At 40.9% G+C, this 53388-nt stretch overlaps 2 protein-coding genes across 2 annotated transcripts in view; both read left to right on the top strand.

Annotated features, from left to right (window-relative positions):
- The first annotated feature begins 2467 nt into the window (after positions 1–2467).
- On the top strand, positions 2468–28888 carry LOC119905873 (cadherin-1-like). The gene is made up of 16 exons (XM_038723231.1): positions 2468–2678; positions 3646–3760; positions 12535–12623; positions 13044–13175; positions 13658–13798; positions 13930–14085; positions 16815–16959; positions 18497–18666; positions 23927–24055; positions 24308–24493; positions 24696–24940; positions 26428–26570; positions 26696–26787; positions 27019–27151; positions 27392–27607; positions 28077–28888. The coding sequence occupies exons 1-16, from the start codon at positions 2628–2630 to the stop codon at positions 28157–28159; spliced, it is 2226 nt and encodes a 741-aa protein (XP_038579159.1). The 5' UTR covers positions 2468–2627; the 3' UTR covers positions 28160–28888.
- A 14480-nt stretch (positions 28889–43368) lies between these two features.
- LOC119905872 (cadherin-1-like) overlaps positions 43369–53388 on the top strand; it is a 13348-nt gene continuing 3328 nt past the window's right edge. The window contains exons 1-14 of the mRNA XM_038723230.1: positions 43369–43609; positions 45648–45762; positions 45910–45998; positions 46475–46681; positions 46905–47045; positions 47229–47384; positions 48177–48321; positions 49359–49528; positions 50062–50190; positions 50644–50829; positions 51032–51276; positions 52388–52530; positions 53041–53132; positions 53365–53388. The exon at positions 53365–53388 is cut by the window's right edge and continues 109 nt beyond it. Coding sequence (XP_038579158.1) covers positions 43559–43609; positions 45648–45762; positions 45910–45998; positions 46475–46681; positions 46905–47045; positions 47229–47384; positions 48177–48321; positions 49359–49528; positions 50062–50190; positions 50644–50829; positions 51032–51276; positions 52388–52530; positions 53041–53132; positions 53365–53388 — 1893 coding nt within the window. The 5' untranslated portion in view covers positions 43369–43558. The remainder of the gene's footprint in view (positions 43610–45647; positions 45763–45909; positions 45999–46474; positions 46682–46904; positions 47046–47228; positions 47385–48176; positions 48322–49358; positions 49529–50061; positions 50191–50643; positions 50830–51031; positions 51277–52387; positions 52531–53040; positions 53133–53364) is intronic.

A 53388-nucleotide genomic window follows, 5' to 3' on the forward strand; every position in this document is an offset into this window, starting at 1 on the left:
CGAATTGTAACCAAGCGGGTCATTCTCCATCATTTGACTGTAATTGTCGCCTGCCAAAATATCTGCTGAGTCTTTGCTCATTCTAATTCAATTTTATTAAAAAATGAATAAAAAGTTACTTCTACTATTACGATCGCAACAGTTGCAGCTTCCTCAACCGCCATTTTCAGAAGTTTGAAAATGTGTTAGTGGTCCCTACCCTTCTGCTGCGTAGCCAATATGGGGAGCATTGAGGGTGAGAAGCTGTGTCAACTGTTTGACCGTTATGAGGGCCCCACCTGGGAACTCATAGTGCACCGCATTTTGTACCGCAAGTGTGAACTCACTAATGCATTCAAAATATTAAAACTGAGACACACTACTAGTCTTTCAGTCAGCTGATGTCCAGACAGCAGAAAAGCATGGATGGATGAAGGAAGTATTATTTTCTTAGGGATTAATGATTAATGTTTTTCACCATACAATGACTTCAATGAGCACATTAAGAAGGTCAAGAAAGGAAGTTGAATAGAGACATCATAAAATTAGTATCATACCACTTCTGTATTTCTTGCATTTGACCGCCATCCTACTTGGAAGTGTCCTGCAGCAGTAACGGTCTGGCCATCTGGAGAACCTGGGACAAATCCCGGTAGGCCAGCCAACCTCAGGGCCGGTGGGCCGCCTTCCTTAGCCTAAACCTGTTTACTAATAATGAAAAAGTTGGCAGAAGGTTGAGCGACAGGGACCAACCCCGCCTTCTCCCCAGGCTATTCCATATGAACGTCAACGCAGCCCTTCGCCCCGCCACATCCATCTCACTTATGCACCACAATGACAGACAGCAAGAAAACAAGCTGCAACAGAACATGGAAAAGCAGAGTTTAACTGAAATGTAAAAAAGTAGGCCTAACCGACTCCTTCTGTGGTAGTACTAGTAGCTACCAGGGCCACAGACACTAAGACCAGGAAGAGAAAGATGCCACAGAGGACAGCAAAGCCGCAGACAGCTGAACCTCAATATCAGCGCTGAACGCCACATATTGATTTTTGATTTTTTTTTTACTAAGCCTATTAAAAACTGTTTTTCTGCAGAGTTGGGCACAGCACCTCCTCTCTCTCTCTCTCTCTCTCTCTCATGAACCACTGCACAAATCTCACAACGCTGTCAATGTTGGAGACCCAACACTTTTCAACACAAAGTGACGTCCTTGCTGCTGTCGGTCATTTAAACGTTTCCATGCGCGCAGTAATGTCACAGTTAATATCGTGGGACATTTATGCAGCAAAACCAAACAAAATTACCGTAGTGAAAAGCTTGAAAGGTCAGACAGAGGAAACAGAATTCAACTTTTAGGGTCTGAAATGTTTAGATGCTCTGATGAAGCTCAGAATTGATCAGGAGGACGGCTGCTTCACTCCAGACAGTGTCTCTGTGTGATCCTGGACTGTGTGTGAGACCGTTTGGATGTGTAGAAGAACACAACATATTATTTAACATTAGATCCTGATGATCCTGTCGGCTTGTCGAGAGATTTAAATACGAGGTTACGCTGCTGTGGCTCGTACGTAAATGCGCACAGCGTCTCTCTTGATGGGGAAGCTGTTTCACCCAAAATGTATTTATCGCCCAAAACTCTGCCTGCAAACAGCAGTGATCTCCCGGAGTTAATGCATGTATGACATTGTCATGTGTTTCTTGTGTTTCCCCAGGTCTGGACACTGACCATCGATGGGGAAACAGTATTTCAACTTGAAATGAGGGTTGGATGGTGTAATCAGCTGCGTCCACATTGTCCTAAAGCCTTCCTTTAAGTTCAGCTTTTTACCAAAGGTTTTTGTTAGTTGTTTTTTTTAGTCTACATATAATTACCGGTTACGGTCATGATTGTGTGTGTGTGTGTGTGTGTGTGTGTGTGTGTGTGTGTGTGTGTGTGTGTTCTGCAGCCTTTTTAAGGTAGTAGCCCACTGCCATAGTGATCAGTGGCTGTGATGCTGCTAGGTGGTTTTATTTGAGGTTGGGCCTGTTTGTACGTGCGTTCATTGGCAGGGCGGCCGTGGTGGAGTACACGGTGGACCGTTCTGGTGGGCCGGTCTGGATCAAAGTCCAGGGCCATTTTTTACTCACAGTCCGTCCCTGTCCTGCAGAGAGATGGGTACTGTGTAATAGTAATCTCTGTTACAGGACTTTCTGAAACCTGTCATGTCTCACCATTTTGTATTAGGCGAGGATCTCATTTAGTTCTTCCTTCCACTGGTTTTTAGAGATCCGCTGGGTGGTTTCGAGGCTCATTTTACACCAGTGGCAGCCATTCTTGGTGAACAACATGGTTGGAATCTTAACTCTAACCAGAGAGAAAGAGAAAGAGAGAAAGAGAGAAAGAGAGGAAGAGAGAGGGGAAGTTGGTTAGAGATCGTCAATAAAGAAGAAGTGATATAGACAGACTACAGATACAGATCATGGCTTGTTAAGAGGAATGCAGTTATTGTCTGCGGTATATCTGTTAGCAATTCATAAATAGGAAGTAACAAAAACTACTGGTATCTTTTCAAGCCGCGAATATACTTAATAATAATAAAAATAATTAATTTCACTGTTTTTCTTTGACTTTCATTGCGAGGAATATTGAAAGAGGATTTGCAGACAAATGGGGACCGTTGGCTTCGTGTTGTTGGCAGTTGTGATTGTCATTTTTAAGGTGAGGTTTCCTGCTGTCTTTTTAACAATTCCAGTCCCTCAGTGTGCAACTTAAAACAACTGGTGGTTAATGTAATAACTCATTTACATAATATACAACGCTATTTGGATGTTTTTGGAAAGCTTTGTTAATGACATTTTAGCTATTTCTGTTATGCAGCAACCAGCTTCTTATTTCAGTAAAATCTCATTTTTATTAGATTCTGCAATGTATTTAAGTGAACAGAAATAGGTGGATGGGCAGGGTGTTAATGGCAAAATGATATTTTAAAAAGTGCTGCTTCATCTATGTAAATAAAACTGAATTGAACATGTGATAAAAAAATAATGTTTCCATAAATGTGTTAAAACCCTAACATACAAGACAGCTGAAAGTCGCCGTTTAGTCGTCCTTCCCTTCTGTTGACGGCGAGTCCATGGGTCTTCACGGGCCGGGTGAAAAGGGCCGTCACTGTCTATTTTGGCAGCGGTTTGAGATTTCTATGTTGAAAAACAAAAAAGATATTGACGATCGAAACGGGTCGTATTGCACTTTTAAGACGGTCCCTTATGCCGTCTGTAGTGACAGGTTTATTGGACAGACTGCATCTTGACTGCATCGTCTTCTTTGGTGATTTTGAGTTAATCAAAACTGCAAAAAGTGACGTTTACCTAAATTAGCTCTCCAACATCCCAAAACTGGGAGAATCGGAGGTTTTTAAACGGAGATATTGAAGGTAACAGCCACGAAAACTGACAAATGTTGAATATTAAACTAACTTCACCCCGGTCAAAAACAAGACGTCTGAAGATCTCCCCTTGTTATCTTAGTACTTGTGAGGGGCACATTTCACTTTGACAATTTATAAACCAAATTTAAAGATTGATAAAAATAAATATTGACAAGACCCAGACTTTTTTATATTAATTTCACCATTTCCAATACATCTGGATTATAATTCATTAAAATGCTGTTTTTCTTCTCCTAGGCCTCAGATTCAGTGACTGCTGAGGAGATGACATGTTTACCCGGATTCAGGTCAGAAATGGTCATTTTCAAAGTGACCAGAAAGCACCTGATGCTGGGCACAAGACTGGGCAAAGGTCAGAACCAACCAGGGAGCTGTTCTCTCACTCGTTTGCTAATACACTGTTCATTTCCAACATCTTTATATCAGGAAATAATTTGTATAGGTTACAGTTTACTGGAAGGGGTTATATATTCTATGTTTTCATTATACCATAACTTTGAAAAATAGATTAAATGTTTGTGTTTTGTATGTTTATCACGTCTTGAAAGTCTACTGTCTTTTTTTTCTTCTTCAACTGTCTCAGCATAATATCTATCTACCTTCTGTGCTGTGGTCTAGTCTGTCTCAATGCGGATACTTCTGTTAGTATCCTACACTTACATGCAGTACACTGAGTACACTATGTACTTACTTGTGTAGTGTGTGAATTTCATCAGGGTAATATTATCTCAAATCAAACACTGCCCTTGTGCACTAACCAGAAATGACGAATGTAAGATTTGACTGCTTCTTCTTTATGGTGAATTGGAACTGAAAGGATCATTATTGCCGACACACTTTTTGTGTGATTGTCACATCTTTGCTTGTGTAAGGCTACATCCACACAACTACGTATTTGTTTTAAAATGCAGACCTTTTGCTGTGTTTGTACAAAACGGCAAATCCCGCTGACATATAAACTGTGTAAACTCATCTGGGACAACCAAAACGGCTGTCCAGTTGGTTCCTTGGTCTTGATTAGCTGGTTGATGCTGGGTTTTGGCTGTGTTAGTAGTATGTTCCTGGAGAAGTATGATCTGCTGCTGATGTTGGATACTATTGAAATCACAACCTAAAAACGAAAACAATAGTTGGGCATTCAGGCCACATGGAGTTTTAACAAAGTCTCTGTTACCTTTCATCAACAAACGTTTCAAATAGTCTCATTTTTCCATGCATTAATTTCAACTATCAACTAACTTTTGTGTGTAAAATTAGCTGTATTGACTACAAAACTTCACCACAACATTATTTTATATATTTTTGGATGGCTTAGTCTTAAAATTCACCATCAGAACTTCAGAATGTCTAGTTATATATTTTTTAAAGATCAAAATGCATAAATTGGGTGGCACGGTGGTGCAGTGGTCACCTCACAGCATGAAGGCCGTGGGTTGCCCCGGCCTTTCTGTGTGGTGTTTGCGTGTTCTCTCCGGGTGCTCCGGCTTCCTCCCACCATCCAAAGGTGGTGTTACGAACCTCCAGTGGAAAGTCCAGGGGATGAGGAGGTTAGTGACAATAATAGAATCATTCCAGGTTGAAGGAAGCCAGGAGACAGCTTTTACAGGTCGTACGCGTTTTATTTACAATGAGGAGACAAAAAAGCTAAGGTACCCTCAGGGAGGGTCTACAAAAAACAACTTCCCAAAAACAAGGAAGCGCCCACAAATGCCACAAATGAGAAAACAACACAGGATACAATAACGAATTTCGCCCTCCCTCCACTGAGGGAGTGAACCCCACCACAAGGTTCAGACTTATCGCTTGCTGCACTGTCGTTTCACCCAGCTCACCATGCCGTCTGCACTCCCCACTCTCCACACCCAGTCTGCCTGCTTTTCTGCTCCTTATACCGGCTCCTGCGCTCCCGCTGATTGTAACTGGGGACAGGTGTGCACCCTAGCCTCCTGGCTGCAACATTAGAGGGGGGAAGGGCAGGACCTGCAGGGCACAGACAAGCAGCAGTACACAGACACAGGGCTCAAGGGCCGTAACACTCCCCCCCATAAAATCAAACTAGGGGTTTGACCAACTCAGTCACCACTTGTTTTTTTTCTTTCCTACCACACGGCAAAAAAAACCAAACACTCCCACCCACTCTCAAACATCTTTCCCCAGAAGATGAAGGAATGTCATCCGCGGGACAACGCGTCGGCTATTACGTTGTCAGCCCCTTTCTTATGCCGGATCTCTAAGTTGTAACCCTGCACCAACAGAGCCCACCGCATCAGGCGTTGGTTGTGGTTATACATCCGGGACAGGAAAACTAGAGGGTTATGATCTGTGAAGACAACAACTGGCGAGGGACTATAACCAACATAGACTCCAAAATGCTGCAGAGCGAGCAGCAATGCGAGGGTTTCCTTCTCTATGGTGGAGTAGTTTAGCTGATGTTTTTTAAACTTGACAGAGAAGTAGCTAATCGGATGGCACACATCTCCTGTTTCATCCTGCAACAGCACAGCTCCAGCGCCGGTGGCACTTGCGTCAACCTCGAGCTTAAAGGGGAGAGAGAGGTTAGGTGCGGCCAGGACTGGGGCACAACAAAGGAGAGATTTCACCGCCTCAAAAGCATGTTGACACTCATCCGTCCACACAAACGGGACTGTGGGACTACATAAGCTAGTCAGGGGGGCGACAACTACTGAGAAGTTCCTACAAAAACACCTGTAATATCCAGCCATACCAAGGAAACGACGGAGTTCACGTCTGGTCGCGGGGGCTGGGTAGGTTAACACAGCAGAAATCTTGGCGTTAACAGGACAGACCTGGCCGTGGCCTACCTCTTTACCCAAGTATGTCACCGTGGCCTTTCCAAACTCACACTTAGCCAAGTTTAGTGTCAGTGACGCTGCTGCTAACCTCTGGAACACCGCAGCCAAAGTAGACAGGTGACCAGCCCAGTCGGCTGAGTACACTACCACATCGTCTAAGTAAACATTGCAGTTTGGGACAGTCCCCAATACCATATGCATCATTCGTTGGAATGTTGCAGGCGCATTCCTCATTCCGAAGGCCATAACGGTGTACTGCATGAAGTTATCTGGGGTAACAAACGCAGAGATATCGGATGCACGAGGGGTTAATGGCACCTGCCAGTACCCCTTTAGCAGGTCTAGCTTAGTGATGTACTCCGCGGGACCAATACTATCTATGCAGTCCTCCATCCTGGGCAACGGGAACGAGTCTGGGACGGTCACTGCATTTACCTTACGAAAGTCTGTGCAGAAACGTGGTGTACCGTCGGACTTAGGAGTAAGTAAACATGGCGAACTCCATGGGCTACAGCTGGGTCGGGCTAACCCATTTCGTACCATGTAATCAACTTCCTCTTTCATCATTTCTCTCTTAGCCAGCGGACAACGATATGCATGCTGCTTTATGGGGGCAGCTGTCCCAACGTCGATATCGTGACGCAGTACAGTGGTCTGGGATGGCACATCGCTAAACAGAGGGAGATGAGAGGTTATCAACACCATTATATCATCACGTTGTCTCGGGGGGAGGTAGGACAAATGTGCCTCTAGGCTAGACAAGAGCTTTGAATTGGGCAACCTACCACCCTGGTGACCTTCATCGAGCCCTGCTAAGCCATCATCAGGTTCAGCCCCGCCACAAACCAAGGAAACGGAGGGGTTGCATGGAGCAGCAGTCTCCGGAGTTTCTTCCTGCTTCTCCTGAGCCGCTTCTCTGGAATGATAGGGCTTCAACATATTAATGTGACACAGGCGTCTCTTTCTTTTACGGTCAGGTGTGTGAATGATGTAATCAGTCCCCGAAACCTTGTTTTCCACCACATAGGGTCCGGAAAAACGGGCAGTGAGGGCAGCTCCAAGCACAGGCAGTAAAACCAACACTTGTTCTCCTGGTTTAAATTGCCGTTCGACTGCTTTTCTGTCAAACCGCTGCTTCATGCCTTCTTGTGCCAGAGCTAAAGCCTTCTTTGCCACGGAGGTTGCACGGTGCAACCGCTCTCTGTTCTGGGACACAAAATCCAATACATTCATTTTCGGCAAGGAGCCAGACACTAACTGCTCCTTCAACACCTTAAGTGGTCCCCGCACGTTATGACCAAAAACGAGCTCAGCCGGACTGAACCCCAAAGACTCCTGTCTAGCATCGCGCACAGCAAAGAGCATGTATGGCACACCCTCATCCCAGTCTCTTCCTGTGTCATAGCAGAATTTCTTCAACGCGGACTTGAGCGTCTGGTGCCAACGCTCAAGCGCACCTTGTGATTCCGGGTGATAAGCGCGAGTGTGAAATTCCCAGTGATTGCAACGTCTGACGGAAAGTCTTGGAAAGGAAGTTGGTACCTTGGTTGGTTTGTACAACTTTCGGCAGTCCAAAGGTGGTGAAGAATTTTGTGAGAGCTTTCATGATGGCGGGAGCGGTAATTTTTCTTAAGGGCACAGCCTCAGGAAAACGGGTGGACACGCACATCACAGTTAGCAGAAACTGGTTCCCTGACTTAGTTCTAGGCAAGGGACCAACACAATCCACAATGACATGCTCAAATGGTTCACCAACAGCAGGAACTGGATGCAGTGGGGCAGGTGGCACGATCTGGTTTGGTTTCCCCACGATCTGGCATGTACTGCAGGTTCTGCAGTAGCGCGCTACATCGGCCTTCATGCCTGGCCAGAAAAAATGTCTAAGCACACGGTTGTAAGTCTTGGCGACGCCTAGGTGACCCGACCACAAGTGCTCATGTGCTAGCTCTAGCACATGCCGGCGCCACCCCACCGGAACTACAACCTGATAAACAGTGTCGCGAACCCCAGTCAGATCGTCGGCCGTCCCACCATGAGGAACCCACTTGCGCATTAACACTTCATCCTCAACAAGAAAAAGCTGCTGACTTGCTCGCTCACTAGCATCACACCCAGCTGCAGCAAAACATTTCGCCAGGGAGGAATCACTCCGTTGAGCATTGATAAGGACCTCGCGGGTTAATGGCAAGGTTATCTCAGGAACAGTGACTGAGGCGGCAGCACTTACAGGCACCTGTGTTAGACGGTTCTCTGCCCCACCTCTAGAGGGCAATTGGTCCTCCCTAAACACAGAGGGGAACAATGAATCTGAAAGATCCACCCCTTTGGTCTGCTTACGCGCTTGCGCCCTAGTCAACACACTGACCGAAAACACTCCAGGGTGCTTTTGAACCAACTCATCAGATTCCACTTCAGGGATAGGAGTATCCACCACCTCTGGGTCTGGAAAAACCTTTCCACCAGCAATGTCATTTCCTAGGATAAAATCTACACCATCAACAGGAAAATGAGACCGAACAGCGACGGGAAAGAAACCAGACACTAGCTTGGACTGCACATGAATAGAATGTAAAGGAGCAGGTACAAAGCTCATCCCGATACCTCGAACTACAGCGCTCACATCACGGGCAGATTGAGGGTTCAATGGCAGTACGCTAGCTAAGATAAATGAGCGTGAGCCACCCGTGTCCCTCAGCACTGTGACCGGGCGCTGATCATCAGGTTTACCGGTGAGGGATACCAGACCCTGGGAAATAAAAGGCCTGAAGCATTCGTCAGGTTCCCCTACAGCCAGCTGACGATCACAGGGAGACACAGTCTTAATCAACCCAACTCCTTTTGGCGGTTTAGCCACTGGAGGCTGGGGCTTTCGTTTATAGAGAGCACACTCTGCAATAAGATGATCAGGTTTATGACAAAAAAAACAACGCTTGTCCACCTGTGCCACTGAGCCAACACGAGTACCCTGAGTGGTGCTGGGCTTCCTTACAGCATCATCACAAGGGGACGAGTAATGTCTGATAGACGTGTTCTTGTGTGTCAAGGCAAACTCATCAGCAAGCGTAGCAGCCTGCTGCAGTGTGGTTACTTTCTGTTCGTTGAGATAAACAACAGTCTTTTCCGACACACAGTTCTTGAACGCTTCCAACAACATCAGCTCGCGAACTGAGGAGAAATCATCGGCTTTACATGCAGCACACCACCGATCAAACAAAATCCCTTGTTCTCTAGCGAAATCAATGTAAGTCTGGCCTACCCCTTTTCTGAGAGCCCTGAAACGTTGCCTGTACGCCTCTGGCACCAGCTCATACACCCGCAAGATGGCGCTCTTAACTTTTTCATAGGAGAGACTATCCTGCACAGACAGTGATGAGCAAGCCTCCTGAGCTTTCCCTGACAGTTTACACTGTAGCAGGATGGCCCACACGTCTTTTGGCCACCTCAGGGCAACAGCAATGCGCTCAAAAGCAGTGAAATAGCTCTCAATGTCAGTCTCACGAAAGACAGGGACTAGAGAAATGTGTTTACTTACATCAAAGGTACTAGGGAGGGCAGATCCTGATGACCCAGTACCGGCAGCGGTGGCTGAGAACTGCGCTGACCGCAGCTCCAACTCGCGCATTCTAATGGCGGTTTCTGCCTCCAACTTTTTTAGCTCCAACTCCCTCCTGAGCTGGTGCTCGCGTTCGCGCTCCGTCGTAACAGGTGGTATGGGCCTTTCCGAAACTACCTGTAGACACACTTCCACTCCGACATGGAGTGAAGTCTGGTTGAAGCAACCCTCCAGGCCAAATCGAGCTCCCGAACCCGCATAGGGTTTAAATACAGAGACAACGTTCGGATGAACTACCCTCTCTCCCCTGTATAAATAGGATCTGACGTTACCGCTGCACTCACTGCTATAATATGTGTATCAAATAAACAACAATAGTATTAAGATTCAGGATTGATGTTGAGGAAAAGTGTGTTTTTTACAATAACGAAACTGAAAGCATTTGTCATTCATTTTGTGTTTGTGTTCGTGTTGAATATTTCTTTAAGAACATGACTTTATATATTTATATTTACGAAAAATAAATACACTCACCTAAAGGATTATTAGGAACACCTGTTCAGTTTCTCATTAATGCAATTATCTAATCAACCAATCACATGGCAGTTGCTTCAATGCATTTAGGGGTGTGGTCCTGGTCAAGACAATCTCCTGAACTCCAAACTGAATGTCAGAATGGGAAAGAAAGGTGATTTAAGCAATTTTGAGCGTGGCATGGTTGTTGGTGCCAGAAGGGCCGGTCTGAGTATTTCACAATCTGCTCAGTTACTGGGATTTTCACGCACAACCATTTCTAGGGTTTACAAAGAAAGGTGTGAAAAGGGAAAAACATCCAGTATGCGGCAGTCCTGTGGGCGAAAATGCCTCGTTGATGCTAGAGGTCAGAGGAGAATGGGCCGACTGATTCAAGCTGATAGAAGAGCAACTTTGACTGAAATAACCACTCGTTACAACAGAGGTATGCAGCAAAGCATTTGTGAAGCCACAACACGCACAACCTTGAGGCGGATGGGCTACAACAGCAGAAGACCCCACCGGGTACCACTCATCTCCACTACAAATAGGAAAAAGAGGCTACAATTTGCAAGAGCTCACCAAAATTGGACAGTTGAAGACTGGAAAAATGTTGCCTGGTCTGATGAGTCTCGATTTCTGTTGATACATTCAGATGGTAGAGTCAGAATTTGGTGTAAACAGAATGAGAACATGGATCCATCATGCCTTGTTACCACTATGCAGGCTGCTGGTGGTGGTGTAATGGTGTGGGGGATGTTTTCTTGGCACACTTTAGGCCCCTTAGTGCCAATTGGGCATGGTTTAAATGCCACGGCCTACCTGAGCATTGTTTCTGACCATGTCCATCCCTTTATGGCCACCATGTACCCGTCCTCTGATGGCTACTTCCAGCAGGATAATGCACCATGTCACAAAGCTCCAATCATTTCAAATTGGTTTCTTGAACATGACAATGAGTTCACTGTACTAAAATGGCCCCCGCAGTCACCAGATCTCAACCCAATAGAGCATCTTTGGGATGTGGTGGAACGGGAGCTTCGTGCCCTGGATGTGCATCCCACAAATCTCCATCAACTGCAAGATGCTATCCATCAATATGGGCCAACATTTCTAAAGAATGCTGAATCAATGCCACGTAGAATTAAGGCAGTTCTGAAGGCGAAAGGGGGTCAAACACAGTATTAGTATGGTGTTCCTAATAATCCTTTAGGTGAGTGTATATTCTTTTATGAAAAGATTGATATTCATTGTAAAGAAAAGCCATTTTTTTAAACCTCTTTAACTTAGCCTATATGAAAAATGTTACATTCACAAATACAACATTTCAAAATAAATTATGTGTTTGCTCCAGACCCCAGCTGTATGTAGGATAAGCGGTTGACGATGGATGGATGGAAAATGCATAAATTTACACTATTAAAACTTCAAAAGGACAAATCACATTTTCTGGTTACACAGTCATGGTAAATCAATCACTTGTTGCTTAAAAAACAGAAACTAGAAATAAAATAGTGTTTCGTAACGCATATTAAACCTAAAATCAGAATCTGATTCTGGTATTAAACCTTAAAACACATCAAGACATTATGTATAGAGATTTTTAAAGCTTAAATAGAAATAGTTGACAATTGAGGGGTTTAAACAAGCGTGGCTTAGAATGCACTTTAGTGTCTCTATCCTGTAGCTTAAAACATTAAGATAGTAAATATTACACAACAGTCTCTACTCAGCCTAAGATTGTTACAATACAATAGATATTTGACAAAGAAATGTGCAAAAATTCATAATATGACCAATAAACACACCATACTCCGGGAGAATCAATGACCCAAGCTTCATTAAGGAGGCTCGCTGCAGACAGGAGGAAAGTGTTGTTGCTGTGTGAGGTTTTGGTCCTGATGGACCGCAGCCAGTCTGAAACAGTTTGTGAGTGGGAGGGGTCGGCCGTAATCTTTTATTCTCGGCTCAGCGTCCTGAAGGGCTTGAAGATTGCAGCCAATCTTCAGAGCAGAAGGTGCAAATGCAGATTCTTTACTAGTTCTACTTTACTAGGAAGACCACACTGTAAAAATACTCTGGTACAAGTAAAAGTCCTGCATTGAAAATGAAGTAAAAGTATTGTAGGAAGTCCCACTCTATCTAGCCTGCTGTGCCGACTCCAGGGTACCACTTTTAATCAGTGTTAGGCAATGTGTGGCAGTACTGCATTTGTAACGGATGCCTGTTTCTTCTGTCCACTTCCAGTGGGCTTCACTGACTGCACAGACCGCACAAGATTTGGTTTCAGCAGTGATGACAGACGTTTCGTGGTACAGACAGACGGCACACTGACGGTCAGTAGAGTTTAACAGACTTGATTGAAAACTTGCCAATTCTAAAGCTCAGCTCTCCAACATCCTCACTCATCCTTTTAGCCATATAGGAGCTACAGTGTTTAGGGGATTCGTGTAACTCTGGTTGGATATTAAAAAGTAATAGGAGGAGTTTTCTAATTGGGAAACAAACCCAATTGAATTATAAATTCTCTGCAATAAACTGAGTAGAGCAAATGCGACTTTCATTTAAGATGTGGCATCTGTAGCTCTGTGGAGAGAAACCTCTAAATGTTTTCTTGCCTTTTTCTTTACATACACCACACACTGACCTGAGCCCAGCCAAGTCTAAGTTTTGATTTTGTCACGTAGAAATCTTTATTAAATCTAAAAGTGTTGCTAGTACGTCAGCCTTTGCTGATGAGTGTTTTCTCCCTCCAGGTAAAGAGACAGGTTGTTCTTCATGAAGGACACCAGGACTTCTTCATCCACTCCTGGGACTCGCAAGGTCACAAAATAACTCTTTCTGTCAGGGTATTGCACCAGCACCACCTGACTGAAGTGGACTCAGAGGTAGGATTAGAGACACTACTGAAGGAAGTTTCCAGCCCCATTTGTAGGATAAATTAAACTCTTCTACAACAATATATTCTGTGTAAAATATGCTTTGCTAGTCCTACATTGTTGTTTATTAAAGGCTTGAAACAATAAAAAAATCTTGTGCAGTTTACAAACTTGGCTGTTTACAAATGTGCAAGACTGGCTGCATTTTTTTTAGTATTACTTTTTTCATTTTTCGTGTAATGTAACTTACTGGAGTACTCGGTGAATTGTTTACTATATGAAACATTTTAGCACCAATTTCATTGATGCCAGGAGGCTCTTAATTCATCATCTGTGTGCATTCTCTGGTCCCGCAGAGCTCCGTGTTGTTCAAGAAAATAAGTAACTAATGGTTTGAAAAAATGGTAAAAATGTTGAAGACAAAACTCATTTTTCTTCTTTTTCTTCTTTGCTTAGATTTAAACTGACTATGAATGTACATGTTCTTCCAGAGTGCACCTGAGACACTGGTGCCTGTTCTGCATTTCCCCAAGTCTGGTGAAGGACTGAGGAGGAAGAAGAGAGAGTGGGTTGTTCCTGACATCAGTGTTAGTGAGAATCACAAAGGACCCTACCCCTTGAAAATATCTCAAGTAAGAGGAACTAAAGATGTAGAACGCTGTAACCAGGCCACTTGGTTTCTGTATGTCAGAAATTATTATTAGTATTGTAACTATGTTGTCAGTGACAGGAGAATAACTCAGACCTGGTGTGTTTTGTTCAGATCCGTTCTCCTGAGGATAAAGTGAAGAAGATCTATTACAGCATCTCTGGTCCGGGAGCTGATTTACCTCCTGTTGGCCTTTTCACCATGGACAGAGACAATGGCAATCTGTATATCACACAAGCACTGGACAGAGAGAAACAAGACAAGTACATAGTAAGTATCCTCTGATGTTGGTTTTATACATGCACTCTTTGTCACCTTTTTAGGTTCAAACAGGGAGTTAAGGGAAACATTTGAACACACTTTGTATTCTGTTATCCACCATTTTATGTTGACATAAATGTAAAAGTAAATTGTAAAGTACACTGAGGTAGCGGTCGGTTTACTTTCACTTGCAAAAAGAAAAAGCTGATTAAAATTCCTTTCTTTACTGTATGTCAACACTGCTCTCCTTAACGATAGCTGAGGGTCTGCACTCCGAATATTTCACTCCATATTTGAGTGAAAATGATTGTGTCTATGTGAAAATTAATTTTATTCTGACATATTATATTAACCTAATACATATTTATTCAACATTTCAGTAAGTATTAAGTAATATTAAGTATTAGATTGGACTCTCAGATACCCAGTACTAGAGCACTTGGCTCAGGGCCAAAAAAACTTGACTGAGACATCTGTATGTACGAGTACACTACATCATGTATGTTCATTTGTCCATCCTATTGCCATGTATAGAGGAGTACTTTACAGTGATTCAACTGAATATAACCCAGAACCTACCATAGATCGTAATCAACAAGCTGTCAACAATTAAAACTGTGACGGTAAAATCCAGTAATGTGGTATTTATTACAGAACATTTTACAACAGGGCTTTTCTATGTTTCTGCTGACTCCATTAAGAATCACAACGTGGAAGAGTTTCAAAAGTTTACAAACAAATGTAATCGAAACAATCAGAGGTGTTTGTCCAGAAACTTTTGTCAACTTTTCAGCTAATCTTTAAAACCATATCTCACCCAGAATGTATTCTCGTATTACATGGCTCCTTCAGAAAGCAGTTGCTATACACGGACACTGAATGTAAGTAGCTGTGGTTCCATGTAATTGTCAACTGAGTTTTAAGCAAACTTGAAATGTTGCAAAAAAAAACAAAAGCTACATTTCCATCAACTGGTTTGCAGTGAAAAAAACAGGCTGCATAAAGCGTAGTTTCGTCAGAAGTTGACTTTACCTGGTGAGCATTTTTTTGTTGGAAAAACGGTTAAAAGACGTCTATTGTCACCGCTGGAAAGATTTTTCACTTTTGAACCAAAAATTAATGTCTTTTCAACAGTGTTACAGCCTCCGCAGTTATCTGTGAATATGTGTCTGTGATGTGCAGCTGTGTGTTATGTTGAGCAGGATGTACAAACCCTTGCCGAGGATTGGCTGGCGCGAGTCCCGCCTACTTTCTGGTTCCGGCTGGTGGTCTGATTGGTCGCCTTCCAGATCAGTTGTTTAAATAGCTGCCTACCTGTGTGAATTTGGCAGATGTGATTTTCCCCTTGACTGACTGGCCCCGTTCGTATTGTCCTTTATAGTGGTAATTGTGTTAACTGCTGTAGAAGCGTTAGTTCTAGTGATCAGTGTTAGTTCTTAGTGTCTGAGTGTTACCTTTACAGTGAATTGTGTACCTTAGTGGGGGATTACTGATATCGACCAGACACCTGCAGTTAAGTTTGTTAGACACACAAGGCTTAGAGGGTTCTGCTCATTTTGTTTCTTACTGGGCAAGTCAGAGTTTTGTTTTGTTTGATTTCAGAGTAGCAAGTGGCTATCTCTCAGTTGGAGAGACCTCTTTAAGTTATATTTGGTTCTTTGATTTAAGCAGCATCCACCAGCCCTTTTCTGTTCTGTTTGTAAACCCTGTCAACAATAAACAACTTGCACTTTTACCAAAAACACTCTGGTTCATGTTGCTTCCCTTTCCCCATGAGCGGGGTCATAACAAACGGTGAAGATAGACATCAAATGTCTATTAAATGGTAAATTAAACACACGCACACACACTTATATATATATATATACATATATATATTTTAACCAGTGACCATGACCCTTAAACTGTTTCCAAAAGACAAAAAACACCATGTATGACTACTATGAGTATTTATTAATGCACAATTTAAACAAAACAAGAACAATGTTCTTTAAATACAATTAAAATGAAAAATTGTTGCTGGGAAAATAAAATAAAGACAACATACACAAGACATACACAGCATCAAACATTTTTTGGGATAAAGCCGCCCCCTCTGCATCTCTCAGCTTTTTTCGCTGGTCTGCCATTCCGCTGTGAATTTGAGTCTGTGGCGCTCTGGTAGGACCTCATGACAGAATCTATAATATTAGGGAAACTGCGTAATCAATCATCTTTTGAAACTTTGATACATTTGAGCATTAGTAGTTATACACACATTGTGTTCTTACGTCTTTTAAATGTTTTTTCACCTAAAAAATGCTCACTAGGAAGTCTTAAGACGTTCAGACCAAAAATCATCAAGGTTTCAACCACCACAATTCAACGGTGAAATTTGGCTTGGTGCTCACTGGGAAATGTTTGTTATATCAGAACTAATTCAGCAAAGGTGTAGCCTATTCATTTTGCATTTAACGCATGAACTCTTTTATAAAAAAGGCTCACGCAAATGTAAAAACCTGCGAAATTAATAAAATTTCGTATTTTGCCATTTCCATCAACCTTTTGTAATGCGATAGGCCGACTTCACAATGGGCATAAATAAACGATGATGGAAACACGACTAGTGATTCAGTGTGAACCCAGTGGCAGGAATGTTCATCATGTCACCTGCGTGCATGCTCTAGTGATGTATGAAAGCATCTACATTATTCTTTCATTTGCAGTATTTTAATAAAAATGTGTTTGTCTCTGTGCAGTTTCAAGCGCGTGCTGTGGCAGATGGTTCAGGACTGGTTGAGGCTCCTATGGAAATTTTAGTGAATGTAATCGACCAGAACGACAACAATCCTATTTTCACTCAAACCACTTACCTGGGAGAAGTTGCTGAGTCCTCAGCAAAAGGTATTGTCAGTAGATCTCATTTCAGCCTGAAAAAGATTCAATTGTGTTTTTCACTTTTACAAGAGAAAAAAAGCAGGGCAGAGCTTCTAATGTTTTTTTCCTAAACTTAGATAAAGTAAAAATCCAACACCTTGTGGCTGATTTTCTTGGCTGATTCATGATGAATTTCTGACATGTCAGATATTTTGGTTGGCCGTCTTCAGGCTGTCTCATTGTATTTTATTTCAACAAAAAATTGTTTGTTTTATTTTGTGATAAACAGGACTCTATGTCTCAATGGGACATTTCTGTTAAAATATTTTGTGTGCTCAGAAATTTTAAAAAGTTGCCCAAAACACAACTCACATGTTAAATGTTTTCACCCCCAATTCCATTTTGACTGCAGCAGGTGAGCTGCGTGTGGAGGAGGCAAGTTGTTAATGTTAACACAGACTATCGAAACGATAGCGAGCAACGTGGTACAGAATGACATCTGGTGTTTACTGTTCGCTGTTGCTTTACCTGGAAATAAAGTGTAAATGCTGAGAGGCTGAACAAACTTTCCCAGTGAAACTATATTGGTCTGCCAATGCTGTCCAGAGGAGTAGGGAAGAAGATGAAGCACGCTGATAAAGCCAAAGCCCTCTCAATTTGTTCATTTTGTAGAAATTGTCCCTTATTCACTAATTTGGGAATTCTGTGTAGAGAACTATAGTGTGTCAAATGATAAAATCAAAAATAACTTTTGACACAACATCAGTACTCTTATCTTATCTTATCTAGTTTTCTCAACCTACCTTTTTGGTTTTTGTCTGCAACAGTGCTTCATTGCTTAGTTGTCATTGCTTGACACTACTGTTTATTTTTTGAGGTGATTTAGTCCTCCGTAGGGGGAAAAATACTTCTGTTTTCTAAATTATAAAACTCAGAATGTCCTTGTGTTCAATCTATCAAAGTTCTCCCATGTGAACCCCCTCTCCCATGACCTCCACTGGCTCCCTGAAGTAGCTCACATCAGATTTAAGACAATATAACTTCCCCCACCTACCTCCAGCGTCAGTCAGACCTTATGCCCTAGTTTACACAAATACACAACCATGTAATCAACAGGTGATTTGTTAGGTTGGAAAAAAAAACTAGGATACACATGGCCCTGTATGTCACCACGCCCCAGCTTGATTTAGTAAATGACCTCTTTAAAGCTAGAGTGCAGGACTTTTATGTATAAAGGAATGTCTGTTACTTTCAAGTCCTTGCTACACAATGCTGATTAAGCCTATCACAGGCCAGCTAAATCTCTCTGCATTTGAAGTATATAAGAGTTTTAAAATGGTGTCTGAGGTGAACCATAATGATGTGTTTTATACCAAGCTGAAGACGTAGCAACGTAGTGTCAGTAGCAACTCAGGACGTTTTTAAGCATGTGTCGACAGTGTTGTGTAAATACTCTCACTGTCAGAAGGGAAGACAAACGTTTTGCACTGCAGGTTTAATAAAGTGCTCTAAATACTGTGAAAACCATGTACCTAATTTTGACTTCTGAATTCTCTCTCTCAAGGTTTTGAAGTGATTACTGTTGTGGCCGAAGATCTTGACAACCCAGGGACTGATAACGCAGTCATCCGCTACATGATTATAAGCCAGGAGCCAGCAACTCCCCCTGACCTGTTTTCCATCAACTCAAACACCGGAACAATCATAGTTGATAGCACTGAGCTAGACAGAGAGGTAAGGCTTTTAAAATATAAATCACCTGTCTTAGCGTGCTTTCACACCTAAATGTTGGAATTATCTGTTTTTCAGACTAAAGTTTGATTTGGTTCAGGTTGTTGTAAAAGCTTTCATGTGAGCTCTGGTGTGCGGTTCGCTCCGGGGTGGCGATGGTGTTGTGGATAAGATACATGCTTTTGGTATGGGACATATCCAATGTGTCATTGAGCAAGACACATAACCAATAGTTCCTCAAGAGGCGTACAAACAACTACCAATACCTCAATACATGCATAGCAATTGTAAGTTGCTTTGGATACACTATAAAACATTATAAACCCATTTAGTTATGTCAACTTACTTATTCATTTTACAGTTTTTCTCAATTGCTAAAACACTAAAACCCATTGGCTGAACAAAGTTCGCAGTTACTTTCCAAGATGGCGGTGAGTATAGCTGCCTCGGTGTTAGGTGCACTTTGTTTTGTTTTGTTTTTGTGTGTTAATTCAGTTTTTGGCTGTGATTCCCGGTGCTCTTTCACCAGGGAGGAGCTCATGAACATCAGGGAAACAAGTCCAGTGGATTTAATTCCCACTTTTCTCGCGCCATCCGTGGAATTATTGGACATTTTGGTGAAGGGCAATATTTCTCTCCAACGGGCGTTCACTGTGCAACAAACTGGACGAACTTCAGCTTCTGGTGGGGAAAAACAGAGACTTTTATTCATCTTCTGTTCTGTGCTTCACGGAGACGTGGCTGTGTGAACTGATACCGGACTCAACGCTGCAGCTGGCAGGCTTCCAACTGTACACAGCGGACTGCAACACAGAACTCTCCGGCAAAACAAAAGGTGGAGGTGTTTGTTTTTATATTAACAATGGCTGGTGTAGCGACGTTACACTGATTCAGCAGCACTGTTCTCCTAATCTGGAATATTTTATCATTAACTGTAAACCATTTTACTCCCCCCGTGAGTTTTCTCCATTCACTCTGGTCGGTGTTTACATTCCGCCACACGCCAACGTTCAGGATGCACTGCGCATGCTGTCCGACCGGATACTGTGTGTGGACCCTTGTTATTGTTCTCAGTGACTTTAACAAGGGAAATCTCAGCCAAGAACTCCTCAAATACAGACAGTTTATAAAGTATCCAACCAGAGAGGGGAACGCTTTGGATTATTGCTACACCACAGTTAGCAGTGCCTATCACGCCATCACACACACACTCCAGTGGGACACTCTGATCACGTCATGATCTACCCAATTCCTCCATACAAGCAAAAATTACAGCTCTGTAAACCTGTAGTGAGGACATCAAGGAAGTGGACCAGTGAAACTGTAGAGGGTCTTCAGGCGTGTTTGGACTGCACTGACTGGGATGTTTTCAGGACTGCTACCAACAATCTGGATGAGTTTACAGAGGCTGTGACGTCCTACATCAGCTTCTGTGAGGACAGCTGCATTCCAACATGGACCAGGATGAGTTATAACAATGACAAACCCTGGTTCACAGCTAAACTCAGACAGCTAAGGTTGGAAAATGAAGAGGCATTTAGGAGTGGTGACAGGGCGTTAAAGTACAGGTTTAGCAAGGAGGTGCGAGAAGCTAAACTAATGTACGCAGAGAGACTAAAGAACCGGTTCTCTGCAAACGACGCCACTTCTGTCTGGAGGGGGTTCATACAGATCACAAACTATAAACCCAAAGTACCCCACTCCATAAACGATTCTCACCTGTCAAATGAGCTTAACCAGTTCTACTGCCGCTTTGAGAGTCAATCGGACACCATCCCCTGTGACTCCTCCGCTCAGCTTCAACCTCAAGTGCAATTTGTACTTCTGCGTCAAATCCACGGCGTAGGCTACTGGGCTACGCAGAGGCTATGCCGTTGCCTGATGTGCACCTCCTCCAAAATGTAACTACAGGTCGAGTCGATGCGGACTGTAGGCTCTGTGATTGGTCGGCTGGGTAGCCTCGCACAGCCTCTGAGCCGACCAAAGTACCCCGCGCTTTGAAGTAACATTTCCTTGCGGCCAAAATGGCGGCTGTAACACAGTGAATCAATATATTTGACCGTCGCAACCCGAGCGAAATTACTCGTTTCGCTATCAGAATGTGATCCATTCAGTCAGTAACATTTGAAAAGGCTACACCAGCCGCACATATACAATTTTACCCCCATTAACTGGAAGTTAGCCTGCTCGGCCGGCAAAAGTCAACACAGTGGACGCTGTAGCGCTACTGCCGACTAGCGTTTGGGGGTGTAATTGCAGAATGACGGACACACCTACGCACAAGTATAAATGCATGGCTACATGCGTAGCCTACAGCGTAGGTACGCACGTAGACCCTACACAGGAGCTGGCCAGCTCCACCCCCTCCCCTCCTCTCTCCATCACAGAGAGGGAAGTCCACAGTCTTTTCAGGAGGCAGAAACCCTGCAAAGCAGCTGGGCCGGACTGTGTCTCTCCATGTACCCTGAAGCACTGTGCTGATCAGTTGTCAGCCTGGTACTTACCATGTGCCAGGCTGCTTCAAAGCCTCAATCATCATCCCTGTCCCCAAGAAACCAAGGACTACAGACCCGTCGCCCTGACCTCTGTGGTATTGTGTTGTCCCACCTAAAATCCATTACAGACCCACTCCTGGACCCCCCTGCAGTTCGCCTACAGAGCCAACAGGTCTGTAAATGATGCAGTAAACATGGCTTGGATAGGATTGACGAATGGAGAATATGGAGGGAGATAAACAACTAAAAAGCGTGTCCCTGATGGAAAGTAAACTCCTTTGATCACCGCCGTTGAGCCTGTATCCCTCCTCTACATTGAAAGTATTGGTTTGGCCCAGTCTGATAGACACACAGGCAGCGTTCACTGCAGCTGACCAGCCGGCCAATGCGGTCATGGATCTTTTAAAGTTGAATATAAGAAACTGAAAAATAAAAACTCTTGAACACCGACCGGTTTGGCCTAAAATGGAACTGCTGTTCAGGATTGTTTGCAAAGTTCCAAATGGCTAGTCCGCCCCTGATCTCCGCCATTGTCATGTTGTTTCAGTGTTATCAATACTGTAGGTCAGTGGTCATTAAATAAATTTGAGTGTCTGGTTAGCTTGGTCAGTGAGGTACGTCTTTTGATTGGAGGGTTGTGGGTTCAGTCTCCCCTTGCGCAAACATATATATTTTTCACTCTTCAACAAAATAACTATGAAGAGACATGCTCACAATGTGCTGAAGTGTGTGCGTCCCCAGCGTTTGGTGTCAAAATGACAGAAGTATTGCAAACTTTCCAAACTTGTAAGGTGGTTACAATGCTAAATTGACATTTTTTCAGTCAATCTACTGCTAATACAATCTTATCAGTTATAAAAAACCAACTACTAACTAACAGCAGGACAAGAATACAAAACATTCGACCAACGGCTGAAACTCTGAGAGCCAGTTAAAATAACACTGCTATCTTTTAATCTTCACGTGTAGTGTCCATCTTTAGTTTAAGTTATAGCTTGCTTAGCTTATTTTTAGCAAGACCTTAGTAGCAAAAAAACACCCACTTCAGAACCACATATTAACACCATATTGAATGTTTTTCAGTACGGTTTGTGTTGTCAGTTTCACTAAAGATACATTTCTCTAAATAGCCAACCTCACGATTGTTTCTCGAGATACAAGTGTTACAATACAGGTCGGGCAAGCTGGTTAGCATGCTAACTGAAGCAGATATCAACAACACAATAGATGGACATCTTTGACATAATGTCAGAACTGTTAGTACTTCACATTCTGTTGGGTTGCAGATCACAGATTCAGGAAACTACTATGTGGAAAACAAACTATAATAAATTCCCATTCAGAAGAAATTGTACCAACCAGCATGGACGTTGTTAGGCATATTTTAGGGGGGGCTGAAGCTACCCTAAAATGGTCCTGTCCCCCCAAATAATAAGAAAGAAAAATTATTAGATTTAGATTTTGCTTTAGATTGTGCTCTCTTCTAACAAGAGGCATTAGTTGGCAGGTGTTGGTGCAAAGGCATAGCATTAACTGAAATATTTCTTGATTTTTGTTATATTTGTTGTATTCTGACCCACTTAACTTTCTGCATTTCTTGGCTGTAATAAATTAAATATGTAGATGTTACCTTAATGTAGGCTATACATGAGCATATACCCATAGATATACGCACATGAAAATGCATCATACATTAAATGCGTCCGTACATGTAGTAATCGTTATTCCTTTTCATGTCTTTCAAGTCTTTTCACTTCTGATTCGCTATTGTCACAGTATTCCCCCCAGAGTACTTTGCAGATGGTCTGGTGTCAGCACAGCTCACTAGTTTCTTCTGTTTTGCATTACCAAAGAGAACATTACTGTAATTGCTGTTTGAGAACCTGATAATCCAGTGGATCTGTGAAAGTACACATTATGAATTCGGAAAGCTGAGAAGATTAAATATCATTTATATTATTTTCCACTTACTTCTCACTGTTGGTAACCACCTCGAAAACACAATTCTATCTGCTCTCTGAAGGAAAACAACAGGACTCGAGAAGGTGTCATCAAGCAACGTCACACCACGCTAACAGTGATACATGTGGGAACTTGTGTATCTGTACTGTAGTACAAAGTACAGCCAAGGCTTATATAAAGGTTGTTAATTTTGGTATTTGGTCACATGCATCAAATTAAATAAAGAGTTAAGTACTACCTTTTTATTAGTGATGGGCAAATTGTTCAGTGCTTTACTGGAGCTTTGCGAAGTTTTACTCACTGAACTGAAACACAGCTGAACTTTCAACTCACTAACTTGTGAACTCAGCCGGTCGTTTGTTAAGGACAAACCAGGCAGCTGAGAATTTAGTTGGATAAAGGTAGCATAAAGGCTGCTATAACAAAGTCTTTCCTTATTATGTACAGCACACACTGCATATTTTTGCAATACCTAATTATTAAATAAATCATTTGGTGCTACTTCCAGACTTGAAGACATAAAAGAGCCATAGAGAGTCGGGCTTGAGCGACACAGGAAGTGATTCAATTTGTTGTGTTCTTTTGAACAAAATGTTCGTGAATGAACCAACTCTACTTTCTTTCAGTCACATCAGGGTGGCATAGATTTGGGGTTTATCCTCAGTTTGAAGGCTATGTCTTGCTATGGATTTCAAGTAACATTGAACACACCTAAATCCTATGAAAAGTTCCAAATGAGTCTGTAAAATGAAAGCAAAATGTTTAAGCCTTCTAGCTGGTGAGTTAATTCATGTCTCTTCTAACAGAGAAACCCAGAGTACACACTGGTGGTACAAGCAGCAGACATGCAGGGAGAAGGAAAAACTGGAGAAGCAAAAGTAATCCTTACTGTCACAGATATCAATGACAATGCTCCAGCCTTCACTCAGTCCTCCGTAAGTACAACATTGTAGCTGGAAATGTATTTTTTGCTAAACTCCTCCCCCAAAGAGCAATTGTTAAATCACAGCTTAGCGACCCTAACTAGGCACAGCAGATTTGTCAAGCTGCAGAGTTCTCACCATGCTGAAGTGTCCACAGGGCTGTGGTTTGAAGTGTCATTAGTTATCAGGCAACAGCCTTTTTCCAGTCTTTGTTTTCTCCATATTTCACTCCCACACCTTAACACATCCTTTGCATTCTCCCAGTATACAGCAACAATTGAGGAAAATAAAGCAGAGGCTCAGGTCATTGTGATGTCAGTAACCGATCTTGACGAACCGCATACACCAGCTTGGAGCGGCAAGTTCACAATTGTCAGTGGTGATCCTGAAGGACTTTTCACTGTGACAACGGGACAAAACGAAACTGAGGGAATCATTTCTATCACCAAGGTAGGAAGTAAACCAGGAATTCTCAAATAAACCACAATATTGAAGTTATGAGATATCTGTCAATAAATCGTTTCATTTACAGATTACTTTCTGAGACCAGTTTCTTAAATAGCATTCGCTGTTATGTAAATAATCAAAGTTGTAAACAAAGGTTTACAATGAATTTAGGTTTTAGTGCTGTGCTTTGTTTCCATCCAACCAGGGTCTTGACTTTGAGAAGATCAGCAGGCACGTTCTGTTGGTTGCGGTGGAGAATGAGGTTCCTTTTGCTGTCCCTCTGCCCACCGCCACCGCCACAGTGCTGGTGAATGTGCTGGACGTCAATGAGGCTCCAGTCTTTGACCCAACAGAGAAGCATGTGTCAAAACCGGAGGACCTTGCAGTCGACAGTGAGGTGGTGCAGTACGCCGCTTCTGACCCAGACACTGCACGCAGACAGAAAGTCATGTAAGATCAAACCCTGATGTACCATCTTACTACACTGCTCAGAAAAAATAAGGGAACACGTGAATCAGACATCAGATCTTGAAGCTCAAAATCTTTTCTGTTCATTGTGTAATTCATTGAGAACAAAATGACGTAACAGCGGTCAGTGGAAAACAAAATCACCAACTGAGGGCGGAAGTTTTTTAATCACAGGTAGCCTTTTCATGATATTTACATTATTGACTTATACGATATATGGACATGAGCAAGATCATTTTTGCCGACCTCGATATTTCCCACTCCTCCACACACAGAGCGGACAGCAACAAGTGAAATGTGTTACTGGGTGTTTTAATTTGTGAAATAAATGCTAGAGAATGCTTGTGATTCACCAGACTAGCTTCGGCCTAAAAGCAGTTCCTGGATACGCTCTGGAGAAAGTGTGGCGAATCTATTTTTGACGGAGCAGCACAGAGCAGACCAATCGGGCAGGAAGTTAGACACAGGAAGAGCACAGTGAATCCGGTCAATTTTCAAAATAAAACACCTTGGACAGAGTCCTGATCGTATATCAACAATAAAATAAAAAAATAAAAGGCGATTAGAGTCGAGGCGAGTCGAGCTGGTACCATGCGGTGGAAAAGGGGCATAACAGATGTAGTAAAGATCCCCAATTTATTTCTATTTTTATTCATTTCCTTTCACCTACCTCACTTCCTTTCCTTTCTTTTCTCATCACTGATTGGCTCTTGCTTTCACCTTTCATTGACCTGACTGAGTTCACCTGTTCACACTTTATTTAAGGACTACACTGCCTTTCACTCACTCATTCACTTTCACATGGGGCAGCAGTTCTGGTAAGAGAAGTTTGTGTGTTTTCTTTCAGTTTGAACAACTTATGTGTCTTTTTTCCCCTGTTTATGTTGACTAATGCAAACTTTGAGTTCAAAGAAATAAAACATTCAGAGGAAGTATCCTGGCTAACTTCTATACATCCGGTTGAAAGATTCAATGATGATGATGATGATGATAAATGTACCTTTTTTAAACCTCTTACTTTACAAAAGACATAACAGAAAAATGAACTATTTAACTACATAACCTTCTTAACCATGGTAGAAGCACAAAAATCAAGGACAAATTACCAAATCATCAAAATCTATCAGTGAAATTCAATCATAAAAAGGACAAATTCTTAAGTCAAAAATGTTGGGCGGGCAAAACTCTCTGCTTCTGAAACTCTTCCAGTGGCATTTGAAGCTGCACAAAAGTGTAGTGTGATGTTTTTGTTTTTTTGAGTTTTTTTTGGCCTTTTGGTTTAATTTTATTTATTGGATGTAGGATATTTCAGTTGTTTTGACATTAATAAAAAAAGTTGCTCTTTGAAAGGATTTACTTGCGTTATTATGCTATTATATTAAGTGGCATAAAATGTTCCTAATTTGACTGATATTATCAGCTCTCTTGCATAGCATTTACATTTTTGTGATTATCTTGCTGATGTCCAGGTACAGAATGATTAGAGACCCTGCAGGCTGGCTGAAGGTGGCCAAAGATACGGGTCTGATTACTGTGAAAAGCACCATGGACAGAGAGTCCCACTTTGTCAAGGATGACAAATACACAGCGCTCATTGGTGCATATGACGATGGTAGGTGGGAGACAAGACTTACACTTGTACACGCTTATCTGGTTTTCATCACTGCTTTAGGACCAAAAAAAGCTATCTGAATATGGATTTATCTTGCTGTGTGTGTATGTCTGTTATCTCACCAGATGAAGTCCCAGCCACAGGAACTGGTACTCTAGTGATCCACCTTGACGATGTCAATGACAATGCACCCTTCATTGAGGAACGTGGAATCAAGGTGCCTCAGACACTTCAGTCGTCATGTTTTTGAGCAAATTTTATGCAAATAAAATTTAAAATTGACATGTCACTTGTATAATGTGATTTTTGGATTTAAAATATACTGTTATTCAAGACAAAGTTAAGAAATAAAAAATTAGTGCTGACTTCAGAGGTAAAAGTAAAGGTCACGGTGTGCAGTAATGTGAAGAGCATAAACAAAATCTGAAATCAGACGTTGTTTTCTCAGGTGTGTAACAAGGACTCGGCTCCTCAGCTGCTGTCAGTAACGGATAAAGACGGACCGGGCTTTGGTGCTCCATACAGCGTCTCTTTACAGGGCCTCTCGGAGAACATCTGGACTGCTGGGATGAACGAGTCAAGTATGTTATTTTGTGCTTTAAATGGGGGGATAGGAGAAGCAGCCCAATTTAACATCCACACAGAAAAGCAAAACAGCAAAGTTGGCAATGGCATAGACATTAATGGAAATTAATAATAGGACGTAATAATGATGCAAATTACAATTAGTTTTTCTCCAAACAGCTTCTCCATGAGAATATTGTTGAAATTAGACACAATGACAAACTCAAACAATGAAGGGTTTTTTCTCTTTGTTGCAGAATATATCAATCTGACTTTAGCCACCGAGCTGGCCAGTGGAGAGTACACTGTGGTTCTGAGGGTTTCAGATAATATGGGCCTGGACCAGGACAGCACCGTCCAGGCCACAGTGTGTGACTGCACTGGGGAAGAGGTGTCCTGCCAAGGCAGGGTGGCAGGACACATCGATGTGCCGACAATCCTGAGAATACTGGAATGCATCGTGTTGCTGATCAGTAAGTCTGATGTTTGATTTTAATTCATAATGAAAAGATGCCCATCATAATTCCAGGAACGAGAGATGTAAAATTATAGCTTGGAAGATAAGAAGTCGTCACAACAATGGTTGGAATCCATGTAAGATACCTCCATGGTTCAGGAGGACCCAATGAGAAATTGGAGGCAATTAAAGTGCTGTCAACGTGGTCTGTAGGGCACTGTGTTCATGGTGATGAAGGAACTTGTCACCCAGTACAACAGTGTTGCTCACTAATGTTTTAAGAGTTTTTAGATTTCAGCTTTTAGCAAAGAGGAAGACGAAATGATACAACACACAATACGTGTTAATTAGACTTGTTAATTAGACGTTAATTCGTTGTTGTTTTTGGTCTTAACAATAAGTTTATAGTATTTATTATTTTTTTTAATGAGTCCAGTAATGATCATGGCGACTTCTCTCTGTATCTCTGTGTTCTGTATGTTCAGTGCTGTTGTTGCTGCTGGTGAAGTTTGCGAGAGATGGAGTCTTTACTGCAGGAAGACGGTATTCGAGACGAGATCTGGAATGACCTGTCTGAGGAAATCAGCCTGTCGGAGTCAGTGTCCTGTCTGAAAACATCTCTTCTGGAAAGCATTTTGAGCAGATGCTCTAGGTTAATTTAGCAATGTATGGTACTTTACATAATTTGTTTGTAGAGTTTGTACTTCAATTAAATGTCATTTTTTAGTGTTTCTGTTTGAGGAATGAAATTACAAATGATCAAAGTGAAATCCAAAGTAGCCATCAAATGCCACATAACTCTCTGAGGGTGTGGTCAGTGAGTTACCAAAGCTTTGATAAGTGTGTGTTGACATCTCTCTCACTTTGTCAAACATGTTTCACTGTTGCCTCCAAAGGTACTTTACTACAAACGCTTTGTTAATTTTGAATTCTTTATAAAGTTATCTTAATACAATTATGGTTTGGTGAATGTTTTTATTTATTTAAATGGAAATTAGAAATGAGTCTTTCACTAGAAAAGATAATTATACATTAGACATCCAAAAGTTATACAGTGTAGCAAAGCTGCAGTTGTGACAAAAGTAGTAAAGCTGTGCCCCCGAAACCCAACGCAGGATTTTTTGGACCAGATGAGTGGTGTCCACTTGTGTAAATTGAAAACATTTCTGAAATGGGTTAAGTTGTGCTGTTGTGCCACCAACAGACAAACTGAAGCAATACTTTCTAAAGGGCTAATGTCAAGTTAGCAGAGGCCGTTTCCTGAACGTTACATGTAATAAAATCAAAATGTTTTTACAATTCTGTCCCCCACTATTGTGTGAACTCTATTTGGTTGATGTGATCAAGATGTTAACTGGCAATAGGAAATAAGAAAGCTTTATTACGAGGTAAATTACATTTGTCAAATGTTATAAATAGTTATAGTGTCATTCTCACTTTTGTCAGGCACAAAATCCCAGCACTGGAAGTGGCTGGCAAGCAAGCCCGACCAAAAGACGCACTGCCCACTAGAGCACGACCGATTTTTAAGACTGATACAGATTTTGATATTTCAGGATTTTAAAATGTTCTTCTTTTTAGAAACACATAACAAAAAACAAAGATTATCCCTAACATTTGTCATGTGTAGTTATGAGACCTCGCCAAGATAACATGACATAATGCAGCCTTAAAAATAAACTTCCTTATTGTTATATGAATAACTTCACACAAGTACAGCTGATCATGTCAGCTGTTTTGTGGTAAATTTTAGTAAAGCAGTTTAGTCGGGGGCCCTGCCTTAAGATTAAAGATTTATTTTACAGTATTATACATCAAGATAATAAGTCTGCACAGTACGAAAAAAATTAAGTGCAAAACAACACAACTGACTACTGTACATACACTCACCTAAAGGATTATTAAGAACACCTGTTCTATTTCTCATTAATGCAATTATCTAATCAACCAATCACATGGCAGTTGCTTCAATGCATTTAGGGGTGTGGTCCTGGTCAAGACAATCTCCTGAACTGTGCAGGCTGCTGGTGGTGGTGTAATGGTGTGGGGGATGTTTTCTTGGCACACTTTAGGCCCCTTAGTGCCAATTGGGCATCGTTTAAATGCCACGGCCTACCTGAGCATTGTTTCTGACCATGTCCATCCCTTTATGGCCACCATGTACCCATCCTGGACCATCACCAGTTTATATAGCTAGGGGGCAGCAGGTGATAATAGCAGATAGTGATGACCTGCTTCACCCCTTTAAGGCACGTGTGTGCATTTAACAAGTTACACCATTTCGTGGCATCATAAAGTACTGCTGTACACAACTCTGAAACACTTTGTTCGGAATAAATTTTCTGTTCTGGGCCCGTATTTATCAAGCTTCTCAGAATTACTGCTAAGAACTGATCTCAGTACTAATTTAAGTGAAGTGTAGGACTAAATCTAAAGTGTCAGTCTTATAGCTGATTCATGACACTTTGCTGTGCCGCATATAGGATTTTGGATGACGACATACACCTAGATAAATTCATTATCATATGAGTGCCATACTTTATATATACATATACATACACACACACGTGACACTCGAAGCATATTGTGCAAAAGTTCATTTATTTCAGTAATTCAACTTAAAAGGTGAAACTAATATATTATACAGACTCATTCCATGCAAAGTGAGATATTTCAAGCCTTTATTTGATATAATTTCGATGATTATTGCGTACAGCTTATGAAAACCCCAAATTCAAAATCTCAGAAAATTAGAATATTACATGAAATCAATAAAAAAAGGATTTTGAATACAGAAATGTCAGCCCTCTGAAAAGTATAATCATGCAGATGTACTCAGTACTTGGTTTGGGCCCCTTTTGCATGAATTACTGCCTCAGTGCAGCGTGGCATGGACGCTATCAGCCTGTGGCACTGCTGAGGTGTTATGGAAGACCAGAATGCTTCAATAGCGGCCTTCAGCTCTTCTGCATTGTTCGGTCTCATGTCTTTCATCTTTCTCTTGGCAATGCCCCATAGATTCTCTATAGGGTTCAGGTCAGGTGATTTTGCTGGCCAATCAAGCACAGTAATCCCATGGTCATTGTACCAGGTTTTGGTACTTTTGGCAGTGTGGGCAGGTGCCAAGTCCTGCTGGAAAATGAAGTCAGCATCTCCTTAAAGCTCGTCTGCTGAAGGAAGCATGAAGTGCTCTAAAATGTCCTGGTAGACGGCTGCGCTGACTCTGGACTTAATAAAGCACAGTGGACCAACACCAGCAGATGACATGGCTCCCCAAACCAACACAGACTGTGGAAACTTCACACTGGACTTCAAGCATCTTGGATTGTGTGCCTCTCCGTTCTTCCTCCAGACTCTGGGACCTTGGTTTCCAAATGAGATGCAAAATTTGCTCTCATCAGAAAAGAGGACTTTGGACCACTGAGAAACAGAAGAGTTCTTTTTTTCCTTTAGCCCAGGTAAGACGCTTCTGACGCTGTTTGTTGTTCAGGAGCGGCTTGACAAGAGGAATACGACATTTTAAGCCCATGTTCAGGACCCGCCTGTGTGTGGTGGCTCTTGATGCAGTAACTCCAGCCTCAGTCCTTCTGAAGCTTCCCCACATACTTGAATGGCCTTTACCTGACAATCCTCTCCAGGCTACGGTCATCCCTGCTGCTTGTGCACCTTTTTCTTCTACACTTTTCCCTTCCACTTAACTTTCTATTAATTCTATTAATGATACAGCACTTTGAGAACATCCAACTTCTTTTGCAGTTACCTTTTGAGGCTTTCCCTCCTTGTGGAGGGTGTCAAAGATGGTTTTCTGCACAACTGTCAGGTCAGCAGTCTTCCCCATGATTGTGAATTCCACTGAACCAGACTGAGAGACCAATTAAAGGCTCAGGAACTGTTTTGGATTAATTAGCTGATTAGAGTGGGACACTTACAATACTGAACCTTTTCACAATATTAAAATTTACTGAGATTTTGAATTTGGGGTTTTCATAAGCTGTATGCAGTAATCATCAAAATTATATCAAATAAAGGCTTGAAATATCTCACTTTGCATGTAATGAGTCTGTATAATATATTAGTTTCACCTTTTAAGTTGAATTACTGAAATAAATTAACTTTAGCACAATATGCAAATTTTTCGAGTTTCACCTGTGTGTGTATATATATATATATAGGTTTAATATAGCTGTAATAATTAAACAAATGTAAAAACTCTACTTACATTTGCTCCAATCTACAGCCCACTGGTCAAACAGAGGAGCCCAATGAAATGAAGAACTGATGCCATCTGTGTAAAGACATTAGACAAATGAATTCACTGTTGCCAGGAGTTAACACTTTTGTAATATAAAAATATGTGGGAGAAAAAGTCTTATTTCTACATTTATCACTGAAAAGTAAGTCAAACATTAAATATAATCAAGAGTATTTTCTGTAAAGCTGGTGCTGTGGTGAAAGGCATGAATTAAAACCTTACCTTGTAGTGATGATCAGATGAAGTTGGTTTAGAACCAGTAAATGTACATTTTTGGATATGGTATTTAGCAAGTAAGAATAAAAGATTTGTTATGAAATATTGTCCTTTCTGATCCCTCCTGAGATCAAAAACACCAAAGAAAAAATCCTTAAAACAAAAAGAAATGCCGGAGTGAAATGAAATGAATTTAAGATTTGTTTAAGAGTCCTCACACAGCTGGAAGTGTTGATACTGGCGTCATGCATTCATTTCATGCATTATTTTTAAATTCACGAAAATACCCAGGAGTAAAGTTCAAACATCAGATACGTATCCCGGAAGCGAAAACGTAAACCCAGCATGCCTTGCGTTGCACAAACGTGAACACACAGGATAAAGGTTGCATCTCACAGAATCAAAGTTAACATGTGCGACCTTTATATCCATCAGAACCGCAACATGCCCACGACATAATCCTGTTGTGTGTTTTATTTAGTGGCATCAACTTTACACCAGTGGTGAGGTTCATAACTCCGTGGAAATGATCGTCCTGTCACGCTGGCTGAAAGTAGATCACTCTGATTTCTCTTCAGATCCTTTAAATCTTTTGACTTTCCGTGAAGAGCAAGTTAAAGAAATATATTTAATTTTTGATGTCCTGTTTTGTTGCAGGGCTTCCTCATGTGTAAAAATAAACTGTCTTCAGACACTATCATTCAGGTACAAGTAATATCACTTAGTCACTCTGATACTCCAGTATCATCAGCAAAATGTACTCAAAAATACCAAAGTAAAAGTACTCATAGTGTTGTAAAATGTTTCCTGTCAGTGGATAGATAGATAGATAGATAGATCACTTATTCATCTTGATTTATTCTATAAGATCATGTGTTTGTAGCATTGTTGTCCAGTGAGAAAAACGTATCTCTAAAGTCAACTTTTCATGAGCTTAAAAAACACCCCGTTTCCAGCTGATTTAAGGTCGGTTTTAATCGTTTATTTAGATTAACAAGTATGATAAGTTTTTACTAACCCTGCACTTCATCCTTCAATTTTTTATAAATTCAAATTCAAAATTACCACCTTTGGAGATACATGGTTTTCACTGGACAGGAAAGGAATAAAAAAATTATAACCTAAAAAGAAACTAGTTATCAAAGCTGTAAGCAGGGTTGGGAGGGTTGCTTTAAAAATGTAATCAGTAACATAATCCAAGTACCAGAAAAAGGGAAATGATTACGGTTAGCGGCGCCTGGCGAGCGGGAATCGAAATTGCGCTCAGCAGCCCCCCAGTGAACACGACATGAACAGGACTGAACACAGCCTCATCAGCTGACTCAGCCCCAGGGCGACAAAAGCCAAACCAGCAAGAAAACCACCTTCGTACTATATCCCAGTGGTCAGACTGGCCTCCTTCGGTCTCGGAGTCTGTGCTCGGGTCCGGCTGCCGTGTTCACACACTGAGAGCTGGAATCACTCCACACAGAGTCTGCGTGAGGGGGTGGGGCCGTAATCACATTCAACTGCTGGCTACACGCTGATCAATATCTGCGACAAATCCCTCCTTAGCTTTGAGTTTTTACCAGAAAGGTGTGAATAGCAAATAGCACTCCGCTTTCCATTTAATGGAAACCTTCTGCGTAACGTTACACTATGTACTTGTGTAATGTGTGAATTTGAACAGACTGCCGTTGTGCACTATAGTTTTTCTCGATTGCTGAAGAGACGCTTAATGAAACTGTGATCCACTGTTTAAAAGAAGTGGACATAGTCATCGTGATGTCACTTGTTGGTTTCTGGACTGCCGTTTTGAAGCCTCGGCACCAGATGTGATCATATTTGGACGAGAATGTCGAGGCATTGACTCCACTTGGTGGCGCTAGAAAGCTTGGTTAGCAAGATGCATTTGTAATTCACGTAATTTTAACCGTCTGAATTTTGTCTAGCGACAAACAGGCTTAAAACTAAATGTACGCACCAGAGAAAATGAACAGCCAACTCCTAATAAGCTTTTTCAACTGCGCTGATTAAATTCACACAGTATCGTGGGTACGAGTCACTCTAACCTGATTGACAGGTTGCCATGGTAGTGACTTGTCAATCACGGATTGCCCCACCCTGAACATACTCTGCTTTATGGTTTATTTTTCCCCAAATTGGAACATAATTCACTAAATGAACAACTTGCTGTATTACAGTTTTTTTCAGTCGCAAACAAGCGTTTGTCCAATCAGTTGTCACATTTTCAAAACTCTAAACACAGTTAGCACAGCATCGGTCTTTTGTGGCCATACCATTCTCACATTTCATGTCGTTTTCACACAATACGCAGTCAGTGAACACATTTCAACAATGCTTAAATTTTCTTAACAGACAAGCTATACCTCCCAACAAAATTATGGATTACTTTTGTAGTATTTACGAATGTTAACACACACCATCCCACAATAGCAAAAACAATATTCCAAACCTTAGATACAGTATAAAAACCTCTGTTTCTGCAATGATATCAGTTCGAAAACAATATATCTTGGCTGATAATAAACAAACATTTAAATAATTGACACACAGCTGATTTATGTTGGGTAAATTGGGCCAACCACAGCTGATTCCAGTCTGGCTTACTGGCAGAGTTTTTTTTCTTTTATTACATTGACACATATATAAAAGGAGGACTTTGAGGAGTGATGTGTTTGGAAACAGAAACAGAAAAAGACAAACACTGAAATGTCTGGACGAGGAAGAGTAAGAGCAAGGGGCCCAGGGAGAAGAGCAGGACCAGGGAGAGGTGCAGGAGCAAGGAAAGCTCCTCAGTAATGATCAAGAGCTTGCCATTGTAGAAATAGTTGTTGCAAACAATGCAATAAAACTGCGTGAAATTCAGACTAGAATTGTGGAGGACCATGAGATGTTTGATAACATTGATAGCATCAGCCTCACAACCATTACGCGGACATTGTCCAAAGACAGAGTGCGGATGAAGCAGCTCTACACTGTTCCCTTTGAGAGGAACAGTGAGAGAGTCAAGGAGCTACGACGACAATATGTCCAGGTATAGTGTATATTCAATTCAATGTCCAAGTACCTACTTGGACATTGACTATTACTGTGTAGGTTACCTAACCTACACAGTAATAGGTTACAGTACAGTATGGATTACAGTAATGACATGATTTACATAAACTTTGTTTCAGAGAGTTTAGGAATTGGAGGCCAACCAGGCCCCTCATGAATTCATTTACATAGATGAGGCAGGATTCAATCTGGCCAAAAGGCGTTGACGTGGATGAAATGTAATTGGAAAAAGGGCCACAGTTGATGTGCCAGGACAGAGAGGGGCAAACATTACCATGTGTGCAGCAATTGCAAATGCAGGATTACTCCTTCACAGATGTCAGGTTGGACCCTATAATACTGAGCGCATCCTTTCCTTTCTCAATGATCTCCACCAGCGCCTGGTTCCAGAGCAGGATCGGGAGGGTGAAAACATGAGGACCTGTGTAATTACCTGGGACAATGTGGCTTTCCTTCATGCGCAAGCAATAACAACATGGTTTGAAGTTCACCCAAGACTGGTAAGTCTCTTCCTTCCACCCTATTCACCTTTCCTCAACCCCATAGAGGAGTTCTTTTCAGCATGGAGGTGGAAGGTTTATGACCATCAGATCATCATCACACATGACCAGATGTCCCTCCTTGAAGCCATGGATGCTGGCTGCAGGGACATCACAGTTCAGGATTGTCAAGGGTGGATCTGACATACCAAGCGGTTTTATCCCAGGTGCATCGCCTTGGATAATATCAGATGTGATGTTGACGAAAACATGTGGCCTAACCCTGAAGATCGCAGAGATTAGATACAGCAATGTTGTGCTTTTTTTTTTTTTAGTTCCCCCAATTTTTATCTGGACTTTTTGCTGTTGTTTTTTTTGTTCAGAATGGTCTTGTGTGTTTCACGGATATTTTGTTCACTGTAAGAAATATTGTAAAACTTTTTCTGTTCTATCATACCGTGTTTCTACTGTACCTCCTGTAGTAAACAGTAAGGGGGGAAAAAAACGGATTTGCTTTTTACTGGAATGCTTTTGAATGTGAACATTAATGTGGACATACAGTTACCAACCAAGAAATTTAGTGTAAAAACGGTGGATTGCATGTTTTGCATGCAAATACCTGTAAAACTGAAACATAAAAGTCTATGTAGTTTTTGTAATGTCAACAATAGCCAGTATTTTGAAACCTGGTGTACTTTGATTGACTGCATGTACTTTGTGAAGTGAAAACAAGTGTCATTCTTTGACAGAATAATTTCATTTTGAGTCAGATTTCCATTGTTTTGATAAAGATAGTGTGTGCAGAGAAAAATGTGTTATATTTTGAAATGAAGAGTTAGTATATATTTAACAAAATGTGTTTTTGAGAAGAAAATTATCCATTTGGCCAATTGTGTTTTGTAGGTGTGAGTCTGTGTTAAGAGTTTAGAAATAAAGTATCTGAAGTATGGGTAAGCGCTTGTTAGCGACTGAAAAAAACGGTAAATAGGTGCTTGATAACTAACGTTTAAGCACAGCTTTGAGCCAAGATTTTTTTTTTTACTCTTAAGTCAATTCTTAGCAGCGTTCTTATGAGTAATTCTGAGAAGCTTGATAATTTACAGAAAACCTATCCATAACAAAGTTTTTCAGAGTTGTGTACAACAGTACTTCATGATGCCACAAAATGGTGTAACTTGTTAAAAGTACACACACTCTTCAGGTGCCTTAAACACATTTCCTTTTTTTTTTGTTTCAGCCCTCTTCATTTCCTGTTTGTGCTGTCGTTCAATTTTTAAGAAGTGAAGCGGGTCATCACTATCTACAATTATTGCCTGCTGCCCCCTAACTATATACAGTAAGCTGGTGAATTCAGTCACTCTGCTCTCCCTATAGTTTGACTGTTATTGCCTTTAAATGATGAGGTTAGTCATGTAAGGTTGAATCATTTAACACCAGTGTTAAAGCTCTATAGCCTCGTGTGTGTCCTTCTCTCTGTATCTGACTGCCTGGGCTCAGCAGAAGAACAGTGCGTTCAGCAACTGTTTTGTAAAAACACTGAAAACTGCTCTCATGCTATTTTTTTCTGTAGCTATGGTTCTATTATCAATAGTCGCCTATGGTGAAGTTTCACAAGTGCAAGACAGATCATACTTGTAAATCCTTCAATCTTGCATTCAAAACAACTGATTTTCTTTTCATTTGGTTTGTAAACATGTATGACAGCATGATCTATGATCCAACCACTAAGTTTTTGGTGAAATACAACGATTACATTTGTTAAATCATCTAAACATAACACTGTAATATTATTACTTTTCCCAGTAACCGCTGCTTTACAGGGTTACCACAACGCAGTTACTTTTTTTGCACTGCAGGTCGGCAGTTCAAGTCAAGAATTCGGACCTTATGTTGGTGCTGGACTTTAAGTCAGCTACTAGCCAAAAAGCTAAAGGAAGAATGGAGAACGAGGGAGATAGACGTTCTTCAGACAGCTGTAAGTATTTCCATTATTGAGTTAAGAACACTGTCGTCCGTTGTAAAGAAGCAAGAAGCTTTCAGCTGCGAACAGCTGCTACAGAAGCACAGCAATGTGAAACTTGTGGAAAGAAACTCGGGCACTAGAAACAATAACCATAGTGACAGTAAAAGGTACTTTAACAATAGAGAAGAACATCTTATCCAAAGTTATGCATGTACTTTGTATAAACATAATGTATTTTAATCTGAAATAGGTTTTTCTAGATGTTGTTTTGTACTCAGTCAATGCAACATGTACTTACAGTTGTGAAAAATGTCTTTTTTGATGATCTGTTGTTTTTTGTTCCAAGAGTGATGAAATATTACCACATGGTTATGTGAATAGTTCCACAGCGACAGAAGAAAAACTGTAAACAGAAAAACATTAGTTCAAAAGTCGGCAGTAACTTGATTTATTTCAGCCATGGGCGTCAAGAAAAGTTATGTTTTGTAAAGATTTGAAGATATTTCTTTAGCTATGATGTTGAAATATTTGACTTGCCTAGCTTGATTAGAATAATACTTGACATGTTTATTTGAATAATGTTTTAGGTGTATATTGCACTTTTCAGGATAGAGTGGAGTGGGGAGGTAGAAAAAGTAGTAACATAACAAGTAGGCTAACATAACTAATTACTTTTATTACCCATGAATAAGTCTGAACAGTAATATTATTACTTTTTTATGGGATTAACAAGTAAAATGTAACTTATTACAATTCCTGAGTGACAACATGATGAGCACTGATTACAGTTTTTCTCAGTCGTTAACAAGCGCTTACCCATACTTCAGATACTTTTTCTAAACTCTTAACACAGACTCACACCTACAAAACACAATTGGTCAAATGGATAATTTTCTTCTCAAAAACACATTTTGTTAAATATATACTAACTCTTCATTTCAAAATATATATATATATATATATTTCCATTCCATTTTTCTCTGCACACACTATCTTTACCAAAACACTGGAAATCTGACTCAAAAAGAAATTATTCTGTCAAAGAATGACACTTGTTTTCACTTCACAAAGTACATGCAGTCAATCAAAGTACACCAGGTTTCAAAATACTGGCTATTGTTGACATTACAAAAACTACATAGACTTTTATGTTTCAGTTTTACAGGTATTTGCATGCAAAACATGCAATCCACCGTTTTTACACTAAATTTCTTGGTTGGTAACTGTATGTCCACAGTAATGTTCACATTAAAAAGCATTCCAGTAAAAATCAAATCCGTTTTTTTTTTCCTTTACTGTTTACTACAGGAGGTACAGTAGAAACACGGTATGATAGAACAGAAAAAGTTTTACAGTATTTCTTACAGTGAACAAAATATCCGTGAAACACACATTCTGAACAAAAAAACAACAGCAAAAAGTCCAGATAAAAATTGGGGGAACTAAAAAAAAAAAAGCACAACATTGCTGTATCTAATCTCTGCGATCTTCAGGGTTAGGCCACATGTTTTCGTCAACATCACACCTGATATTATCCAAGGCGATGCACCTGGGATAAAACCGCTTGGTATGTCGGATCCACCCTTGACAATCCTGAACTGTGATGTCCCTGCAGCCAGCATCCATGGCTTCAAGGAGGGACATCTGGTCATATGTGGCTGATGGTCATAAACCTTCCACCTCCATGCTGAAAAGAACTCCTCTATGGGGTTGAGGAAAGGTGAATAGGGTGGAAGGAAGAGACTTACCAGTCTTGGGTGAACTTCAAACCATGTTGTTGCAACCTAACATCTGTGAAGGAGTAATCCTGCATTTGCAATTGCTGCACACATGGTAATGTTTGCCCCTCTGTCCTGGCACATCAACTGTGGCCCTTTTTCCAATTACATTTCGTCCACGTCGACGCCTTTTGGCCAGATTGAATCCTGCCTCATCTATGTAAATGAATTCATGAGGGGCCTGGTTGGCCTCCAATTCCAAAACTCTCTGAAACAAAGTTTATGTAAATCATGTCATTACTGTAATCCATACTGTACTGTAACCTATTACTGTGTAGCTTACCTACTTGCAAAGTGCAAAGCTTATAGAACTGGACATTGAATATACACTATACCTGGACATATTGTTGTCGTAGCTCCTTGACTCTCTCACTGTTCCTCTCAAAGGGAACAGTGTAGAGCTGCTTCATCCGCACTCTGTCTTTGGACAATGTCCGCGTAATGGTTGTGAGGCTGATGCTATCAATGTTATCAAACATCTCATGGTCCTCCACAATTCTAGTCTGAATTTCACGCAGTTTTATTGCATTGTTTGCAACAACTATTTCTACAATGGCAAGCTCTTGATCATTATTGAGGAGCTTTCCTCTTCCCCCAGAGGGTGGAAGACGTTGCATTCTTTAGAGGGACAAAAAAATTAAACATATGCATTACTGTATGACCTTATTGACATGTCAAGTGAGAATAGAAACAATCCATGTAAAATGCAATACTTACCTGTTGGTTTGTTGAAAGATGCGTATAATGGAACCAACCGTTGACCGCCTCAAATTGGGCTGCACTCTTTCACCAGCCTCTCTTAGTGAAAGACCGTGGTTGATTACATGGTCAATGATAGTGGCACGAATTTCATCACTGACTACTGTTCTTGGAGCCCTTGGAATGCCACCACGCATTCTTACATCTCCTTGCTCCTGCACCTCTCCCTGGGCCTGCTCTTCTCCCTGGGCCCCTTGCTCTTACTCTTCCTCGTCCAGACATTTCAGTGTTTGTCTTTTTCTGTTTCTGTTTCCAAACACATCACTCCTCAAACCTCCTTTTATATATGTGTCAATGTAATAAAAGAAAAAAACCCTGCCAGTAAGCCAGACTGGAATCAGCTGTGGTTGGCCCAATTTACCCAACATAAATCAGCTGTGTGTCAATTATTTAAATGTTTGTTTATTATCAGCCAAGATATATTGTTTTCGAACTGATATCATTGCAGAAACAGAGGTTTTTATACTGTATCTAAGGTTTGGAATATTGTTTTTGCTATTGTGGGATGGTGTGTGTTAACATTCGTAAATACTACAAAAGTAATCCATAATTTTGTTGGGAGGTATAGCTTGTCTGTTAAGAAAATTTAAGCATTGTTGAAATGTGTTCACTGACTGCGTATTGTGTGAAAACGACATGAAATGTGAGAATGGTATGGCCACAAAAGACCGATGCTGTGCTAACTGTGTTTAGAGTTTTGAAAATGTGACAACTGATTGGACAAACGCTTGTTAGCGACTGAAAAAAACTGTAAAGAGTTGTTCTAAGTTTCACACAGGTGGACTAGAGATTCATGATTGCAAAAGATGTTTTCCTATTGTTCGGGGCTAAATTATGAAAGACCGTAGTATTGCTACGCTAAGACAATATCGGTTCTGCTTTCAGTACTGGAGAAATTAAGAAAATGCATTTCCTACTTATTATTGCTACATAAAGATTATCTTGCACATCTTTTCTCACCAACCGTGTCTAATTTGTGATAAGATTAGGAAATTTGTCCCTTATGCACTCTGTGGGCTCGCTCTCTCTCACGCTACAGCACACACACACACACACACACACACACACACACACACACACAGTACCCTGCCTGCTTTAGTGACGAAGGCACAGAGAAGTTGTGGCGTGTGGTTACTCTTCAGCAGAGTTTATGCTGACAATGTTGCCACAAGAGCAACAAGACTTTTGCATGTAAAGGCAAAAACACAAACACTCACACAAAAGTGCATCATGTACAAGCAGAGAAATGCACGGTTATTGACTGCCTATAGGTCAAAGTTCATCTCTCGTTGCAAGCAGCCTGGGGCCCAAACAAGGAGTTAAATAAATTATGCGAATGCACATGATTAAAAGTATCCATCTGCGAGCTGATTGTTTGTCTATGCATGGTTCATAAATTCAATCACCCCTTTAAAGATTTTGCAACTTTTTTGTTTTAGATTTCCATCATCACAACAAAACATTTTTCAAAACATTGCTGTTTCTTTTGCTGTAAATTTTTTATTTTATTTATTTTACATTTCAGAAAATAAAGAATTGTTAATTCTGTTATTTATTTATTTTTCTCTTAAAAATAAAAAAAAACAATCGATACAATTGATAAGGCAAGGCAAGGCAAGTTTATTTGTATAGCACATTTTAACAACAAGGTAATTCAAAGTGCTTTACATAAAACATAAAAGCAACAGGGAAATATAAAAAAGTTTAAAAGCAACATAAAATATAATAAAAGTTACAGTTAGTTAGTGTGACAATCAGGGTTAAAAGAGTTAAATGGATAAAAGCAATGATAAAAAGCTAAAAACAAAGAAAAAGAAAATAGGACAGTAAAAGTTACAGTGCAGTGCAAGTTATCAGTAAAAAGAAAAATCTTAAAAAATCTTAAATATTTAATTAATCCTGTTTGTGCTGTCCTTCCCAAATTAGTACCCGGGTCGTCCTGTCCTGCAGATCGGTTATAAAGGGGTAGAGCTCCGGTTCCCCCTTTCCTCCGGTGCACAAGCGTTGTGTGAAAGTGTTTTTTACCCACCAAACAACTTCAGCTTCACCAAAAGGAACGTCAGTGTCACTGAGTTAAATTTCATTTTGTGTCAGAATTTGCCTTCTTTTCTTCATGCAGTCAGTACGTATTAATAATAAGTGACGTTTCACTGACCATTTATAGGCAACTATGGATGTTTAAAGGGTCGGACATGGAGCTCCCTCACATGTGCCACATTTCAAGTTGGTTGTGATTTATAAAGGGAACTCGCTTACAACTGTGTGTACGCACGGTTCTATAAGTCATGCCATTTATACGTATGCCATTTTTGGCTTTTGGGCGCACATGCACTTTATTGAGGTTTCTCGGCACAGTTTTGTAAATGACACCCCAGATTATTTTAGTGAAAGAATCATCTCTGCACAGTCGATTTTCTGGAGGAAAGCCGAGTGGAAGCTAAGCTGATGCCTAACTGATCAGTTATAGTGAGTAGTTACTGGGTGATGATTAAATATGATCAGAAGCCAAAATTATATTGTTTTTCATATATATATTGGTATGAAATGTTTTTATTGTGATAACATTTTTGGCCATATCACCGTGCCCTAGTTATGAGTCTGAGTTATGAGTCCGGAACAGAAAAGGATGGAGGAATGAAGGAAGTGCTCTTTTCTCAGGGATTAATTATTGATATTTTTCACAAGACACCACATCGATGAGGGCATTGAGAAGGTGAAGAAACTAATTTAAACAGACACGTCATGAAATTATATAACTACTGCCACCTTGTTTAGAAGTGTCCTGCAGAGAGCTGAGTACTGTGTGAATACAGCTTTAATAATTAAATACATCAAAAACAGTGTCTGTGTTACAGGACTTTCTGAAAACTGTCCTGTCTCACTTTAGGGGAGGATCTAATTTAGTTTAATGAAAATGGGGAACCGAAACCTAGAGAGTGTGGTTTCAAGGCTGGTTTCATCCCAATGACTTAAACACTCTTATGGCATCACCTGAATCAGTTTAAAATTGAAAAATGTATTATATATCTAACAATTTTTGGCAGCCAAATGATGAACAACATGGTTGGAATCTTAATAAAATCAGATCTTACCTAAACAAACATGAAAATAAGTGTAGTCAGCGTGAGAATACAGAGTGTTATATGTGTCAATTTTGCAAAGCTTGTGTGAGAGTGTGTGTGTTTGTGAGAGAGACAGACGGGGAAAGAGAGAGAAAGTGAAAGAGAGCAAGACAGACAGGAAGTTGGTTAGTGATTTAGAGACGGGAAGTTGTATAATATGGATACAGCTCGTTGCTTGTGAAGAAGACTCCTGTTATTGTCTGCGGTAGGAAGTAACAGGAACTACTTGTATTTGTCTTTTCAAGCTGCAGCAACACTTAGTAAAGGAATTTCCTTATAATTAATTTTACTAGTTTGACTTTCATTGCAAGGAATATTTAAAGAGGATTTGCAGACAAATGGGGACGGCTGGGTTCGCGTTCTTGGCAATTTCTTTTGTTCTTTTCCAGGTGAGATTTACTTTATTTACTTTTTTACATCTGATAGAACACTTTTTTTTAATCCTGACTGAATTTTGACATTTCAGTTATGCATCAACCTGCTTCTTCTTTCAGTAAAGTCGCACTTTTATTAGACTCTGCATTGGTTGGGCAGGCTTTAAAGGCATGATAGTATTCAAAGAAGTGCTGTTTCTTAAATAGAAGGCCTATGTCATTATTTCCATTAACTAATTTTTTTAAAGGACCATCACTTTCTACATTAGCAGTTTGAGAAAAGTTGATTGATAATTGAAATGTATGGTTATTATGGGGTAATTTTTTTTATTGAATTGCAAGAGAACTGGTTGTGTTTCAACACTGGAGGGGACACTTATTAAGGGTGTAGGTCTAGGGGTCCTCTCTCATAAAAATGTTGAGCAGTAATAATCACTGTTTCTATCAATATTTCAATGTTTTGGCTTTATGCTTTATGTTATTTGGAACGTGGTTGTATGGACAGGAATACTGTTTTAAAAGAAAACTCCCAATAAAAGTGAACATTTAAACAGTAAATGTGGCCAAAACATGGACATTCATCTGGTATATTGTTGAAAAATTATGTAATGACTGTTGTATATTAGTTTCTTTTCATCAAATTTACAGTTACAGTTGTATTCCAGGATTTATTAGCAGATATTCTGTTGCATTATATAATCAGTTGATGGTTTTGATGGTGATACCATTTTCATTTATTGCATCTCCATTTACTCTTTAATAGTAAGATTAATAGGTTTAGTTGATTCATATCCCTTAGTTTCTGACCTATCAAAGGAGACCAGAATTATGCATCTAGGCCTAATGGTTGAGGAGTTATCACTCATTCATTTTGGGTATGTTATTTTAGGCATTTTTCCTGGAAATAGGTGTCTGTTTCCAAGAGGTTAACAGTGAATATTGATCAATACTCCTGTGACCAAAAGCACACCCGTGCTTTACAGGCCCACAACTTGAGAACATCCTACAGGGCTGTAAGTGGGCTTTCTCTCTTAGTATTGAGGAGATGAATCGTTTGATTTATTGGATGCCTGTGTAGCTCCTACAGATCGGTTAGACGACGATAAAGACCATCTGTTCCAAAGCAATACTTCTCCTCTCCTGCGGAATCTGGCGAGAAATGAAACTTAAGAGCTCATAGGTATTGCACAATACCACGTTGAAACCAGTTTTACATGCAAAAAACACGGCTTTTTGTACTGAAAACCAGCTGACGTTCAGGCTGAGCTTCCTAGCTTCATGGAGGTGTGTGGCATGGATAGGGTGACAAAATACTAGGATCAGACATGGATTTTTCGTTTGCATTGCGTCAGTCGTCCTCTCAAGCCATTCTTCACCCATCTGGACATAGAGATAGATCCCTGGGCTGGAAACAGGCTTGCTATAGCAGAAGTTTTATCCCCCTTTGCCGTAGCACTACTCAACAAAACTACTTAAGTAAAAAAGTATGTTAGATTGGTGTCAATTTGTCATAAATGTGCTTTCTGGAGGTGTTTGACATACGTATGTTCATGTTGTTCTTATGTGAGGCTATGTATGGATGGTGGAAACAAATTTATAGAAAAGGACAGTAAAGAATCAGCAGCAATTTCAGCTTTTATGTATCAATTTATGGTGGAAATGTTTTCATTTATGTAAAAGGAAATACAAAGTTCAGGTGGAAGGTGAAAATATGGGTGACGTAATATTATGCAGTAAGGCTCTCAGGCATTCTTCCCTCCTCTTTTGTGTCTTTGTTTGGGGAAGTAACCTCTTTTAATGTGCATGTGGCACCTTTTTACTTCAATGATAAATAAATTAATTTTAATTCAGTTATAAAATCCTGGACTTTAATAGCTCATCTGTTAAAGCACGTTTTACGATGTTCAACCTAGGCAGAAATCAAAAGTATTGACACATATATTAATAATGAAAACATTTTAGTTGCAGTCCCAGACTTAAAGCAGACTGAAAAAATATTTCACATTTTCCATCTGGATTATGATTCGCTAAAAGGTTGTTTCTCCTCTCAAAGTCCTCAGATTTAGTGACAGCTGAGGAGATGACATGTGTACCTGGTTTCGGGTCAGAAATGGTCATTTTCAAAGTGACCAGAAAGCACCTGATGCCGGGCACAAGACTGGGCAAAGGTAAGAACAATCCAGAGAGCTGTTCTCTCACTCGCTGCCTAATCCTTAGATTAGGATTAGGATTAGCATTCGCATTACTTTGATAATTCGTTTTCTCTGTATTTACTGCATTTGTAACGGATGCCTGTTTCTTCTGTCCACTTCCAGTGGGCTTCACTGACTGCACAGACCGCACAAGATTTGGTTTCAGCAGTGATGACAGACGTTTCGTGGTACAAACAGACGGCACACTGACGGTCAGTAGAGTTTAACAGACCTGTTTGGAAAATTTAAGTTTCTAATGTTCAGCTCTCACACATCCGTTTAGCCATGTAAGATTTTTTGTTCTATTAAGGAAGTAATAATTGCATGTTATAGGTTTTCCATAATTTAGGTAGTTTCATCCAGATATGCAGTAACAAAACACAACTTAGGCTCTACTTCGATTTTAAAATGTGGCAGCTCTGTTGGGAGAAACCTCTAAATGTGCACGTTTTCTTGTCTTTCTCTTTACATACACACACTGACCTGAGCCCATCTGTAATGTTACAGAGATTTAGTTCAACGGCGACAACACTGTTGTTGATCACTGTTGTCAAGCTACTTTACACATCCAGCTGTCCCCAGCAGTTCAGTTTGCCCAAGTTTTGATTTTGTCACGTAGAAATCTTTATTAAATCTAAAAGTGTTGCTAGTACGTCGGCCTTTGCTGATGAGTGTTTTCTCCCTCCAGGTAAAGAGACAGGTTGTTCTTCATGAAGGACACCAGGACTTCTTCATCCACTCCTGGGACTCGCAAGGTCACAAAATGACTCTTTCTGTCAGGGTATTGCACCATGGGCGTCACCATGGTAACCAGCACCAAAATGTTGAGCATCACCATGAGGATCACAACCTCCAGCACCACCTGACTGAAGTGGACTCTGCTAATAACACAGAGGTAGGATTAGAGACACTACTGAAGGAAGTTTACAACCACTTTGTAGGATAAAAAAAACTCTTTCAAAACAATATGTTTTGTATAAAATGTTCTTTGCAGGTCCTACATGCATCCATTTGTTGTTTGTTGACAAAAAAGATATTGTGTAGTTTGACAGTGAAAAGGCTGTTTTAGTCATTGTTGTTATTTTTCTTCTCTACTATAAATGTACATGTTCTTCCAGAGTGCACCTGAGACACTGGTGCCTGTTCTGCATTTCCCCAAGTCTGGTGAAGGACTGAGGAGGAAGAAGAGAGAGTGGGTTATTCCTGCCATCAGTGTTAGTGAGAATCACAAAGGACCCTACCCCTTGAAAATAGCTCAAGTAAGAGGAACACAGGAACACTGTAACCAGGCCACTTGGTATCTGTATGTCAGAAATTAAAATGCACCTGTAGCATTAGTCAAAGAACTCTGCACTATTTCAACTTCTGTCAATATCTTTGCAACATTGTAACTATGTAGTGAGTGACAGGGGGATAACTCAGACCTGGTGTGTTTTGTTCAGATCCGCTCTTCTGCGGATAAAGTGAAGAAGATCTATTACAGCATCTCTGGTCCGGGAGCTGATCAGCCTCCTGTTGGCCTTTTCACCATGGACAGAGACAATGGCAATCTGTATATCACACAAGCACTGGACAGAGAGAAACAAGACAAGTACATAGTAAGTATCCTCTGATTTTAGTTTTATACATGCACTCTTTGTCACCTTTTCAGGATCAGACAGAGAGTTCAATCAGAGTTTTCAGAAACATCTGAAAACACTTTGTACTCTGTTAGTTAAAATTCCTTTCTGTACTGTACTAAAGACACTGATCTGCTTAATGATAGCTGAACTCTCATTGTGAAATTGATTTTAATAGTTATATTAATAATAATACAAACAGAACACATATTTATTCAACAATTCAGTAAATATTAAGTAAAATTAAGTATTAGATTGGACTCTGTATCAGATACCAAATACTACAGGACAAAAAAACTTGATTGAGACATCTCTGTGTATGAGTATACGATTACAATTTGTAGAAATGTGAAATAATTTCCCCCCCCCCCGTTTTCATGTATGCAGGAGCACTTAACAGTGATTCAATTGAATATAACTCAGAAACTGCCGTACAGCTTAATCAATCTGTCAACAATTAAAACTGTGACGGTAAAATCCAAAACATTCTCACTCCCGACTCGTCACATATTGATGGGCTTTTCTATGTTTCTGCTGATTGCGTTGAACGAGGAAGAGCTCCATGTTACTCCAAACAAATGTATTCTCAGAGTACCAAACATTCACCCTGTTGGTAGTTTGTTCCTTCAGAAAACAGTTGCTATGTACTCACAGTGATACCGTGTTAGGAATGTGCTTTATGGGCATGCTCTAATGATGTAAAGGCATGCAGCTACATGGATTATCATTGCATTTGCTGTATTATAATATATGTTGTTTGTCTCTGCGCAGTTTCAAGTGCATGCTGTGCCAGATGGTTCAGAAAATGCTGAGGCTCCTATGGAAATTGTAGTGAGTGTAATCGACCAGAACGACAACATCCCTGTTTTCACTCAAGCCACTTACCTGGGAGACGTTGCTGAGTCCTCACCAATAGGTACTGTCAGTAGATCTCATTTCAGCCTGAAAGATATGTCAGTTAGTGTTCAACTGTGTTTTTCACTTTTAGCTGAGAAAAAAGCAGAGAACAGCTGCTAATGTTTTTTCCTAAACTTTGATGTAGTAAAATCCGGGAGCTGCTCCAACACACTGTGGCCGAATCCGATTTTCTGTCTTTCTAAAAACAATAATTAACAGTCACTCGAAACACAACTCACATGTTGCATTTTTAAATGACAGTTTCCGTTTTCACAGGAGCAGGTAAGCCGTGTGTGGAGGAGGCTTATTGTTATGTTGTTTACGAAACTATTGTGAGCAACGTGGTACCGAATGAGATCTGCATTGGTGTGTTTAATCTTCACTGTTGCTTTAGCTGGAGTACATGCTGAGAACATGAACAAAGTTTCCCAGTGAAAGTATATTGGTCTGCTCAATCCTCAGTAATTGATGAGAATTTCTATAGCACGCCTCATGTTCAATCTACCAAAGTTCTCCTATGTGAACCGCCTGTTTCATGACTTCCACTGGCTCCATGAAGTAAAACAACAATGGTAGTGGCCTAAAAGACCACCTCCAGGGGTCAGTCAGATCTTGTGCCCCAGCTCGAGCACTCCACCAAAGACCTGAGCTGAGTCAGGACTCATTTCGTTTCTGGCACCGCAGTGGTGTCACTACGCCCCAATTTGATTCAGTAAATAAGGCTACCTCTTTAAAGCTAGAGTGCTGGACTTTTACACATGAAAATTCTTGACAAACGAGTTCACACAACGCTGGTTAAGCCTACCGCCGCCAGGTAAATCTCTTTGTATTTAAAGTGATGTGTTTTATACCAAGCTGGAGGGGGAGCAACATAGTGTCAGTAGCAACTCAGTATGGCAGAGCCTGTAGGTCTTTAAGACTGTGTTGACAGTCTCGTGTAAATACTCTCACTGTCCAAAGGGAAGACAAAAGTTTTGCACTGCAGGTTTAATAAAGTGCTCTGAATACTTCGAAAAGCCTGTACCTAATATTGACTTCTGACTTCTCTCTCTCAAGGTTTTGAGGTGATTAATGTTGTGGCCGAAGATCTTGACGACCCACAGACTGATAACGCAGATATCCGCTACATGATTACAAGCCAGACGCCAGCAGCTCCTCCGGACCTGTTTGCCATCCACTCAGTCACCGGAACAATCAGAGTGGCAGCCACTGGGCTGGGCAGAGAGGTAAGGCTTTTAAAATATAAATCACCTGTCTCAGCATGATTTCACACCTAAATGTTGGAATTATCTGTTTTTCAGACAAACTCCCGTTTGATTTGGTTCAGGTTGGTGTAAAAGCTTTCATGTGAGCTCTGGTGCGCGGTTCGCTCCGGGGTGGCGATGGTGCAGTGAATAAGACACACGCCTTTGGTGTGGGACACATCCACCAGTATGTCCCTGAACAAGACACCTAACCGCTAGTTAACTTAGTTATCTGAAGTGTACAGCCAAGACAAATATGAACGTCATTAGATTTGGTATTTGGTCACAGGCATCAAATTAAATAATCACGGCTCACCTCACATGTTGATTTCACATTCTAACTTAAGAGCACATGAACACACACTGAAGTTGGAAGACTTTACAACCCGGGAAACTCGTCCGAGGAACACGTGAATGCACCATGAGCCACTGGTTGCTATTCGAAGCCCTCACCACTTGATGGCACTAAAACGTACACACTGAACCTTAAATATGTTGTGCATCTCTTCTAACAGAGAAACCAAGAGTACACACTGGTGGTACAAGCAGCAGACATGCGGGGCGAAGGGCGAACTGGAGAAGCAAAAGTAATCCTTACTGTCACAGATATCAATGACAATTCTCCAGCCTTCACTCAGTCCTCCGTAAGTACAACATACTTGTAGCTGGAAATGTATTTTTTGCTAAACTCCTCCCCCAAAGAGCAATTGTTAAATCACAGCTTAGCGACCCTAACTAGGCACAGCAGATTTGTCAAGCTGCAGAGTTCTCACCATGCTGAGGTGTCGACAGGGCTGTGGTTTGAAGTGTCATTTTTTCCCACCTTTCCAGAAAAATTGCTAGGAAGTAGTTAGCTTACATAATCATTTTTGCTCATGTAATGCGTTGCTATTTTATTTAGTAGTTATGTAGGACTGGAGATCAGTTTGGTCCTGGGAAGACATGATTATCATAAAGTAAATGAACTACATGAAACAGACCATGAAATTAAGCCAATACTTATTATTCTAGTTAGTTATCAGGCAACAGCCTTTTTCCAGTCTTTGTTTTCTCCATTTTCACTCCCACACCTTAACACATCCTTTGCATTCTCCCAGTATACAGCAACAATTGAGGAAAATAAAGCAGAGGCTCAGATCATTGTGATGTCAGTAACCGATCTTGACGAACCGCATACACCAGCTTGGAGCGGCAAGTTCACAATTGTCAGTGGTGATCCTGAAGGACTTTTCACTGTGACAACGGAACAAAACAAAAATGAGGGAATCATTTCTATCACCAAGGTAGGAAGTAAACCAGGAATTCTCAAATAAACCACAATATTGAAGTTATGAGATATCTGTCAATAAATCGTTTCATTTACAGATTACTTTCTGAGACCAGTTTCTTAAATAGCATTTGCTGTTATGTAAATAATCAAAGTTGTAAACAAAGGTTTACAATGAATTTAGGTTTTAGTGCTGTGCTTTGTTTCCATCCAACCAGGGTCTTGACTTTGAGAAGATCAGCAGGCACGTTCTGTTGGTTGCGGTGGAGAATGAGGTTCCTTTTGCTGTCCCTCTGCCCACCGCCACCGCCACAGTGCTGGTGAATGTGCTGGACGTCAATGAGGCTCCAGTCTTTAACCCAACAGAGAAGCATGTGTCAAAACCGGAGGACCTTGCAGTCGACAGTGAGGTGGTGCAGTACGCCGCTTCTGACCCAGACACTGCACGCAGACAGAAAGTCATGTAAGATCAAACCCTGATGTACCATCTTACTACACTGCTCAGAAAAAATAAGGGAACACGTGAATCAGACATCAGATCTTGATGAACAAAATAGTTCAATGAACAAAATAGTTCAAAGCTCAAACTCTTTTCTGTTCATTGTGTAATTCATTGAGAACAAAATGACGTAACAGCGGTCAGTGGAAAACAAAATCACCAACTGAGGGCTGAAGTTTTTTAATCACAGGTAGCCTTTTCATGATATTTACATTATTGACTCACCGTACGATATATGGACATGAGCAAGATTCTTTTTAATGCGCTCGATACTGCCCATTGTGTTTACATATGTTTGTTTACATAAAGATGAGCCTTGCAACATTTAAGCCAGTCGCACTGTGTCTTTCCTCTCATCTGCTCTCTGTGTCAGAGACTCAGGCAGCTCCTCCACACACAGAGCGGATAAAGACAAGTGAAGATAAAGTGTTACTGGACATTTTAATTGGTGTTCTTCCAGATTACTCCAGCCACAAAGATTGCTGCTGGTTCCGGTTGCGACTCTGCCAGAGCTAATAGGAGACATTCTAGACAATGCTTGCGGTTCAGCCAGACTTGCTGCAGCGTGTTTTATAAGCAGAAAAAGGTGCTCTCTGCTCCGCTCTGGAGAATACACAGCGAGTCTATTTTTGACAGAAGCCACTTCCAGCAGCACAGAGCTGATGAATCGCGACAGAAGTCAAACACAGACATGTTTTCAAAATAAAACACCCTGTGCAGACTCCTGATCGTATATCAGCAATAACAGACAAAAAAAGAGAAACTATTTAACTACATAGCCTAATTAACCATGGTAGAAGCACAAAAATCAAAGTTAAATGACCTAAACAACAAAATCTGAACAAGTCAGCTAAATCTGTCGATGCGCTGTGCTTCTCAAACGCTCCCTGTGGTGTATTGAGTCATGCAGAGAACAAAACCAGGTCTCAGAGAGCTGTGCCGGCTAGTAGACGCAGCTGAATGAATATTAACTCAATGTCAGGTCTGTGAATGCCCCATCATGAAGCATGTTCACTGTAATCGGCTCGCTTCCATAGCATTTATATTTTTCTGTGATGATTTTTCTCATGTCCAGGTACAGAATGATTAGAGACCCTGCAGGCTGGCTGAAGGTGGCCAAAGATACGGGTCTGATTACTGTGAAAAGCACCATGGACAGAGAGTCCCCATTTGTCAAGGATGACAAATACACAGCACTCATTGGTGCATATGACAATGGTAGGTGGGAGACAAGACTTAATAATAATAATAATGAATTACATTTATATAGCGCTTTATCATAGATACTCAAAGGACTCCACAGTGAAGTGGGGGGAACTCACCTCAACCACCACCAATGTGTAGCACCCACCTGGCACCACGGCAGTCATTTAGCGCCAGAACGCATCAGCTTGAGGCAGGAAAATATTGAGGCAATTACTGCGGGGGATGATTAGATAGCCAGGTTGGGAATTTTGCCATGGCATCAGGGAACCCCCTACTCTTTGCAACAAGTGCCATAGGATGTTTAATGACCACAATGAGGCAGGACGAAGGACTGCAGCTCCTACAGGTCACCCATCCAGGTACTGGCCAAGACCAAACCTGCTTAGCTTCAGTCAATCAGCAGCAGCAGGCTTTACAGTGGTATGGCTGCTGGCTTAGCTGGTATCCAGATTATGGTTTTGCCTTCCCTAGAACTGAATGTATTTTGTTCTCCTGATGTGTGTATGTCTGTTATCTCACCAGATGAAGTCCCAGCCACAGGAACTGGTACTCTAGTGATCCACCTTAACGATGTCAATGACAATGCACCCTTCATTGAGGAACGTGGAATCAAGGTGCATCTTTTCTCCCAAACACACTCCCAATTTAAGGTTGACATATTTTGGGTAGAGAACTTGTATCATGTGATGGGTGGAAATGAAAAATGCTAATATTCAAAATGTTACAAAATCAAGTCACATCAATAATTTTAAATACTAACTTCAGAGGTAAAAGTAAACAAAGGCCACGGTGTGCAGTAATGTGAAGAGCATAAACAAAATCTTAAATCAGACGATGTTTTCTCAGGTGTGTAACAAGGACTCGGCTCCT

This window comes from Micropterus salmoides, unplaced genomic scaffold (genome assembly GCF_014851395.1).
Source record: "Micropterus salmoides isolate LMB-PRFRI ecotype aquatic unplaced genomic scaffold, ASM1485139v1 Ms_hic_scaffold_16, whole genome shotgun sequence".
Lineage (NCBI taxonomy): Eukaryota > Metazoa > Chordata > Actinopteri > Centrarchiformes > Centrarchidae > Micropterus > Micropterus salmoides.

Excerpts from the sequence above, each read along its gene's own strand:
- LOC119905873 (XM_038723231.1), top strand. The coding sequence starts at position 2,628 with ATGGGGACCGTTGGCTTCGTGTTGTTGGCAGTTGTGATTGTCATTTTT. Across the intron at positions 2,679-3,645 it reads TTGTGATTGTCATTTTTAAG|GCCTCAGATTCAGTGACTGC; the intron begins GTGAGGTTTCCT and ends TTCTTCTCCTAG. Across the intron at positions 14,086-16,814 it reads AGAAACAAGACAAGTACATA|TTTCAAGCGCGTGCTGTGGC; the intron begins GTAAGTATCCTC and ends GTCTCTGTGCAG.